This window comes from Necator americanus, chromosome II, assembly GCF_031761385.1.
Source record: "Necator americanus strain Aroian chromosome II, whole genome shotgun sequence".
Taxonomy (NCBI): domain Eukaryota; kingdom Metazoa; phylum Nematoda; class Chromadorea; order Rhabditida; family Ancylostomatidae; genus Necator; species Necator americanus.
Genome location: NC_087372.1, coordinates 25,570,743 through 25,642,313, shown reverse-complemented (window position 1 = coordinate 25,642,313; position 71,571 = coordinate 25,570,743). Strand labels below are relative to the sequence as shown.

General features: G+C 41.3%; 9 protein-coding genes across 10 annotated transcripts; 5 read left to right on the top strand and 4 right to left on the bottom strand.

The window, feature by feature from the left end:
- Window positions 1-2,721: 2,721 nt before the first annotated feature.
- On the bottom strand, window positions 2,722-4,333 carry RB195_019458 (uncharacterized protein; the record flags this gene model as incomplete). Its single annotated transcript, XM_064187305.1, has 5 exons — window positions 2,722-2,738; window positions 3,138-3,299; window positions 3,971-4,035; window positions 4,109-4,178; window positions 4,306-4,333. The coding sequence occupies 5 exons, from the start codon at window positions 4,331-4,333 to the stop codon at window positions 2,722-2,724; spliced, it is 342 nt and encodes a 113-aa protein (XP_064043186.1).
- A 1,576-nt stretch (window positions 4,334-5,909) lies between these two features.
- Window positions 5,910-8,339, top strand: RB195_019457 (uncharacterized protein; the record flags this gene model as incomplete). Its single annotated transcript, XM_064187304.1, has 4 exons — window positions 5,910-5,962; window positions 6,037-6,165; window positions 6,226-6,283; window positions 8,190-8,339. 4 exons carry the CDS (start codon window positions 5,910-5,912, stop codon window positions 8,337-8,339), a joined length of 390 nt encoding a protein of 129 aa, XP_064043185.1.
- A 7,640-nt stretch (window positions 8,340-15,979) lies between these two features.
- RB195_019456 (uncharacterized protein) lies at window positions 15,980-16,439 on the top strand (the record flags this gene model as incomplete). Its single annotated transcript, XM_064187303.1, has 2 exons — window positions 15,980-16,302; window positions 16,370-16,439. 2 exons carry the CDS (start codon window positions 15,980-15,982, stop codon window positions 16,437-16,439), a joined length of 393 nt encoding a protein of 130 aa, XP_064043184.1.
- A 45-nt stretch (window positions 16,440-16,484) lies between these two features.
- RB195_019455 (uncharacterized protein) lies at window positions 16,485-17,075 on the top strand (the record flags this gene model as incomplete). The annotated part of the gene is made up of 1 exon (XM_064187302.1): window positions 16,485-17,075. One exon carries the CDS (start codon window positions 16,485-16,487, stop codon window positions 17,073-17,075), a length of 591 nt encoding a protein of 196 aa, XP_064043183.1.
- A 244-nt stretch (window positions 17,076-17,319) lies between these two features.
- RB195_019454 (uncharacterized protein) lies at window positions 17,320-17,802 on the top strand (the record flags this gene model as incomplete). The annotated part of the gene is made up of 1 exon (XM_064187301.1): window positions 17,320-17,802. The coding sequence occupies one exon, from the start codon at window positions 17,320-17,322 to the stop codon at window positions 17,800-17,802; it is 483 nt and encodes a 160-aa protein (XP_064043182.1).
- A 4,326-nt stretch (window positions 17,803-22,128) lies between these two features.
- RB195_019453 (uncharacterized protein) lies at window positions 22,129-30,883 on the bottom strand (the record flags this gene model as incomplete). The annotated part of the gene is made up of 17 exons (XM_064187300.1): window positions 22,129-22,371; window positions 22,450-22,635; window positions 23,007-23,447; window positions 23,536-23,655; window positions 23,803-23,902; window positions 26,232-26,296; window positions 26,377-26,527; window positions 26,937-27,020; window positions 27,074-27,153; window positions 27,201-27,315; window positions 27,391-27,520; window positions 28,412-28,488; window positions 28,540-28,656; window positions 28,725-28,885; window positions 29,150-29,332; window positions 29,392-29,498; window positions 30,781-30,883. 17 exons carry the CDS (start codon window positions 30,881-30,883, stop codon window positions 22,129-22,131), a joined length of 2,463 nt encoding a protein of 820 aa, XP_064043181.1.
- Window positions 30,884-34,034: 3,151 nt separating this feature from the next.
- On the top strand, window positions 34,035-37,064 carry RB195_019452 (uncharacterized protein; the record flags this gene model as incomplete). The annotated part of the gene is made up of 4 exons (XM_064187299.1): window positions 34,035-34,101; window positions 34,930-35,044; window positions 35,126-35,213; window positions 36,939-37,064. 4 exons carry the CDS (start codon window positions 34,035-34,037, stop codon window positions 37,062-37,064), a joined length of 396 nt encoding a protein of 131 aa, XP_064043180.1.
- A 504-nt stretch (window positions 37,065-37,568) lies between these two features.
- Window positions 37,569-50,363, bottom strand: RB195_019451 (uncharacterized protein; the record flags this gene model as incomplete). 2 transcript variants are annotated; one of them, XM_064187297.1, is made up of 6 exons in its annotated part: window positions 37,569-37,654; window positions 41,431-41,503; window positions 41,903-42,003; window positions 49,453-49,543; window positions 49,622-49,835; window positions 50,323-50,363. In XM_064187297.1, 6 exons carry the CDS (start codon window positions 50,361-50,363, stop codon window positions 37,569-37,571), a joined length of 606 nt encoding a protein of 201 aa, XP_064043178.1. The 2 variants fall into 2 exon arrangements, with proteins under 2 accessions (XP_064043178.1, XP_064043179.1); XM_064187298.1 differs by lacking the exon at window positions 50,323-50,363 and having other exon boundaries at window positions 49,622-49,687.
- A 4,912-nt stretch (window positions 50,364-55,275) lies between these two features.
- Window positions 55,276-56,277, bottom strand: RB195_019450 (uncharacterized protein; the record flags this gene model as incomplete). The annotated part of the gene is made up of 1 exon (XM_064187296.1): window positions 55,276-56,277. The coding sequence occupies one exon, from the start codon at window positions 56,275-56,277 to the stop codon at window positions 55,276-55,278; it is 1,002 nt and encodes a 333-aa protein (XP_064043177.1).
- Window positions 56,278-71,571: the final 15,294 nt, after the last annotated feature.

The window sequence follows — 71,571 nt, the reverse complement described above, 5'->3', positions numbered from 1 at the left end:
GGAGAGATGAGCAAAACTACCTCTGATCCCACAATCTACGACGTTCTACAGAGTTGGTCAATCGGAAATCCATACCACGTCAGACTCGTCTGGCGCCTCCAACTACGAACTGTATTTTCATGACACTGGCGATTCTGAACCCGATTCTTTCACAACAGTAGTTAAAGGCATCACCCCACGAATCTGAGGTGGTACGTATTTCACGTGAAGTATTCGTATGGGGGATCGTAGATTAAGGAGAAGGGGGTGATTCCGTGTATTTCTTCCTAATTGCCGTAAAAAAACGGCCCTGAAAATACGACTTCGAGCGTTCCGGGGCGCTATTTTCTAAAAGGAGCTTGATAGGAGCGCGCCAGCCTTGTGCACGCGCCGCATCTTTCGGACCGTTTTTTCCGGTTTTTTTAAAGAAAGAAATGGACGGAATCACCCTCTCTCCATAATCTACTATCCCTACTATAAGAATACTCCACCTGAAATCCGTACCACCTCAGATTCGTGGGGTGATGCCTTTAAACGGATCTCATCGGTGTTCGCCTCAGAATACGTACTAAGAAATCTCCTATTGAATAATGTTTGGTTTATTTCTTAATACACAAATTGTTATGGAAAAACAACTTGTTTGCTCCCAGACTAGTATCTGAATGTATGTTATGTAGTGGATATAGTTCCAGAAATGATCGTTAGTGCGAAGACGGACAGACTTAGCGAAGTGAGGAACGAGATCCTATTAAGATTATTTAACTCCAACAACAATCCTCAATGTATGGCGCATGTATAGCTGCGAATCTACTCATGACTATTCACTTTTCATACGAACATATGGAAAAATAAACAACTGAAGAACAATACGGTAATAAATAGCAAGACATGAGTGGCTCACTGTTCTCCCTTTTATTTCCTATGGTTTCTGCTGTTGACTTTTTTCAGCGTTACCTCCTCTCTGAAATGACGTCATTAATGATATAATATTACTAATTTGTTGTTTCCAAACAGTCTTGATAGCGTCAGTGAGTGATGTGACTTCCCAGTGTTTGAGTGGTGTCAACTGCTTACTCTGCTGTTAGTTCCCTTTCTCTATTTCTGCCCCGCTTAATCGTTTCTTTTGACGCGACGAATTACGTACATGTAGTGGTCAGGACTACATCCGACCACTTAGACAACTCGACAACTCGACATCAACTCAAACTGCACCCATATTTGTACAAAGTTGCTAGAGTAGCGATGAGATGAGGGGCAATTGACCTTGTTTGTGTGTTCTGTTGGACGAGCTCGTACGAGCGGAGGACACGTGTTTGTTTAGCCGGTACTTACACTACTTCACCGAGAGCTTAGTTGCTCTAATTCTCGTTCTAAGGTGACCGCCCGTCGACCACAACAACAAAACGAACAAGAAGAGCGGTGGGCGGATAATGCCTGAGACCTAAGAGACTTCCCTGAGCTGGACTGAGCTGCTCAAGATTTCTTGTGCTTCGTTGTGGGAAGCTTCACAAGTTAAAACTTCATAAAGTGCTCTCTCCCAAGCTGTTCAGCGAATGATCTTTTAACGGGAAAATGAAACAAACAAATACTTGTGAGTATGTTCGAATACAAATTCCATAAGATGGTATACAAATTCCTCTTGAAATTTTCACCTCCATGGAAGCTCTTAGTTCAGCAGTTCCAGAAAGTTGTAACAATTGATTTTTTTAAAGTTCTCTTCATCGTTGTAGCATAATACAACTGCTCTCTGGATGAAAAGTTTCGGAGTCCGCAGAGATCAAAGATATTTGGAATAGTTTTCTGAGGGATCCCTAAACAACGAAAATTATTGCTCGTATGATGCATGTTTTTAAACGGATATGGAAGAGATGGAGATGTCTGTCGAATCTCCCTGGTATGCCTATTTTTTGATCACTATTGTTATCCATATTTAATTATAATGAGGCATGATTTGCTCGCAGCCAGGTCGTTTTTTTTCCTGGTGACTGGAAGTGAACGAATTTGCGTCATTTGCCTCTTCGTCATAAACCAAACTATAAGTACCTCTCGAGCTATTGCAACAAAACAAACACAATTCAGAGTCGAAGTAAAGCTTCTGTGGGAGAATAACATACCAGAAATCCGGAGAAAAGGAAACTTTGAGCGTTACAACGCTAGAGGCTGATTAAAGCGTATTTTCAAACGCGGCTTTTCAGTACCTGTTTTTATGTAAACTCTGTTTTTCCTTAAAAACATTCTGTAGCAAAGCAACTATTTACATCAGTTCCACACACAGCGCAGCTCTTCAGGAATGGGTGAAATCGAAGTTCACGATCGCAAACAATACTTTACCACTGGAAGATGCTTTGTGATCAATGAGCTAAAAAAATTTCTCAGTAGCGATGAGAAGGCGCTCCTGGTTCAACATCATGTTGCTAGTGACCAAACAAACTTCATTTTCCATAAGGATTGGACGACAAATCGCAACGCACCTCTTCGACGTAGGAAAAGAGGGGAAATTGCGAATTCTGGAATCAGAGCTGATATGAGTAAAACGAAAAAAAAAACGAAAAACGTGTGTCATATGAAAATAAAAGAGCAGATGAAAAATCCACGGAGGTCAACGGAAGAATACGCGTACTTTACGTGTGTACATAATCCTTTTCAAGTGAGGTCATTCCTTCATTCCTTATAAATGAATTTTTTTCAGGAGCAAACCATGTGTAATGGAACGGCAACTATGAGAACCTTTGAGCAGCAACGTCAACGCGTATAAATTCCTGAAAGGAGGCAGAACCTTTTTTTTATTTGCATCAATGCCAGCGCTAGTTTCGTCCACATATTTATTATTTACGAATACGGTCTGTGCTTAATTTCCATGCTCATCAATCTTACTTTTAATATTTCGGTTAAATTACAATAAGAAACCTTGTCGCCTATATTACGAATAAGATGAAGTTGGGTTGGGTTGGGGTGGGGGAGTCCATGTGGGTAATCCTAACGGACACTATCCCTCTGAAAATTCCCACTCTTCGATTCTTAATTTCGTGAAACACAGTCGTCACGCGATGCGCTCTGATCACTGCTAAATATGCAGTTTGTCTTCGGTGGGTCGTGGGTGTGTGCGGATAAGAGCGCTCGCGCTGTTGTCTCGACTGATTACACGAGTCCTCACGCACCCGTTGTGATACGTTTACGCTCTGCAATCATTACATCCGTGCGGAAGTCATTGGAATCCTTTTTGCAACTGAGCAATACGATTTTGTTGAGCTCTTCTTGCCGTTTTAATCCCTTGAAATTAATAATGAGATCACTTTTAGTTAGCAGACGTTGTGCGTTACCTGAAAGCCTGACCTGAACGCGTAACTTAATTGATTATCAAAAATACAACAATGGCCACAATTAAAGGTGTTGATTTGCTAATGAAGAACTGAATGTTTCAGTAATAAATTACACCCTCTTCGAATGTCTGCAACAAGATAAAAACGAGGTTTTAAGGAAGGAAAAAGACGACCTATAACAAGGAAATGATAGGTAAGTAATAAGAAGTGGAGAATAAAGAACAGTTTTCAAAAAGGTGTGCTGTTTTAAGTGCTATGTTCATATTCAACCATTAGTTAGTTTTCTTGGAGAAAAGCACCACAGAAACTACTGATTACCACTTGTGATGCACACAATAAAAAAAAGTTGACTAAAAAATTATCCTCTTAAACAACGGAAAATTCTTACAGCCATGTTTTTACAAAATAAAACGACGTTACGAAAGTTAGAATTACTTAACCGCTGCAGCAAATTAGAAAAAAATGATCATCTTTGTATTTTAGCTCCAAAAAACATGTCCAACTAATAATAAATAAAATAATAATGATATATCCGCTATATAATATCAATATACAGCAGAACATTCCAGGAATCGTCGAACGAGCTATCTCGCATCAACTTCTATTTTTTCGTACTAGCATCTAACAAAGATTCAATCGATTGCATCGTTAGTGATTTTTTCGGTCTCCACCCTCGTTCTGCCCAGCGCTTCGCGGAATACAGTCGCTACGATGAGCTTCGAGAACCTCTCTAATCCTGGAAGTATCGCTATCCCCGATTACGGATCACGTTCATGACAGTTCATTCAAATGTCGGGAAATGGCATTACTGAGCGTGTGTTGTTGAGGACGAGATGGAATTCACTTGATCACGGATCCAACAATGAAGGCAAACGCCATCTGAGAAACGAAACGATCGATTGCCGCATGTGAATCGAGCGATGTGCCGTCATCGCCATAAAACGTCTCCATCGAGCTGCTACCGAAACTGATAACACTGCTGATCCTAAGGGGCCACACTACGCACCCACTCGAACCAAGTTTATATTTCCCATACACCACTCCTTTTCTATCCCATTTCCTATCATCGTCGGGAAACGCTGATCAGACTCAAGGCGAAAAGTCGAATTACACAGATCAGTTCTTGCTAGCCGTATTCACTAAATTGCACTTGCGTTGTGCTTCATATTAAAGAAGAGGATCCGTGTCTGCAATAATCTTTGGCGTACTCTTTATTAAGCGAAAACGACACATCCAGAAAAACCCCTCCCTCCTATGATGGCAACATGAGAAGTTTGCAGTCTAGTTCGTTCAACGCTAAGTCCACTTTTTTGTTATAGTATGTTTGTCTGTAAGAGCACTGCAGAGACTGTGCAACTAGGACAAATTCTGATACATTCTCTTGGAGAATATTATTTCCTTCTTTTCATCTTATTAGATGAATTCCATTTCCTAACATTTAATTTTTTTTGTAATTATTATGGAGTAGAAGCGGACACGGTACGTTAGCTCATACATGCTTGAGCTTCTCTTGAATTTCGTATGTGTTTTTTCAAAGTTACCTTTTTTTCAAAAACCACCATGTGACCAACTCCCTGTAGCTAAATTGTTCGCAGAAATGCGGCGCTATTTTTCAATATAAACTATATAAAACTATAAAGTAAAGAAGTTAAGGATGTACAGGTGAAGAAAGAAAAGAGGAGAAGAAATAGATTCTGAATGTTTCTTCCTAGTTTTTTGTTCAGCAATCCTCAAAAGAGATCAGATCATCTCCAAATTAGTGTTTTACCGTATCGCCACATTGATTGTTTGCATATTTCTGTGGGGCGGGTGATGGGGGATGGTCACATCGTAACATCCTCCTTCTGTGTTTGTGCTTACACCCGTGAGTGGGGCTTACAGATTCGCAACGGCATCCCCTATCCGGTCAACCTTATTCTTCCACCCTCCTAATATTCCATGAGGATATCCTCTTAAGATACACTAAGCTTTTCCAGAAATTATTTCGTTGAATCACGAGACATGAGAACAGACTGGCGTCGACGACGGTGACCGTGATGTTGACATAAACTCGTATCCCTCATCACATCACTCAGAAAGACTCGCGTCTTACCTGAACAATATTAGAAGCTTTGATCTGTCTAATACTGTCAGGTAATGATGCTAGTCACTTGAGTTTCTAAATATCATAATTGTGATCGACCATTGATGGGCGACCCGTTTTCTTGTCAGAACTCTGGACGTAGGATGATTCGAATTTGCTTATCTATTTCTACCACAGTTCGCATTAAAGTGTATGCAATTCCATTATATTTTTTCTATCCATTTCCAGCAGGTACAATTTCGATCTTGCCATCACGGTGAAAACTTTGTGGAATTTTGGAGGCAGGAACCAACAAATCGTTCGATGCAATTTAATCGTTGCAGTTTTAGTGCCATTGAAACAACACCGAAAAAGCTAGGAAACTGTCGTCTTGCACATTTCATTTGTTGGCTGACGTTGCTGTCTGAATGTCATGCTCACGTGTCTCTCATGTGCGACAGTACATAGTCCAGAATTTGCTTAAACGTATATCAGCTAGGTATCCTATGCAGAGAGGCGTCTACAGTACACTGACTCCACTGCTTTCAATGCCAGATGAGGCATTGAAAGCAGTGGAGTCCTATCGCACCATAGCTGGAAAGTGATGACAACTAGCAGAGTTCGAGGCGTTTTCGGATCCACTAAGCTGCAATGCAAAACTTTTACTTTTTCCAGATATCTTACAGAACTTTGGAGGAAGTTGCGGTGCAGAACGCAACTGGCAGAAGATGTTCCACCATCAATCTTTAACTTTTTCCGAGGAAGAGGAGAACACTGTTCTCACATCTCAGAAGATAGACTATGGTATATTGCAGTTCTTTCCATTTTTCCATTTTGCAGGTATTCATATCGCTTTAATTGCAGGCACTCCGTAACGCCTAACAAAATAAACTTCATCCACCACACATTAACAATAACAACAGTAAGTAATAGTAATAATAGTAATTGTAACAATAGTGTTATTATTGGTATCGAATTGTTTGAGACTGTTTGGGCCACTATTAACTCATGTTCGACAAAAGACATTCAACGCTTTAAAGGAATAACAAATTTCAAGGCGTTCATCCGCAGGAACGCCCTAACCTTATATTTCTGGCTTGAGGACGCTCATACGAACTTGCAGATGTTTTTTTCTTTAATGTAAGTGTTGCAAGTGAGTGGTATGGTTCAGAAAAGAGCCTCAGAGTAAGCTTCGCCTGTGTCGTTCTTCAATTCATTCGAACAAACACCAGTATGAGTCCCGTTTGTCTGGGACACGTGCAAGAGTTGCCAAGTGCTTTCTTCATCTGCGACGGACACCAGCACCGTGAAATTTCTCGACAGTGAATTCGGCGAAGAAGTCTGTCTCCTGGGTTACGTTTAATATCGTGGTGAATCCAATCACTCACATTGACATCTTTGATCCAGCTGCTGTTGACGAAATGCCTCAATATCCGGCCCCTCACTGCACATTTTTTTCAAATGTCGCAGGGTCTTTGACGTTTGATCGTTGAATAGAAGAATGTAGAAAGGGAGGATATGGTGGATAGAATGAATAGAAAAGTGTAGAACGAACGTTGATGTAGAAGTGTGCGGTCTCACCTTCGAAGCGAGTACCCGCGAACTTCATGCGGTCGCTCGACCCTGCACCGGGAAATGCTCTCCCGTCCATCCTATACCCCAGACTTTATCGCATCAGACCAGCACTTGTTGCGGCTCTTCAGCATTTCTTGAAGCAAAACTGTTCAATTCTTTCACTGACTTCAAATCCGCTGTTGAGTTGTTCTTTAAAGGCAGCGTGTCACGAAATTGACGTAGTGCGGAAATCTGATGGAAAATTTAGGGTTCGAAGTGAACATTACGAGTATGAGCGCTGCCCTGTTCAATTCCCCCTAGTTGTGCTGAAAAACAGCACGGAAACTACCTTAGTTCATGCAAAGTGCGTTAGGTTCCCCCACTTCTGTACATGTTCAGTTCAATTCATTATCTTTACTTGAATGGGCTGCTTATGCGACCTCACCGATTCCGGACCACTTCCTCGTGGATGCGGCGCGTACACTACGTGGGGCTTTTTCACGTGCCTCAATAAATCAATGTGATTGAGGATCGTCAAAAAGACTAAAAATCTATAAAATGATAAAGGTTACGCGTCTGTAAAAAAATACCTAGCTAACAGTGTATATATAGGCTTACATAACCTAATCGGCAGGCTGGATTTATTGGTTATGTGGTTGCCTGGATCTTCAATGATCTTCGTTGAACATATCCCTGCCTAACCTTCCCGATATGCGGCGAAGGCTCGCATACAATCCATTAATTCGTCATTGTTCCATATCCTGCGAGATGTCTTCTTTTGAACTGCCTATCGATCCTCTAACAAAGATTACATGCGTCCTCTACGTCTTTGATCTACTTTGGTTGGTTGGGCTTTGGCGCTTTACTTGACCACGGCACCTTCTCGCAGTATCTAGATAACTTCTGCCACGTGCGGGGCGCATACTTATATGCTTTATGCTTATATACTTATATGTATTTAGTACAAGCAGGGTTCGAACCAGCGCTTCAGTCTACGGAGTCCATAATTGGTACAGTCTTCTCTGAGAGGTTGAAAACATTGACTTGATGCATCGGTTTTCTTCCGCAAGTTATTCTCTAGGCTGCGCATGCGTTCATAAACCTCAGACGATTCTGAGGGCACATTTGCATAGGGAAAGATCAACGCCGCGCTCTCTTCCATTTCATAGTCGTTCTGACTGGCGTGAATGGAGCAGAGAAACCCATCAGTTCTTTATAACATTGTCTCTTACAGGTTGAACCGGAGAACCAATCTTTCTAAACGCTTGTTTTAGTTCAGACGGTATTCGCTCCGTCTGGATAGTGCTTGCTGTTCTGGATACGATGCCCTCAGCAAAACGGAGAAGGACATCAACTTCCAACCACATCTTATCCTATTTCAATCCTCACGTTGCTCCCTTGGGAGTGGCACTAGCCATTTTTAATGAGATTTTATCTCCTCTCTATTCATGTCGACTGCGATTTTAGTGTAGCATAAGAGGATTTTGATCATGAACTTGGAATAAAACCCACGAAGAATCTTTATCCACCGAATAGTGAGGTCTTATTTGTCGAAGACTTCCATGATCGTCCATTCTCAACTGAGTCAAACTAATTGAAAATGACATGCAGCTGTATGTTGTACCCTCACGACATTTCTTTGAGTTTCAAAACACCAGGTATGTAGTTAAACTTGCAGGTCAGGAGTCGTCTTAGTTGAACTAGGCGCCATTTTCTCATTTAAATGCGGTATCAAATACGATAACGAGGGAAAACGGAAACGAATGAGAAAGAAAGAGGAATACATGATGTGATGCAGGGGAAAAGAATTTTGCTACGGGGGCACTGTAATATTTCGTAACGGAGGCACTGAACATGTTCGTTACACGTGCTCTGATAAAGCTGAGACGAGCGGTTCGCGTTTCATTTTGTAAGCAGAATTGGACGAGTATATCGCAGCGGGTAAAATGTCCCACTTTGTCGGACGATCGATCGGAGGTTCGAATCCGTCCTAGTGCTCACCAAGCCTTTGATCCCTCTGGGGTGGATAAATTGGTAGCAGACTTGTCTGGGAGGATAAAACTGACATAACATATTTGTGGTGGCGCATCCCAAGCGGATTGATTAACGCCAGCCACTTTATCCTTTGATCAGAATGCGATTATCAATATTAATGGGTGTCCACTCCCAGTTAGGATTTGGGAGGAAGTTTGTTGACATCACAGGAAGAACGTGACACACCTATAAACCCTACAAGTCAGATAAAACAGGTGCACCGGCTCTTCAACGAGGTAACTCTTTACGCCCATAGAATTAAAGAAGTAGAATGGTACAGCATATTTCATTACCTCTACGGATTTAAACAGTTAATTTAAACAGTTAATTTGTTTTCTGATGTAACCTTCTACTTTTCTTTAATTTTTGGTATTTTAATTTACGCCATGCAAATTTATTTTGTTAATTCTTTTGTTCTAGCTATTCTAGTCCACGTTCCTTTTTGCAAGTAGCACTGGCTGGTTGTCGTCCCTTGTACCACATCAACGCACCATTAAGTTGTTTTTAAACTTCCTTGATCCCAAGGTTTTTGCTTTCTATTCGCGGTAGTCGTTCATGTTGGTCAATGCTCTCGGTTGACGTCAACCACTACTCCACGTTGTTGTCAACGGCAACTACTCTGTCGTGGACATATAAGTACTGGTAGAAGTAGAAATTGCCCTATCATAACCTCGAAAATGGAAGAGTGATCTCGTGAGGGAATTTCTCGCTTATATGAGAATAATCTGACAATATGTCACAATAATATGCAATAATATAATGCATCATCCTTGTTCTAGAATTCACAAGCAGAAAAGCAGTCAATTCTGCATTTTCTTCCCTTCCGTATCCATGTCCCATATTTGAACATATAAGAATAAATAAAAATGTACATATCTGAGTGGGATAGTGAAATACGCCCAGCATCAGATAAGTTTAGGCACTGTACACGGCTAGAAAATTGATAAAGTTGTTTTTCCCGATCAAATATGTGATCCAACGTTATATTTCAATAAAAAGGGACATTTTAGTCCACCGAAGTGTGCTGTTTATCCAGAAACTTTAGACACACTGGACTGTGTAAGTAAGAACGCTTATCACGGTTACTTTGATATGAATGATTTTTCGATAAGAGTGCACTAGAGTATAAAGGGCAACAGACTTCGGCAAATACCTGCCGCTCTATGCTTGTCAGACAAGGTCGGGCTGCTTTAGTGATAATGTGTAGCCAGCACCAGGAGCCCTCACGCCAATTCTCCCCCTCTGCGCCTTCCGCTTGCCTGGGAGTGGTTGTGCTTCTCGTTTCTTACTTCTTGATATTCAAGAGCTTCCTGTTCTCGTATTACTGTGAGTTTTCCGGGGAGTAACTTCTCATTTCATTCATTCCATCTATTGGGTTAAGAAATAAGTCTCTGGTATTTTTCAAAGTGAAAAATGCACAGAAATTGTTTTTAAAATGCTATAATATCATTTGATAGAAAATTCCTCGATCTGCGATATGAGCGCACTCTAACTTTTTTTCTAACTTCTATTCTATTCTATTCTAACTTTTATTGATCCTCCCTCGTTTGGATCTCTAAAATGGGGCGTTATGCTGTCAAAATTGAACATTTTCGACACCTTCCACTTTTGCAGTCAATCGAGGACATAAATCCGCTGAAGGTGCTTGTGAGATTTGTGAGTACATCGAATTAGACACGAAAATTTGTAGAAGAAGACGCCCTGGAAAAACGTGTTAAAAACACAGAAGAGATCTAGGGAAATCAATAAACGGAATGGAAAAATTATCGAATTATTGAAGGCGTTTTTGGAAGCGATGGGAAGGAAACCAGTGGAAAATATACTTTTAAATATAATAATTTGCAGTGGGTATTCCTCTTAAAAAAGGTAATCTTCGTTCAACCCACGACAGTCAGGTCGGCCTATGTGTGATCCATTTTCGACGTCAGATCCCGCTATTTTCAAGCGCTATAAATGCTATTTTCAAGCAATTTTCCCTCACCACACCCATTAGCAATGTCAGCTCCAGCGGCCAAAGCGGGGGAATTAAAATATATATTATTTATATTGTATATAATGAATATAATAATCAATATAAATAAATAATATATATTGTATTAAATATTAAATAATATATTAAATAATATACATATATTGTATTGGTATTATACGTTCCTACAGGAGGAAAACTTGTCCTTTGGAAATTCTACTTATCTATTTATCTATTTGAAAACACAAAAAGATGTCCCGTAAGACAGAAACAAAGGAGAGCAGAGCCCACTGGAAGTTCGTCTACGTTTTGTGCAGCAAAGTTGGCCTTTTTATGCACATTGCGTGGACTGACAGCTCATACTCCTGCTACAAAAGGTGAGAGATTCTCACGCAAAATCCTTTTCGCAAACCCCGAAAACTACAGCGCTCATGCCTAGAGTAATAAGGACATCCAATTTGGATAGCAGATTAACGGTTACCAGGTGACCAACTAAACCTAGAAAGAATGGGTCTGTTAGGGGTGCTGGTCGAACTGGTGGGAGACTTCAAACGGAAAAGGACACTAACCTCGTTATAATTTAACAGCTAACCACCACTAGGAGGGATTAGCCTAACACTTGTACTAATCATTGCTAGAGAAGGAACTTGCTCGTACTCTCTGAAAGAGTGGAAATCTAGAAATCGCTCATTCCTAGAGTAATAAACACATCCAATTTGGATAGTCTGTTTTTCGAATAGCTTCAAGTTTGGACTAGACATAACATAAGCAAGTAAATTAATCCAACATTAAATAGAAGAGTTTTGAAGTATTTTTTACTTCTATCTGCTTTTTTTTACGTTCGAAACAAACAATCACATCTTGTTCTTTGAAGGCATCACCCCACGAATCTGATCTCAGATTTTTGGATAGAAGGAAGCATTCCACTCACAGAGAATGCCAACCACAGATGGACATGCGAAGCTGGACCCTCCTCAGGTGAAGGGGGTTTAGCCCATGGAGTTCCATTCTGAGTTTACAATCGAACCAGATTCTCAACAAACGTGTCGTATCGGCCAGACTCGTCACATCCACGTCCGAAACTGGCGTTGATAAGCCACCTCTGTGCACCCGCCAATGGATGGCACTATAATCGAAAGGGGCACAGACCTAAAAATTGTTGGAGCTCCGGTTCCTTTTTTTGTAGTTTCCCTTTTTACAGCGTACTTCTCCTAGCTCCTGAGCCCAAGTCATCCCTTTATTAATTGGCGACTCAAAGGACAAAGGACAAAGTGTCTGGAGTTAATCAATCCGCTTGGGATGCGCTCCACGTGCACTTCAATTCAGAAGCGTCTGAGGTCTACGAACGTGTAACTGGCTTACTTGCGGTGGGTAGCCGATTTGTCAAATCAGTGTTTTCATCCTCTCACATAAGTCTAGAACCAACTTATCGACCCCGGAGGGATGAAAGGCTTGGTGAGCACTAGGGCGGACTCGAACCTCCGACCGTGCAAGAAGCGGAACCTCTAACCGCTACACTACACCCGCCCATGCCAGCTGGTGCCACATTTATTAAATAACGTTTATTTATTATCTACTTATTCATTTTATCGTGTGACTTTATCATTATCTCTATATATATCTCTTATATTACATTATATCTCTGTATCATTTTATCGTGAGGTGAGTGTAGTGCACTCAGCAGAGATTCCGCTGTCTGCACGATCGATCGGAGATTCGAATCCGCCCTAGTGCTCACCAAGCGTTTAATCCCTCCGGTGTCGATAAATTGGTATCCGACTTGCCTGGAAGGATTAGAACACGACTTGACACATCGGCTAGCCCCCGCAAGTCATTGTATAGTCCAGTTACACGTTCGTGAACCTTAAACGATTCTGAAACGAAGTGAACGCGGTGGCGCATCCCAAGCGGATCGATTAACGCTAGAAACTTTATCCTTTTTATCCTTTATTATTTTATTATTTCGCTTTTTGCACTATTTTACGCATTGAAACATTTCCCTAAGAAGTTTTGGTGGGAAACAGAGACACTTCTTTCTAACAACGTTGGGAATTTTTTAAGACTTATAATAATTGTGGTTTCACTTGGTCACAGAGAAAATGCCGTGGATTGATTAGCGCCAGACACTTTGTCCTTTATCCTTTATTCATCCTATCATTTATATACTTGTTAAACATTTATTAAATAACTTCTTTTTACTCGTTGAAATAAGAAACCCAAAAATAAAGATGTCTGCTGCATTGACAAGTGAGTGACGAAATCTGCCAAAGCTCTTATAACGGAGAAGTATATCCTCGAAAAGAGATGGACAAAGTAAAGTGTATTCATGTTATCATCTTCAAATAGCAGCAGAGTTGATTCAGAGACGAAGAACGAAGGTGTGCATCACATGAATGCACAACACTCGTTTGTAGGACGAAGTCCTCTACGGGAAAGTATCATCTGAGAGTTGATAGGAATCTAAGAATCAGTGTCTGAAAAGGAAAAGTGGGCAGTCCCCAATGAATGCATTATCACTCCAGAAGTGCAGATTATGGATCAAATTTTCAAAATTTTATCACATCTAGATTCAGTCTCACTTTCCAGCATCTGAAAGGTAAATTTCTATCAACTCATGAGCACATTTGGATTATGCTTAGTAAGAGAAACGTTTTTGAGTACGTCTCCATTTTGTCACAGAAAGCTGTAGTAGAAGTAGTCCGAACAGTAGACAAAATACTCCAAGTTGACTTTCCGAGCAATAACGGGGCCAAATTTTTTTTTTGTTAAGTTTCAAAGTTGGCGAACCCTTCTACTTTTCGTTTTGAAACTCATAGAGGTATCGCGGTAGTACACGATTCCCCACTTTTACCGACTCAAAGTTGAACTTCGACTCAGACATAAGCGGTCATATGAACCATGGGCAACCAAAGCATCTGTTCAGTACACAAAGGGGCTTTGAGAGTTGTACTTCCACCTACCTTCTCTAGCTTCACCATCGAAATTCTTCGATTCAATCTGCAACATGTGAGGAGAGGTTTCAGAACCGTATCATCTGCATCACCTGCGCCTCTGTTGTTCGTCGATTTGCTCCAGCAAGCCCAAATAACACTTCGACTTGTCCCGATCATTGCGCACTATTCCGATTAGCTTCTCCTCTCTCCCCTTTTTTCTTCGAACACTCCAAGAGCATTGTATTTTTCTTCCAAAGGGACTTTGTGAGGAAGTTTGACCATAGGGTATTTCTGTGATGGGTTTGAAAACGCGTGTAATTCAGTTGTTCACAGCTCTTGCTTAACGATTATCTTTGTATACGTATCCGACCCACCTAATTTTATCTCCCTTGGCATATGCTGCAGCATGTCTGATCTACGGTCGATGACGTAGGACTGAATTTCGAATTTCCTCTTTCACCTGTATAAAGCGGAATACTCCTAGCATTACTGTTGAGCGTTTATGACGCTGGTCGCATTCAACTCCTGTTTGCAAAATGCCCAAGTTCCTGAAGCATACGGAACCGGAAGTTCCTGAAGCATACGGAACCGGAAGTTCCTGCTCTTCTTCACAATATTGCTATATGCCCTCAGAGGTTCAGCTGAAGGTAGAACTTCTTTGACGTTTCATCAAATCCAACCAGAGCATTCGTTTCGCCTGACTGATGCTCGATGTTTCCAAAACGACACCTTTTTTTCCAAAAATCAGCAGAACGAAGATGGGTAACTGCCGGCCATCATCTTTCTTCCCATGTAATCCTACTCTAGTCCTCGCACTGCACTTTCGAAAGTGCACTGAATATTTTAGGTGAGACATTGTCACACTCTACCTTATCGAACCTTTCTCTTCACTTTTTTCCTCACTCTTCTTATCTTTGAATATGCATCCGACCCACCTAATTTTACCTCCCTTGGCATATGCTGCAGAATGTGCAAGGGTGTTTCAGCATATGCATGTGTTTCAGTTGTGGTGAAATGTGTACCAATAGAACGAGGAAAATTTGGTTTTAAAGTTAGTATGTAACTCACAAAGTAGAGGGAATTGCTAGAGTGGTCAGTAAGGGTGAAACAATCCCCCTCAAAATATTCTGTATCAGTCTCGAGAATGCAATGCGTGGTGGTATGACAACAATGCAGGCCTTCTCAATCCGGCTATGATGTAGAAGAAGGGAATGGCTGCGAAGAATTGTCAACGAATTTCACATTACTGTCTAGTTGTTTGCGAAGTTTTTCCTCAGAGAATGGAAGTGTAAATATACAAGGATTTTTCGCTAGTACTCTCCACGGTATTTCTTTTAGCATAACTTTCACAGGCTATGGATCTCCCTCATTAGACGGGACACAGCCGGTTGGTCGCGAGACTACGTGGCGCGTCCCCAGGTGGCGGATAGGGGGCTCATCGCGGGCCAGAAGCGACCTTGTACCTGTCATGAGAAGCAGGTGGTTTCAAGAGATGAACTTCCTATTTCTGCTGTGCCAGGATCGGCTCATAATACTATCGTATCCCTCACGTCGGTCCAGCCTAAAGCCTGCAATCAAGTGACTATAAGGTGCAGGGGAGGTTTGGAGTTGCTTTTAACAAATAAGCTCCATCTGTCCACTCCAGGAGAGCGCAACGTTCTCCCAAAACTCATAAGACTAGAGGATCGCAACCTGCGCATGGGTTTTAAATTTTTGTGCAAAAGTTCAAATACGACGTCATCGGACTGACCGAGACGAGGCGACGCCACCCACTGAACCCCGTGTGTGACACTGGAGAAGAAGAGAGAAGAACTGCACACTAGAGTTCTTAAGAACATGCAAAAGTAGAGGAGTTGGTGTTCTCGTCAACACGAATATGGCAGTGAGCATCGTGTCTTTCGAACAGCTTACAACCCGAATCGAACGTTTACGGATGAGAAGATGTGGTTCAACTTTAGCTTTGACAATCTTCGTCGCTTACGCTCCAACATCAAGCTACGAAGAAGATGACGAGATTTCCATGAGGACCTGGAGAAGTTCTGCAGAGGAGATCATACTTTCTGCGGGTAATAATTGGTGAGAGAGACAAGAAATTGGTGAGAAAACGGAGAGGCTCTCCGAGATCATCATGACGTCTAAGACCATCCATGGGATCTCGCAATTCGAGAAGCCCTTCTCTCTACGCTGGACGTGGGAGTCACCCGGTGGAGGGTACCGTAATGAAACAGACCACATCATCGTCAATAAAAGGTTCTGCCTGACGGACGTCGCTGTTGTACCAGAGTTCTATATGGGATCGGATCATCGCCTCCTCCGAGGAAGATTTTCCTTCACAAGGAGAGCAGAGAAAGCCGCCGAATATGAACGGCTTGTAGAACATCTTCACGAAGAAAGCGAAGAGTTGCAAAACCACAAAGAGACGCCTGTCTCCAAAAACTCTAGAGCTGATACGTCAGCGTGGAGCTGCACGAGCTGAAGGCAACCAAGAACTCACGCCCGAGCTCGCAAGGCTTTGCAGAGAGGCGATAAAAGAAGACCTCAAAGAGAGAAGAGCAAAAGTGCTGGCTGAAGCTGTAGAGACGGGATAGAGCATTCGCTACGCCCGTCGGAAATTCGCCAATCATAAAAGTACAATGACTGCTCTCCGAATCCCAGATGGAACAACTACAGGATCAAGAAGTGGGTTGAAAAAGGTCATTCGCGGTCACTTCTACTCAGATCTCTTCGACAACCACGTCCACTTGCCTTCTCACCATCTGAGGGAAGATGGACATGTCATTCCAAAGGTCGTACACTCCGAAGTCCGACGTGCAATTATGTCGGTGAAGAATTGTACTTCACCCGGTCTTGACAGAATCAAGCCTGAACATCAGAAGTACCTACCGCCAGTCCTCATCAACACAGGGCTCTTCACTCGCTATCTGTCGGAATGCAAGGTTACTAAGCAACGGAAAACCAGCAAGACTGTGCTGTTGTATAAGAAAGGAAACCCACAAAACATCGGCAACTATCGTCCAATCTGCTTACTATCCGTCATCTACAAACTCTTTACAAGCGTGATCCTTATTAGGATTGAAAAAGTATTCGATGAAGGAAAGCCATGCGAGCAAGCAGGGTTTCGAAAAGGATTCAGTACGATTGACCACATACACACTGTTTCAAAACTCATAGAACTATTGCGAGAGTACAAGATGCCGCTGTGTCTCACTTTCCTTGATATTTGAAGAAAGCGTTTGATAGAGTTGGGGCCGGAGCGGTCATGGAGGACTTAGACAACCAAAGCGTCCCTACTCCATACATAAAGATACTTCGTGAGTTGTATAGCAACTTCACCACCAAAATTTCCCCATTCTACAATGATGTCATAATCGGCGTAAACAGAGGGGTTCGTCAGGGTACGACACAATTCCACCCAAAATATTCACTTCCACTCTCGAGAACGCGGTGCGAGGATTGGAATGGCATAACATGGGAGTGAAAGTTGACGGCTATCATTTACACCATCTTCATTTCGCTGATGACATCGTTCTTATAACATCAAGCATCGATCAGGCGGAACACATGCTGGGCAAATTCGATAAAACGTGTAAAAAGATCGGTCTTCAACTGAATCTGGACAAGGCGATTTTTATGAGGAACGAATGGGTCTCTGATGTCCCATTCACGCTCAACGGAACGAACATATTCGAATGCTCCAGCTATGTATATCTAGTTCGGGAAATCAAGATGATGAACGACCTGACCTCCGAGCTGGGCAGAAGGAAACGAGCGGGTTGGGGTGCATTCAAGAGCATCGAGGCTGTGGTGAAGAGGATCAAGAACATCCGGCTCCGTGTTCACCTATTCAACACCACCGTTCTTCCTGCTTCGACCTATGCTTCGGAAACTTGGGCAAGCATGAGGAAAATGCGATCGGCTTCAAAAAACGCCGAATTGAAAGTGTGGTTCTAGGATTAGCCCGCTTTACGCATGTGAAAGAAGGGATTCGAAGTTCACTCCTGCGTCACCGATTGAAAATCAGAGACGCTGCCGGATATGCCAAGGAAAGTAAAATTAGGTGTGCCGGGAAGACCGCCGACCCGATGGTCAGACCTCTTTACGAAGTCCTTCAAAGAAAAATACGACGTCTTTCGCCGCACTTTCGGGTAAGTTCGAGTCGTTCGCGGGAAGAGATGCCACTGGGCAACACTTGCGCGCGATCGGAACAAATGGAAGTATTACTGGTGCCCGCTCAAGCATATCGATGAACAATGGGAGCACAGGTGATACACGTGAACTTCCACAGGGATGGGGGGCAGGCTATTAAGTTTGTATTCGTTTACCTCCGAAAAACTTCAGAAAATAACTATTTTTAACTATTTTTAGCTGTTGTGCATTGTTAAGCAGTAATCGGATTTATTGTAGGACATATCTCTATACTTGTAGAACGTAGACATCTGCTATTGGTGACAACCTACACCAATTCCAGGTAAGCAGGTGACAATAATAATACGAACAAAAATGAATTTTTTCTACGGGAAGATATGACTTTGGTCATCTCAAGCTTGTAGGCGGATGTAGAAACATCCAGATTCAGCTCCACATTAATCTCAGATCAGGCTTTAAAGTTTTTCCTACGACCTCTCCAAAAAGACGATGCTCTCGATTCTGCACGAGAGTTCTGGAGTAAAGTGTAGTTAGAGGGGGTCACTTGTCGCGCTTCTATCTTTCTTTATTTCTTGAAATGAATAACCAACTCAGTTGGGGCCCTAATACTTAAGCATTAGTCTTAGAGGATGTATGACATGTAAACTAGAGTTACTGTGAGAAAAAAGGAAGATAGTGCTTGCAGAAAGCAGTTGAGTGGCTCCCCACATTCCTCCAGCTACATTTCCCTAAGTTCTTACTCGTGTCAGATCAGTCAATTAAACAAGTGTAAACAACAAGAAAAAAATTCTGTAGGAAAAAATCCCGACTGCTCCATTGAAAGAAGTCTGCGGAGAAAACAAAAGTTTAAGATAGATACGTTGCACTTCACAGCAGTGACAAGTTGAACAATTCCAAGTGAAAGAAACTCTTCTACGCGCTAGGTTGCTCCCCCGAACCAAAGTTAAACCTTCATACATACTAATTAAATTATTTCAAGTATAAGGCAAGAGGAAAGCTGAAAGTTACGTTTAAGGTCAGCAACGCGATATGAAAAAGAACTTATACAATAACGTGAATGAATGGCTCAAAGCGACAGAGCTAGGATTATCCTGAGTGATCTAAGTGATAGATATAGCTAGGCGAGAATAAGCGCTGCTTAAAATGTGATTAATATACGAATACAAAGGAAGCAAATCAAACATGAAAATACGTGTACTTCAAAAAAAAAAAAAGAGATGCAAAGAAGATCGTGGGCGTGAAGGTTAATATCTAACAGATTTCCCCTACTCGCATCGACTACGTATACGAGGAAATGCATCTGGTGATCTTGAAAAACGTTGCACCTCATTTCTTCAAAGCGATGACCCTTATCAGCACTGAACACGTATTACAGAACATTGATGATTCATGCAAATCTGCAGCACAGACACAATTTAAAGGCATCACCCCACGAATCTGAGGTGGCGCAGATTTCAGGTGGAGTATTCGTATACAGGATGGGAGACTACGGAGAGGGGGTGATTCCGTCCATTTCTTCCTAATTGCCGTAAAAAACGGCCCGGAAGATACGGCTTCATTCGTTTTGGCGCATCATTTTGTACAAGAGGTTCGATTGGAGCGCGCCAGTCTTGTGCGGCGCCGCATCTTCCGGGCCGTTTTTTACGGCAATTAGCAAGAAATGGACGGAATCATCTCCCTCTCCGTAGTCTCCCATCCCGTATACGAATACTCCACCTGACATCTGCACCACCTCAGATTCGTGCGGTGATGCCTTTAAAACATTAATACTCTTAAATAAGACACATTTCTCGTCACCAGACAACATTTCCTGCGCTTTTTTTCCCCTATTACAGCTTATTTCCAATAATCATTCCCTAATGAATGCAACCACCACTTGTGGAGCAATGAGGTACAACTCTTTTCTTGAATGGGAAGTTTAGGCAACTTCAGTCGGGTGAAAAGGGCCTGAATCTTTGCGCAAGCGGCCGCGCTCGCAGCGGTGCGGTGGACCATAGCGGTCACTAACCAGGAGGGTCCTTGGCAGCACCATTCAACACTGAACTTCGCAATGGTTCCTCTTCGATCTCAATCGCTGCCCTCAACGCGCCGCTACCAGCGCAGTCACTTACGCAACTGCACCGAGCTTCATGTCGATCTGATCAGACTACACAAAAACAATTACACGAGTAGGTATTAGTATTAGTAGTTCTTCAACTTTTTAAAGGTGACAACTAGATGATCTCGTAGGTTTTGTAAGATGCTTTATTGAACCAAAGTAATACGCAATTAAATCTAATCCTTTACTCAGACGGGTATAGGAAAAGCCAAGTAAATACAGATATAGTAGGGTCAAAACGATATGAAGACCAGTGCAGTTACGTAAGCGGCTGCGCTCGAAGCGGCGCGGTGGAGGTAGCAGTTGGTTCCAAGGGGGGACCATCGCGAACTACAGAAAGGGTCCTCCCTAAATTGTAACTGCTTACGCGGCTCCACCGTGATTTAAAGACATCACCCCACGAATCTGAGGTGGTGCAGATTTCAGGTGGAGTATTCGTATACAGGATGGGAGACTACGGAGAGGGGGGGGGGGGGGGTGATTCCGTTCATTTCTTCCTAATTGTCCTAAAAAACGGCCCGGAAGATACGGTTTCATTCGTTTTGGCGCACCATTTTGTACAAGAGGTTCGATTGGAGCGCGCCAGTCTTGTGCGGCGCCGCATCTTCCGGGCCGTTTTTTACGGCAATTAGCAAGAAATGGACGGAATCATCTCCCTCTCCGTAGTCTCCCATCCCGTATACGAATACTCCACCTGAAATCTGCACCACCTCAGATTCGAGGGGTGATGCCTTTAACACAAGTATGTGCGTGCATTTATGTGGTGAATGTCACTGTACTGGAAAAAAGTGAAGCCAAAGATCGTGGCACTATCCGAGTTCTAACAAATTCGGTTGAAATAGTTGTTCAAGAACTGCGTAAAAGTATTACAGTACTACGACAATAATTGTTAGCACGTTAGGAAACCAATACAAGCGAACACTTTTCGAAAGCGTGTAGAGATGATCATTCCATTTTGAGCAGCTCCATTCAGGATCTAGTATTCGCCATCGAGCAAGACCAACATCAACTTGATTACAGCAGAGAAATATGTTGGCATTTATCTCACTGAAGTTCAACAATCAATCAATTCAATTCAGACATCAGAGTTCGGACAATTCAGAAACCGGTGAACACGATTCTCAAACTTCTTGAAATCATGCCTTGTGACACAGTCAAGCGAACCAAAAAATAACCTATGTGGTTGCTCATTTTTTGAGGCGTCGGTGTCGATTAGACACGACCGCACTACACCACACTATTTGGGCAATAATCCCTTTGTCAGACATCATGGGTTTTTTTTTTTTTTGACGCCACTGTGACTGCTTGCCGATTCGCTCGGTTCATTAATGCGTTTATTGTGAAAAGTTACGAGAAAGAACAAACAATTCGTTTCGTAAAATAATCTAAAGGGATATGCACTTATATATCTTTATTAATGGAAGGCATTTTATCACAGAATACATTCGCTTTCTTATAAACAACAGTAAGTCGCAATCTAAGGGAATTTATATCATATAAAACTCTTGTACCAATAAACTAAACCAAGTAGTTGCAACGGACCAATATGGAAGAAAAGCATCTCGTAAGGGAATCATCAAGAAATCTGCAAATGCAGCTAAAAGATTATTCCACAGAGCGCATTACATGGCATGAATAGCAAAATTACCCCCACAAACCTTTATTTATATCGAAGGCTAGGATGGCGTACCAAACAAAATCACCCGAAACTTAGTGACACCGTTAACTCCCAGGCGAAGCGAAATGCTGCACTAATGGCTAAAGCATGGGAGGCAAAAAAATAGGGTACAGAATTCGATGATAGTAAGGCCAAGATGGGCACTGAGGGAAAGTTCGTATCCACCATGCAACACACCATTACTTGCACATATAGGTAGAAATTGAAAGAAACCTAACAGGAAGTAGAGGCATTTTAGCAAATAGTCTATTTTCTATTTCCCAGTAACAAGACCACTTCGCAGTAAGCACATGACTATAAGGAAATCTACTCTTAATACTCTAGATTATATCAGGTTTTAATAATTTCCTAGCTCTTATCTGGCGCCAACGGCTGACCATTCATTATCTGCTTTTGAAGCAGTTTCGGATCCCACATCGTTCTTATTCAGATCAGCATTAGAAAAAAAAGGAGCCATTGAGAACACAGGTCGAGACACTGAAGGAAATACAAGACCGGGAGGAGCAGATGAGTTAGGACAAATGCCTTCAAATCCTGGAGGAGGCCCGGACAAAATATCTGCTGGCACTGCTGTTGCCAGTCCTGGAGGGACATCAGCCTGGAACCAAAATAGGTCAAACAAAGGAATTCTGATGACTTTTTTTTTGAAATACTCAAATAAATAAGCAAATCGTACCAAAGCAGATGCTGTTTTCTTAGTTTCCGTGGCAACATCAGTAATTGGTGTCGATGGTGAATTTACAACCTCTGAGCCAGTGGAAGCAAATGGAGTTGGAGCCATGCAATTTTCTTGTGGTGTTTTTCCCAAAACATTGGAGAGGGAAAGATTGGAAAAAAGCGACGACTTGGACGGTAACGAAAACTGAAACTCATAATCACTGCTATGCTTAAAACCGTATAACACATTCCAGTGAACACTTTTTCTTCCTATTCTAGAACAGCTTTGTTTACTTTGTTAAACCTGCATCTTTCCTCCCTACAAAAATTTTCCACGTGGAGGATCTAATATCAAAACAAAATAAATAATGAACAAATGAGAACTTTCGTTTAATATCAAACGAAAGATGAATTTGGTATTTTTAATAAATTTTGTACAAGGTATAAATACTTAGAAATCCAGCACTTAATGGAAACCCTCCACAAAACCATAAAATGATAAATAATTTCCGAACAAATTACAAAATATCGCTCTCAAACATACTGAGTAATGAAAGGAAAAACAACTTTACTCACCCAATTTAGTATAGAAGACTGAGACGAGGCTTCAGGTGGGGTAGTAGTAGACTTTTCAGTGTATCTCTCAACTTCAGACAGAACATCATCACTAGTCTTGGTACCCGCTGCAAACCGTTGCTCGATTTTCCCAGCGCCAGAATGCGATTTATTCAACTTGTTGATGGCAGGGATAGGAATCGAAACACTTGGAACGTTATCCTCCCTTTTTATCGCATACGTCTGGCTTATACTGTTTTGTTTCGAAATTCCTTTCTGCTTGTCTTCCTCGAGTTTCTCTTCACTTCCAATTTTGGAACTGTTTTTAAGCACTAATTCACTTCTATGTGGATCTTCGTTAGAGACTTCTGGCACCTCCGACGCACCTTCGTTGCTAACATTAGCAGCTTTTTGTTGTACTCTACGGGTTTTCTTATCCACTTTCCGCGGTTTCGTTGGCACCTATATGAAGTTGAATTGAAATGAAATTCAATAACAAGCACAAGCGAAAGTCGAAAACAGGAAGTGTCAACTTTATAATTAAGCTAACCTCCTGCCAACGCTCTGGTTCAATTTCTCGCGCTGGAGTTGAGACAGGCCTATCAGGCCAGACATCAGGTTGTGGTAATTGTTTGATGTTATTGGGAACTTTACAGCCCACGACGACAGACTAAATATCTAATACCAAACATATGCAAGACCGCAACCGATCTATTAAATGCGTAACCGTCTGAGTTGTAGCATTCACGTTGTGGTTGTATCAATAGCAGCCACAGCGCTCATTAAAATATAACATTTTGAAAAGCTACTAGAACACCTTAGATGTTTTCTTCGTTCCCCAGGAAGGAGCTGTGGGCAGCTGTTTGCTTGCGGTTGGTAGTGCTGGGAAGTTTTCAACAACTGGCGATGGCCTGGATCTAAATGTGAAGCTTTCGCATTTTTAATAAATATAATTTTTTTTTCGGGCTAGTGGTCATCCACTTCATGTAATCTTAGCAGCGCACATGGCATCCTACCTTTAGAAAGACGGGATCCCAGACAAGTGGAGGATCGCTCTTATCCATAAGCACGGTGACCGAGAGGATCTTTGGAACTACCGTCCGATATGCTCGCTGAGCGTGTTATACAAAGTATTCACCAAGATCATCCTCACGCGCATATCTAGGACGCTGAAGCCCAGCCTCAAGAACAAGCTGGATTCTGTCAGGGATTCAGCCGCTTGGACCACATCCAGACTGCGTCGAGGGTCATGAAGGTTTGCAGGGAATACCGCCTGCCCCTTGTTCTAACCTTCGTCAACTATGAGATGGCTTTCGACAGCGTAGAAACGAATGCAATACTGCCACCACTAAGATACAGCTTTTCCACCGCCACCTTACCATACCCATTGAAAAGAGGGTACGACAAGGCGATACTATATCGCCGAAGCTGTTCACTGCTGGATTGCAATGGATAATGGAATCACTTTCCTGGGAAAAAAGGGACATACGTGTTGATGGAAGATTTCTCTCGAACCTTCGTTTTGCGGTTTCGTTCCCTTTTAGAGCAGTATCAATGAAGCAGAAACGATGCTCAACGAATTGAACGAAGCACGGAAGAAAACAGGACTGCGAATAAACAGAAAGAAGACATAGTTCATGAAGAACGCCTTCTGCGAGGGCGGAGGAGTACAACTTGAAGGCTCCCAAATGGTGAACACTTCATACGTATACCTTGGACGTTCTATGAACATGAAAAACGATTTGAAGAAAGAACTGAATAGAAGAATGAGAGCAGCATGGGCAGCATTCGCACCAGCCAGGGAAGCTACGGACCAACTGACGGACCAAAGATCTTTGTGCCCATCTGTTCGACTCAACAGTTCTTCCAGCGCTCTCATAGACAGCGGAGACGTGGATGGACACCGCTGCCACGTCTAGGAAGCTACTTACTACCCACAGAGCCCTTGAGAGATGTCTTCTGAAGTTTAACCGGCGCACATAACACCTAGCCGCTCTTCGCAGTTCCAACTTAAGAAGAATGTCCCGTCTTCGCGATCCAGCGGAATATATTTCGAAAGCAAAACATACATGGGTCACATTATGAGAAAAATCGACGATAGATAGACTAAAAGAACGCTAGAGTGGATCCCAAGGGATGCTAAACGTCCTCGAGGGAAATTGCCAACGAGATGGGGTAATGTGTTCGCTACACAGGTGGACCAAGTGAGAATTCAGCTGGATATGGCTCAAGGACCTCGCCAACGTCACTCACGAAACTTGAGAACATCTTGGATGACAACAGCGAAGGAACTAAACGAATGGAAGAGATGCTGGGGTCTGCACGTCCAGTGGGTAAGTAAGTAAGTAACCAAAAGTTTACGCGATCTGACGTAGAACGCTATTTTCATCTTTACGATGGTGATATTCACGTCATTTCATGTTGGAACACCATTATTTGCTAATAGTTGAGGAAACTCATACTTCGAATACTGTATCCACATTGTGGAGCATAGATGTAAAATGAAGTTTGATTGTACTCCAAATATAGAACTGACGCGTTCAGGGAAAAAAACCATGAAATCTTTCATCTATGCTTTAAATTTTCGAGTAAAAAAAATGAAGAAAGCGTTGATAGAAAAGAGAATTCTAATTTTACAAAAAAAAATGTCGCTACTGTTAATTGTTATTGATCGGTGAAAGCGAGCGAAGCGAACACCAAAAATAGACTGAAGTTCGGCTTCATGTGTCTTTCGTTAATCAATCCGCTTGGGATGCGTCCCCACGTTCACTTCAATTCAGAATCGTTTAAGGTTCACGAACGTGTAACTGGCCTATACAAAGACTTGCGGTGACTGGCCGATATGCCAAGTCAGTGTTTTTATCCTCCCAGACAAGTCTGATATCAATTTATCGACCCCGGAGGGATGAAACGCTCGGTGAGCACTAGGGCGGATTCGAACCTCCGATCGATCATGCAGGAAGCGGGACCTCTAACCGCTACACTACATCCGCCCCAAATATATATATATATATATATATATATATATATCGAACCGTCAAACAGTAAAACCTACAAATAAATACAACGGCTTCCCAAACTCGGCTACTTTTAAAGTTTGAGAAATTTTAGCCACAACTAGAAATGAGTTAAAAACTCTCGAATGAAATAAATTTCCCGAGTTACGGAAAGCGGTGGACGATGGCTTTTGAAGCTAGGAGCTACTGAGCTTGAACTAATATCGAAAACGTAGATATAAATCCTTACTGAGCTGGTTGCACTCCAGGATGGTTGACTCGGTTTAGGCGAGGAAAATCATCCGGCCGCAAGTTCTAGAACACGTGACATCATTTAAACAAGACAACACACGACAACATTTGTCAGGTGAAGATACGTAAGGAATTCCACCTACTGGCAAGGTAGGGACCGAACGAGAATTCGCTGAAGTTGGTGCTAAACTTGGGAAATCCTCGCTCTGTGGTGTGTATGCCGGTGCGACGTTGTAGCGAATAGTGCGACTACTACTTTGCGCCGAAGGCACGACCACAAATTCTTCTGGTGTCCTTTAAAACATATGTTTTAAATAAAAGGTCAATTTCAAGTTCAAAATCAAAATTTTCAACATGGCATTAGACATGAAAATGTTGAAGTGATTCCAATAGGTAAACAAGTATGTGCAACCTTTTCTCTCTTAATCGTATTCGAATGCCCCGTTCCCTATTGCGATAACCTTGGCAGTTTTTTTTTTCGAAAGTTTTACCTTTCAGCAAATAATTGCAACCAACATTCTGCCACCTTAAGGTGTTCCTCCGCTCTCATCGAGAACAGAAGAATACCTGGAAGTGGCAGGTTAAGGTTGGTTTCCTGTTTGCTTCGGTGAAATATAAGACAGAGGAGGAATGAGAAAGAGGGAGAGAGTACTACCCACTACGTAAACTGAAATCAAGGGAAAAATACTTTCATAAAGATTACCTTTTTGGAGCGAGTGTTGCCTCTTGTGGAACAACGGCAACTTTGTCACGACGAATAACAGCAGAATTGGCAGGTGGTCGTACACTGAAGTAAAAAAACGACTACTCCAAAGAAATCAAAACCCCATTAAATCTCACCGTGAAGGACCTGCGAGTTGACGATCACTGAATTGAAAGTCAAGTCCCACAGCCGTGCGGCGACCATTGTGTTCCTTCGACTGCAAAGAAGGCAGTTTTGGGGAGTTGACATCATTGGAAGCATTACCTTGTGGAGATTCAGATCTATCTGATTTGAAAATGCGATACCCATTGCCTTGCAGTCCTCGAAATCACAAAGAAAATGTTGTTCCTTGTAATGGCCAACAAGTTCTCCATGATCCCTAAATAGGCGTACAGCTGAATTAAATGTGTGAATGCATGTGTGCTACACATGGTTTACAATATGCTTGACTTACTTGAAAAACACATTCATGTGTTTACCCTCAGATTCGCAAAATTGGCAGAAAAAATGTTCCTTGCGAAGGTGCTTATATCTGAACTCTTCGTCGAAGAAGCGTTGCTCACAGAACAAGCAGGATGGATGACCTTCAAAATCATCGCTGATGAAAGCATGAAGAATGAATCGTCCCCACGATATATGGCAAAAACTACACAAAAAAAGAGAACACTAAGTAAGAATGAATCAATGAAGTAAAATGATTTTATTCGGAGCCTCACACGTGGATAAAACAGTGAGTGGCGCTTTTTCTGACTAAATCTACTTAGGTATTCTTGTTACTATTGAAAAGATTCAAATTCATTACCAAAAGTCTGGACAGAATCGACGGGTGCACATCAGGAGGTACCCTAGCAAACTGGAGCAGCCGACTAGACAAGAGAAGACTAGTTAAGAGGTGTTGAGACAAGCTTGATACAAAGCTTGACCAGTGATCTTTCCGAATGCCAAAATGCAATGAAATGAGTAATCAGAGAACAGCTTGAAGGTAAAATTTTACGCATACGACAAGAAAAGAAATATATATACCATAAGTGTGTCTCTTATATAATCTTCTCCGTAACAAAGCAGCCCATTTCACAGTAGTACACAGGTGATAATGATTGTGTGAGATAACTACTAGATTCTTATTTTTCTTTGAAATCTATCATTGCGCCATCGTTAACCCTTCGTCATCGGATTCGGTCCCTCCTTCCGTTAAGAAGTGTTTTGAAGCAATCATATATTTACATGAGCAAACTTTGAAATGTGTCGGTTCGTTTGTGTTAAAGTGACTTAGCTTGTCTTGTCTTGTCGGTTACACCCAATTAGCTCGGGTACCTCCTGAGCGCCCCCAGAATCGACTAAACATGCGTAATTTAACAATTAAACTAGAGCTGAGTTACTGACTGAATCCACCTGTACAAGGCAAACTATGTGTAAGCCAAGTGATCAACAACAGTAAGTAAATTATTACTATTATTATTATATACAAATACAACCTTTTAGGCTTTTGTCGTCTCTGTCACCTGCACGTATGTGCCTTTGTAGTCCGTCGCGAGTATAAGTCTTTCTCTCCCTGTATGGAAAAAGGTTTGAAGGAAAACTTATGGTGTGCAAAGTAACAAACCTTGAGAATAGAGTGATATTTTCGGTGCATATATGACAATACGTCAGTTGATGAACGCTTGACATATGATGTCGTAAAGCAACAAAAGTGGGGAATTCCATTCTACCGCCTTCAGGACTGAACAAACACTTTTCTTTTGTGTACAGAAACACCTCCTTTTTCAAACAGGATTCAAAACTATGCACCTTCTGCACAGTTTGCAAACATGAGCAAGATATTTTTCGTAGCGAGTAATGGCTTCAACGTCCTGGAACTGCAAGCCAAATCTCTTTTCGTCAGGATGGTTCAATGAAGGTAACGGCAGTGAAACAGTGTCAAATCCACTTGAAACAAATACAAACCATAACTGAAAATAGAAGCGGTAAGGCGAAACAACTTTATTTTATATGGTGCTGAAGAATGTTGAAAGGAAACATTCTAAGTCACAGCTGTGACAGAAGGCTAGGAGACATGAAAATAACACAAGAATTGCACCAAGAGAAGAGAAGAACTGCAGTAATCTGTGAAAGTCATAGCTAGCTCACCATGTGAATATCCGCTGAAGAATTAAAAGAACGCATTTTTACTCAAAAATGAGTGTATAAAAGTCGACAGAGGGGACTTCACTAACCGTTTCCATATCTGCCCTGCAGACAGGACATTGCCGGCTATTCGAGAGAACTCTCATACGAATTGCACACTCCATACAAACTGGATGACGGCACGAACCGATACCGAATAAGTCGTTTACTTTGCAGCAAATCGTGCATTCCTCAGTTGGCCCGCTACCGAGAGCGATATCAGCAAAGTTATCCTGCAGACAGCCTCATTGTAATTCAAACAAAAACATGAATTAAAGGATGACTGGGCAACCTTAGCTGTATCAATCATGTGTTCGTACTTTTGCATGTTCACATTGCGAAACTGCAAATTTTGGCCTCGTTCTTCTCGAGACAGCTGCGAACCCTTACCACTGCTTTCTGAAACTAATATGAAGAATATGTGATGAAGTTAGGCAGTAGAGTACCCACTTTTAACGAATTCAAGAGTTCAAAATACAGGTGGCAGTTTTAGCCAGAACCAAATGAAAAATCCAAAATCACAATAGCCCCATCAATCACAAGACTATCACAGTCATTAGCTGAGATTTAAAAAAAAAAACCGTTATACTATTACCACAAAGTTTATCCATAATTCCAAAGATTTCTTTCCAGGAGCTTAAGAATATGGCCGCAAAATTTCGAATCAATTAATGAACCGATTTTCATGAATCCAGCAAGAACTTCAGTATTATATAATTTGAGGATTTCCACCCAGTTAACTTCACGGCGTAGTGAAGGTGGTCTAGCTCACGGCGTGCAGCTTAAAGAGGAACCGTTTCGCCAACTGTCCGGAAATGGCGGATCCCTTTGCCAACTCTCCAAAAGTGAACTAGGTCGGAGCACCGGGTCCAACTATCGCACTTATGCTTCACGGAGAAAAAGGAAAATGTACTGGATTGAGGAATAAGTCATGAAAGGGTTTCTTTTCAGAGTGAAGTCATTTCTGCAATGCTATATATCATTCGATAGAGAATTTCTCACACTATAAGAAATATGTATTCTAGTTTTTAAATTTTGTAAAATTTATTCTCGTTTTCACGGATCATTGAAGTGGATTGTCAAGCTGATAAAACGATGCATTTTCTTCACTTTTTTCCAATAAATTGAGATGATAATGTAGCTGAAACTGCTTGTGAGGTTTGTGCTGGGCATAGAAGAAGCAGAATAAGGTATGAAACTTTTAAAAAGTACAAATTGACCTGTTATCACATTTTAAAAAACAGAAGAAATGAGTACAAAGAGGCGAAACGATGGAAGGAAGTAGTTGGGAACTATGGGAAGAACAACAACGACGCGAAGAATCGACCGATATCGGCATTTGAAGTCAAAATTCCCAAGCAAAAACAGAGGGTGAGCGCTGTTTTGAAGCATTAGTCCTTTTCAAAAACAAAACACTTATCTCATCTTAATCATCATCCACTGAATGCAAAAAAATAATGTTGGAAATGTCTAATTCTTTTGTTGGTGAGATAAAAAAAATCAGAATGGTGTAGTTTTGCAGGAATACAATGAGAACTCTTGATACTGTGGCGGGTTACTTCATTTTTAGCTTCTCACTACTTGAAAAGGACGCCATGGAAGGCAACACAACGCTACCTGCATAAAAATAGCAAGTTAGTGTTGCCCACAAGAAACATGCAAATCCTCTCCACAAAAATACCTTGCGTTGCCGAACCGTCAGTCTTGCTTGAGGGCTTTTTAGTCCGCGTATACTTGTGCTTGTAGTTGTTCCTGCGACCGTTATCGCCGTTGGAGGCAGACATACTCGGGAATTCTGGAATAATCGAACTACGTACGTAAGGTATATATATATATATATATATATATATGAAGCTTCTTTTAAAAAAACAATAGAACTAAGCGTCGAAGAGACCGGAAACACCATTAGGGAGGAAAAGAGTAGTGAGAAGACTGCCAAGGTTGTTGCACAACAGGTCGACATGAACCTAGCACCGTAGTCTGCAGTTTTCTGACTGGAGCGCAAAGACTGAAGCGCGATAGTCCTTTAAATGAGTGACTCGTCGTTTCCTGCGAGTACCATCGCATTTGCGTTTGGATGAGTCATTCTCTTCAACTCAAGATCGGGAGTAAATAGTTTCTTGTTGCGGCATTCATATTGATTCAGGTGGACATGCTTGAGAGATGCGGTACATATCTTACTACAAGTAGAAGCTCGTTCGGCATTCAGCTCTTGCTGTGCCAGTCCGCTGGGGTTGTGTTCTAGCTCTCTTTGTTGCAACGTTGCCATATATTGCTTCGTCGTCTCAGCAATCAATCTGCGTCGAACTCTAGATTTGTTCTCTAATCCTTCATTTCGCTTTCTCTTCATTTCTATTCACGGCGGTGGTTATGTTGGGACTTTTTGTGGCTGTTTGTTCCCCAATCGATCCGGCGCGCTCGATGCCAAATCGTACTCCGCTCTTTCCACACCCATTTGATTGCAAGAAAAGAAGACGGAGTATGGAATCCGCACGTTGACAAGACTGATGTGACCTGGTAGAGTTGCACATGAGGTTTTAGCGAGTTCAATAAAGAGTTACTTATCCGTGCGCTCAATTCCTTCTCGTATGCGTATTTGACTGTTGAGAAATTGTCTGTAAAAGTTCGGGCAGTTAAAGTCTGCAAACCTGAAATAAAATAGCTTTTATTTTTCGAATTCACTATGACGACTGCACCTCGCGTCCCATTAAAAGTATGAATCACCATGGTACTCAACCCTCCTCTAAACGTTTGTTTGTGCGATATTGCCCTCATATGAAGACATTCTCATTCCACTTTCCCTGTTTCTTATTGGGTTTCATCAGCGGCTGAAATATTCGCTGCAATTCCAACGGGAGAACTTTGTTTCTTTTTTTATTCGTGGGGTCATTTTGTCGCTTCTGGTATCAAATAAAGGTAAGTAGTGGTGAGTTCCATTATTTTCTTCTCCTTTCATCCTCGTCTCGTACTCATTCGAAATTATTAGCATGTCACCAGTTTTTAATGTTATCAACCATTATCATTTGCCCTCTATTTATCATGTGCAGTTCTTGTCGCAGTTCAAAAAACAGCCCTCCCGATGCAGCTAGTTACGGTTGGCTTGCAGAGATAAAATTACCTAATTTGACATCTCCACTGAATTTTGTGTAGTTTTGCTTTTATTGGCAATGTGAGAATATAGCTCACACTCCGCTGATACCGTGAAATCCATGGAAGTTTTGAGATAGTCGCAAGCCATCTCTTTGGAACTGTTACTGGAGTTCTGAGCTTGCGTTTTAAAGAAAATTACTGCTGTAATCAAGCGCTTCTCTCTCACTTTGGTAAATAAATGTGACGTTACTCTTTATACCCGGGTTAAGACGACCTGAAAATATTATGTATGCGGTTGTGCTTTAATCGGTGCAATGGGACCCAGCGCCGCCGCTTAGGCTGCTCGAATCTCTCAATAACCACCAAGGCCACAGGGCCGCTATACCGCGCGGCTCTAAACTCTGTGGGCAGCCTTGCGCAACTACACTTAGCTTTACGTCGTTTTGCTCCCACCGAACTCTGTCGTATTTTATGAGGCCACAGTTTCGGACTCTTTAGTTCGGTGATGTGACCAAGAATTTTCGGCGACTTTCTATCACCTTTATTGCGGAATAAAAATTCCTTTTTCGGTCGTGCTTTCCTGCATACTTCGCTCAATATGGCGAGAATTTTATACGTTTTGAAAGCTGCGAAAAGTTAGCCATTAGCAAGGAGAAGTGACAACTTTTGGAGTTTGATGGACAAATTCGATCTCATTTCATATTATCAAATTTTATCTATTCTCTGCATCATTTCTCACTTAACATTAACTCTAATAATTAGGAATAACCCTAGAGAAAGGAAAAAGCATATAAATAGATAGTTGCTGCACTCAATGTGTGTTGCACAGAATCACGACGGAAAAATGAGGAGAGATGAGGGAAACCAGTTACAACGACACAGAATGCTAGCGCCGTTTATATTGACGAGCTATTATCGTGCGCGGTAGCGGTGAAGAGGCACGGATCCTCACCACCTGAAGTTGACCAGCTCTTTCGTGCAACTTTTCGACTTCACTTGATTCCATTCAATCCCATAAAATTTTGTCTCTTTGTAGTTTTCGCCTTGACACTGAGTATGGACGCTGATTCCTGTGTAATTTCGCTTTTTTGAGTTCGAGCTCAGAAAGGTATCTGAAGGTCAGAGATTAGTGGACAAATCTATTGCTACGGTAGCTATAAAACTCTGAAGAAGCTTGTATTTCCGTAGTTTTCACGCGGAATGTTTACTCTCATTACTAAAACAAAATTACTGTTCCTCAAGGCAGCTGCGGTCAAAAAAATCTGAAGCTCAGTGCCATTAAGTGAGCGGCTGCTCTCGAAGCGCTGGAGCTAGCGGTTGGAATTGAGGTTGGACCACCGTTAGGTTCACTCGGGTTGCAGGTGGCTTTGATCCCAATCTACCTCCTGACTGCACCAATTTTTATGTGATGTTGTGACTAAAGTTGATACAAGATCGTGATCATCACATAAATACGAAGGAACGGACCGAAACTAACCTTGATATTGTCTATGCTTAATAATAATGCCACTTTTTCCGTATAGGACCTGATTTTTTGGTCAGGACTCCAAATGCCAGATTCATGATTCACGAGATATGAATTTCCCCGACGTTGGGATTTTTACGAACTTTTGAATTCAAATTTGTAACGTTTTGAAGACTTGTCCTACCTTTCCGCTCTCTTTTCTCAAACAATCCCTCCTTGGAAGTGTTGTTATGTCTACAATGGACTGGTTATTCTATGAAAGTGTCTTTCAGGAGATTTCAATCCAACAACAGCCTTCTTCGAATCTTCGGATATCTGATGCGGAAACCATAGCGGAGCTCTAGATCATCTCATATAATATTGCAATTAGGAACAATAGAATGGCCAGTTCATCCAGCAATCAAGTGGATGAGGAGGATCATGATTCCGCACCAGGCCCGTTAGGATGTAAGTTACTATTTTGTCCTTTCCTCGAGCTTTAACCTCGTGTTTACGTGTTGAACGAGAAGATGGGGCATGAGTTCTGCATTTTGAGAAATAATATGTGTTTCAGTGGCTAGGAAAATTATTGATAGACGAATAAACCACACATAGACTCTCTTATATTGAACAATATGGCGACAAACTTTTTTTTTGTCATATTTCGACTTTTGATGAAGAAATGATCTTTCGGTAATCTCACTCGAGTGCTGATGTATCGATCACTGCAGTGTATCGCTGCGACGGTGGTATAAAGTTTGTGAACTTGTAAAAAAAGATAGATTTTGAATGGGAATGAGATTCAGATGATGACCATTGATTTAAAGTGACAAAACATAATCGTAGTATAAGGAGTGAAATAATTTGTAATTCAAAATTACAAAATATCTTAGGATAGAGGTACTCAAATTGCTTCTAAGAAGTTTGTTTTCACTTCCTTGATAAGGATATAATATTGGTCCATTGAAGATTCCGTTGTTGTAACTTAGTTCACTTTCATTTGAAATCTTATAGATTCGTACAAATTTACTATTTTTCAGAAAAGTAATTCGAGCTTTTCTTTCCCGAGATGAAATGTGAGGTTGTGGTTGCTCAGTACAGCTCCACATAAATTAGTGCTGTTACAATTTTGAGTCTTGCAGAGTTTCCAAAGGAAATGAAATAAAAGTTTGGAAGTGAAACGAAATTTCACATTAAAAAAGACTTAATAACGGCGGGGTTTCCTACGCATTTTGCAGAATGTTTGCTGAGTATTTACGCCGTTTTGTATCCCACTTATTTCTACTGAATTTTCAGGTAAATACGACGATTCGCTTACGGAGTTGAGAATTCATCTCGTAATCCCTGGGATTCGGGAGAAGACTATTATGAAGGCGTCGAACACCCAGGTTTTCCTGAAAAGTGACTCGACGTCAGTCCATTTTTCGTTGTAACTAACCTCGTTCTTTCAATTGAGTTCTGTTTTTGCACATTATTAACGATAAAGTTTCAGGAGTCTCAGCTGCCACGTCGAAATAATCAAAGTCAACAAAAAGGTGAAGCCGCCTTCAAAAACTATCGTCGATAGGCGGTATTACGAGGTAAATCTTTCTTGACAGATCACAACAGGTCATAGTTTTAATGAGTATTACTACTAAAATATGTCGCATCTTTTCCAGTCTCCTTAAAGTGATCTAAGTATCTTTTATACATGTTCGCTCCAACGGACACAGTTTTTTTTACCCTAAAATAATTAACCTTGTAAACTGTGTTTGTGGAAAAAAGAAGCCGGCAGAACTATTGCTTCAGTTGTACAGTAGCTGCGTATGCCTATGTCTTTTTTGTCAAGTGCTCCGACAGAGGGCCGGTTTTTTTTTTGTGAAGTAGATGTTTTTTTTCGCATGTCATATGCGAAAAAAGTGAAAAGTTGAGTCAAACATTCGAAATCGAGTTGGGCCATTGGCTGGCTTTTTCATTTTCTTTTGAATGGTTTAGAGCAATTTTTCCTTCACCCTCAGAGGAAAAGGCAATTCACATTTGGTCGCTTATACGTGCGCGAAGTTTCAGATTTTATCCTTCCTTTATGTGCTCTTCTAAACTCCGCTCATGGAACTGCCACTAAGGCTCATGTGAATATTTATGTCGTTGAAAGTTGGGCAAAAGAATTCCTTTATGTCGCTTTGTTTGGTTTGAAACTGAATGTTCATGTAAGACTAATGACCAACGATCACTTATTTTATAATACAGCCGGCGTTAAATGTTCTTTATAGCTGTGACGCATTACGGAGTCTGTAGAGGCGGACACTAGTCTCTTTCCACAGAACACTACAAACTTCTCGTATTTATTTTCTTCTTGTTTTTCATCCTTTCTACATATAATAATGCACGAATGGGACCACTAATTTCTAGCAGTCCTTTTTTCACTAGTTCTATCGTTCATTTTGCAGTTAGGGCTCCTCCAAGACTTCAGTCTGATTCGATCTCTGTCACATTTTTAATGTGATTGTATACCATTAGCATCTTTCATGGTCGTAATACTAAGAAATCCTTTTCATCTCTAGTTTGATAGTTTCTTCTGATGCCATCGTGTGTGCTCAGAGACTTCAACTGGTAAGAATTGAAATAATCTCCACTTCATGTGATCTTTTTAAAACTGTGAATAGTTAGTGTTTTCCGCAAGCGAATCCGGGATTTCACTACGATCACAATTGCACAGTTACACGAAGAGATGGAGAAATATTTTAATCCATTCAAACTAAAATCTCAGAGGCACCCTAACAACAACAAAAAAAGCGAACAACTACTGGAAAAAGAGTTTGCTTTGTATACGGAAAATGGATGAAAATATGCGAAAAACAAAAAGAAAAGGATATCAAAGAACTTCTTATGTTCTAAGGAAAAGGGCCACAGCCCACCTTCAGCGGATCACAAATAGGTCTGTTAGGGGATCATTTAACGTCCGTCTATATTTTTGTGAGGGAAACAATGTATAAAATAGCACTGATAATTAAGAAGATAGTTTTAAAAAGTAGTCCTTTTACCACGAAATTGCAAAAACTCCTTAGTGGAGCATTGTGGTGCAGCTATTTCACTTATACCATGAAGGTCTGTTTGGCACAAATTTCCTCCTAAATATGTTACCTATCTTCACTAGGTGACTATATCAGAGAAATAATGAATTGCATTCACATGCAGTATTTCTTTCAAGAATAACGGAAGCATCATCGGAACATCCTTGCTAAATCCAATTCTGCGCTGTGCGTAACATTATAGAAATGAAGAAGATGATATTCTGCTGTTCTCTGTTTGAGCTGTTTTCATTGCAGGTTGAGAAATTTCCGGGTGAAATATCTGCCGTTTCGTTTCGATTGAAGAAAAATTGCTGTACACTGCTGGTACGCAAGAAAACGCCACAGTCTTGGTCAAATTCGATGAGCCAGTTTGGTTTCTGAGGTTATTTTCTTGTACACTCTTGTCCTCATAAATGAATAATCACTTAAGTTTATGTTTTGTCAAAACCTTTGTTGAAAAGCCGTCCACTGACGGGAGTATTCCTACGCATAAATTGTAAATGCTCATCGTTTAGATGTTTGACTGATTCCTCATCGATCTTCTATCTTCGTTTTTATTGTTACTAAGATATGCTGACGGTACACTTGCTTTTGTTCTCTTGTTTCGTAAGAGCTCCTGAATCTCCTCCTTTATTCTTTGCAGCAATATAAGGCTGCTCTTTGTTCGTTATGTGATCTGTTCTAATATTTAAAGAAATTTCCCGAAACCATCAAGTGATTCACAGAAAAGTCAACATTTATGTCAAGCATAGACATATATACATGCACTTCTTCACGCAAATCACGAACTCGAGCACCAATAAATTGAAAATTGAGGGAGTTTTTACGAGGTTTTGACTTGAAGAAAGGCAGTTAAACGTTATTCGTAGCGAATCAAGAACGATGTCAGCCAGTAGTTCTTTTATCTAGAAGCTCCCTCGCCTTCTGCCGTGCCCGGCGTTCTTCAATCCGTCGCTCTGTCTCTTGCTCTTCTGAACATAACTGATTGATCGAGTACAATTCCAAAATCCTGATTTAAAAACCCTCTAACAGTGGAACGGTTTTAGTTTTCATTTGTTGCTACTCGGACAAACACAACATAACACCATAAGACCAGAAAGCACATGCATCGTAACGGTTGTCGGAATTCGGTGGAAAGCATTCTTTCTATGTGTCTCTGTCTCTTCTAATGTGCATTTTACAGCATCGAGAATTTGAGAGGATGTGTTTTTTAACTAAGGGTTCAACCCTAAAAAGGGGTAAGAGGTTATCGCTAATATCGGGAATTCTAACGGTTTGGAAACAAAATCATCGGAAAGGGCAGAAGAAAAACTTTAAAAGCATGCGAGAGTGCGATTGGGCTCGAGGGGAAGGTATGTACATGTAAACGATGTCGAAGACCGCACTCTCCGCTGAAGATTGCACTTCGAAAGTTTTGACTTTCAATACATTGGCCGTTCCTCCTTGGCCGAGGGAACTACGTACTTACTCTTTTTGACATTCATACTTCTGTACTAGTCAAATGAAATTTGGTGCAGGTTATTTTTTATTTGGGCAACCTCTGCGCTGGATTTTCCAAAGTTAGAGCAAGTGTACCAATCCTTACAAGCAATCAAAAGTTCTGGATTTCGACAGAAGGCTGTCATCTGCTCGCGCGAACGAATGCTGCCGCTGTGTGCGTGCAGAGGGTGCTGTCTAATTTTCGAGCACCCCCGATCATGCCATCACAGAGCAATCAGCGATGTGTATCCTGAAGAGGTTCACCTTTGTTACTAGCTGGATAGCTGACTCTGCTTATGTAACACCCGCTAATCATACACGCATCACCGGCTGAGATATCATTGGGGGCCACTACATTGTTCTGGAGAATGAGGCACAGGCACTAGAACTTCCTGATGAAAATTTTACGGAGAATTATTACGATGTAAGGTGATCTCAAATTTGTAACCGTATTAGGAGCAGGAGAAACCCTCACGTGAAATATGAGGAAATGTGAAATATGAAGTTCCAAGATATCTAATGGTTTGGAGTTACATATATGAAAATTTTCGTTGAAAACGGAACATTTCAGCTCTCAAAAGTAAGGGGAATGCGGCTTATTGAATAACCTCTATGCTCCAGACTTTTTGTGGCCCAAGTTGTTTCCATATGAAAACCTTGGAACAATGTTGGTGCTTCTGAAACAGGTGAAGGAATAGGAACGAAGAAAGTGATAAAAAGTTAGTCCTGTGGATGGTAAATAGGTGCAGTAGAGGGACTTGCTATATCTCCGACCTCTTGGAAGAAAAAGTGTTCATTTGATAAGACTTCTATACTTCCGGAAGGTAATATCTAGACAAAATTCGCTGCTTCCCTCTCAGCAGATCGCAACAGAAAATATCATGGATTATTAAGTGCACTGTTTTTAATTTATTCGGTATTTTCGACAGCTGTCACCAAACCTCTTATCAGAACCACATATCTCTGTGTCTATATGGCCATAGTAAGCATCCAAGACAGTAGTTTGCGTTTCCATGAACAACTGGAGCGTGGCTTCATCGAGGTATTTTTGTGTCTTCCCCGCATATCCACGGAACACATAATGCTTCGGAGGCATTTGCGTAGGATCCGACGGCTACCACTTTACCGTGTCGCATTGTCACAATACTTCGAATACTGTGGCTTGTGTAGCCGTATAGTGGTTCAACCGGCGAGCGCGCGCGATGCGTCAACCACAACGCGCTCCTTCGCTGCTTTGCACATACACTCTCTTCTCTTCCACCTGTCATAGTAAAAGTGCAACCGCTTCCACATCCGGTTGGACACCTTCGGCTCTGGCTACATCACCCTTTCCTCGGAATCAGTTCTTGTAGGTAGGGGGTTATGGGAGTAAAGTGGAGAAAGTATGAATAGTGTAGCTCTCGTCGATTATGGGCCAACGCGGTCTGCAGCATTTTCGAAGACAATCTAAAGATGACGGCGAACATCACGGTAAAAGCTATGCTATTATTATTATTAGGTGCATTATTGCTATCGTCGTCGATAGCGGTTGTATTCAACTACCATGAGAACATGTTGGTTATCTTAAGCAAATATTCTCGACCAAAGTGCGTTACTGTAATCAGCCCCAGAAATGTGACGTGACCTCTTTTTCGAATAAAATGAGACGGGCCTAATTAGATACAATCATTGAGAGGACATCTTGGAAGAGAAGGTTTTTTCTGCATCTGTGAAGTTCCACTAACCTTTCCACCAACGTAATTAGAACTTATCACTGGTGAAAATAATTGTGCCAAAGACGGTATTTCTTTACGTACAATTTGGGAGCGTACCACTATTTGGGCATCACTAGTGCATGGTAGGAATAAGGAATGCGACAATGCATGCTGAAAAAATTCCGATATCATACTAAATTCCCATATTTTCTCCAGCGGCTTCGTCGAACACATTTTTTTCATAACTGCCCCCGTTGCAGCTTGACTAAATTTTGTGATGAATCGCTGAAGAAAAAAACTTGTTTTGAAGATCTCCCCTCAGATTCGAAATACCCCCATTACAGCTAAGAGTTGGGAAAGTGTTTGAAGAAGATATAGGATGAGAAATCGGAAGGAGATTAGCATACCTAGTATGGTCGACATTATGCGTATGCACAAAGAAAATGTGGAGGAACAACTTTGGAAATGGTAAATGAGAGGGTCAGAATGTAAAGAACATAAAGGACGAATGATCAAAGCGCATATAAACAGCACCACATTCAAAGGAAGCATAGCGCGATTTTGACGTGATTTTGACGCAGCGAAAGCCCAGAGTTCCGGTTGTAGATTGTGGAGACCTGCATAGCTCCGCTCATCTTCCCCAATCACCGAAAAAAGAACAGCTTGGAAGAACCCCTTTCTTTCCTACGAAACCAGTTGCAATGCGCCACCTTTGCGCGCGCCGCATCTGAACTCTTTTCCTCAACACCTACAGGTCCTGGCTTTCTAAATCTACTCCTTTTCCAACCGCTTTTCCTTTCTCACATTATCGATTATTTTTTTCGATCCAATGATTTCCTCCAAAACCCGAAAAACGGATGTAAGCACAGTCTACTCAAAAAGTTTTGGTTTATACTACGTAAGCGATTACGTAGAAGGCAGCGCGGATACCAACCGTCAGGATCTAACTATAGCGCAATTGGTAGCTAGTTCTTAAGGTGCAGTTGAAGGCTCCCGTTCTTCAGACATCCTCTGCTGATCCCTGGAAAAACGGGCGAAGCACAGACATTGCTGACTTCTGCCCGTACACTGTACTGCAGCATTTTCTTTACCATCACAATGTAGACTGCAAACAATTCGCATGGATCTTGGTGCTCGTAGAAGTTTCGTTAATGTTCATCTGTATTTTCTATGAGCAGCCCAATTTTTCATATGTTTTAGAAAAATATGTGGTTTCGAATGTTATTGAGCATGTACTACAGAGACACTACTCTATAAAACAAATGGCTGCTACATCACATTGCATGCACTGCTTGAGAGAGTAAAAAAGAACCGAAGGTGGAGGAAATGACAAGACCACTGGCGATTCTTGTCGTTGTGTCTCATACTTGGAAACCATGCTAGTGCTACTAAGTGTGGTAAAGGGAGCTACTTGCTAACAATTACAAAACACAAATACAAAATCCACACAAACAACACAAACATAGGACAACACCCTGAGAACACAAACACTGATCACTACATCTACCATCGAGAACACGGACATAGATCTAAAATCGAATATCGGTTGTCGATCGATGAGATGAACCACTTACGAGCGATTTGAATGAAAAGCACTCCCCATATTATTGACCATATGAATCCAACAATGATTGGGCATGTGATAAGCTGGAAAGGAACATAAGTTGTAACGTATGTTGCGTAACGGAAGCTACATCTGCGTGGTGAGCGACGTCTTTTTTCTTACGAAAATTAGTTTCGACAAAAGTCCTCCTGAGTAGCCGCTTACTATCCCTTCAAATACGACAAAATATTTGTTTTATAGGATAAAATGACGTTGGTTGCGAATCCACGAGAGGGCCACAATCACATCTGTGCAATATATGGATCGATACAACCCCTGATCTCAAGACATCATACTTCGTACAAAATTGTGCAAACTTCCCGGGAGATCAGAGAAATTTATACGATGAGTTATGCAATCACCAGAGGAAGGCGCTGTGCACAGGTCGAGTTTAATGCCCAGCAAGCTATCTAAAAATCTAGCTAGTAACTGCAAATGTTCACCTGTAAGAATGCAGCGAGAAGATTTGTGCAAAATGAGTTCAATTTTGTTTCACATCGAGGATCGGAGCAACACCACACGGAGAAGGCGGAGATCGAGGTTCCTGGAACATATCACAACTTGAGGCTGACTGCTCGAAATGTCAGTCACTGATTTGTCGGAGTGCAAGGATACTTCTATTTGTTGCCATTTCGGCTTCAGAAACATTTCGTTGTGAACGACATCCAAAAATAAACTAATAGGATTTTTGAAAGAAATTTTCAGAGCTGGTTTTTTCGAAGACAAAATATGTGGCATGACCGATGTGGACCTAACATGCTTATCGTTCTGAGTTGCGCCCGGCGTGAGAGCATTAGCAGCCCATTGACAGCACGCAGCAATGACGCGTCTCCCTGTGATAGTATACGTGTGACGTTGCTAGGTGTCTCGTAGTAGGATTCGACCGCCAACGCGTTTCCCACGCCGTTTTAAGGCAATTATTGGGAATTGAACGTTATCGCGCTATATCGCATTATCTCGATATTTACACCACTAACCCTTTATTTTCGTGGAGAGATCCCAACTTCGTCAATTTTGCGGCCTTGACAAGGTTTTGGCGGGGGTAGTGTAGCCGCTAGAGGTTCCGCTTCCTGCACGATCGATCAGAGGTTCGAATCCGCCTTAGTGCTCACCAAGCGTTTCATCCCTCCGGGGTCGATAAATTAGTACCAGACTTGTCTGGAAGGATAAGAACACTGACTTGGCACATCGGCTAGCCCCGCAAGTCATAACATAGGCCAACACGCGTTGCAAAATCTCAACGATTACGGATTCCAGTAGAACGCGTTGGCGCATCCCAAGTGGATTGATACGCCAGTGACTTTATTCTTTTTAAGGTTTTGCAAAAGAACGAAAGAACCTTAAAGGCATCACCCCACAAATCTGAGGTGGTACGGATTTCAGGTGGAGTATTCGTACACAGGGTCGTAGATTATGGAGAGAAGGGTGATTCCGTCCATTTCTTTCTAATTGCCGTAAAAAAGTCCCGGAAGATGCGGCGCGTGCACGAGGATGGCGCGCTCCAATCGAACTCCTTGTAGAAAATAGTGCGCCAGAACGCTCGAAGCCGTATCTTCCGTGCCGTTTTCAACGACAGTTAGGAAGAAATGAACGGAATCACCCTTTTCTCAACAATCCACGATCCCGCATACGAATTCTCCACGGGAAATCCGTACCACTCCGTAGGGTGATGCCTTTAAGAACGTTCACTATGAAATGCTCCCCTGACTTTCGCCCCTTAATGCAGCTTCCAACGGATTTCCTCCTCGTTTTTATTATCAGCCATTGTTTGCAACGTCGGCCAGCAAGGTTGTTTTGAAAGGATCTGCCTTGCACCCTCGTGGGAATTTGCAAATCTTCTTTTGGCTTACGAAACGAACGAGAAAGCTAACAGCCCCAAGATAAAACATTGGGCGTACATGTATGATGCAGTGACAATCACGAATAAATTCTCTTGATTACTTATTCATAGATAATAGTATTATTAATAGATGAATCATAATTCATAACGTGCTTCGCAACTGCAGAACAGTCACCAGTTCAAAAGCTTAGAAGCAAAATTTTAAAAAATCCACCAGTGTTTATAGCCAACGTCGAATGTGTTTCGGACGGTCGTAATGTTTTCGATTGAAGGTAGCAGGACCAAGGAGGAGTGTGTGCCAAGCAAAGAAAGAGCGCGCGACCGAAGACACTCGGTGCCAACCACTAGGTTTTTTAGAGACCCTTCGCAAAATCATAGTCTAATAACCACGTATTGACGATCATCGTCTATATATTCACTATGAGTTATTGTAATAAAGTTGCATCTTTCTGGGAGGGTCACAACTCCATAGGACCAGAAGCAGTGGGAAGGCCGAGACTCAAAGAACAATTCAGCAGTAGATTTGAGTCCAGTGAAAAAAATTGAAGGTTTTTTTGCTTCAGGAAATGCTTATGGGCCCGGAACATATGGAAGTCTGATAGGGCGAGGTCTGGAGAAAGGCGGCTGTGGGATTTATTCCCAACCCAGGACCTCAAGTTGGTGGCGAGTGGGCGAAGCGAGATGCGGCCGCGCTATCTCGTGGAGGAGGTGAAAGGTGGTATGTTTTGGTTACTTTTCCCGGATAAGGTAGCGGTGCTGCCACAGGTAGACTTTGAGTCAACGGTCTAGTTGTCGAACAGCAGCTCCCATCGCAACATTCCCCGCGAGTCTCAGAAGGAATAGAGGAGAAGCTTTGATTCGGTTGTGGTTGCCGCGGTGCCTGAACGTTTCGGGTAGCCAGAATTGTCATAGATTACCCAGATGTCGCCTCTCGTGTCGACGTCCTGCATAAATGCCTATCGATGTTGACATAACTTTGGCTAAAAAGCTCTTGGTACCTCCTAGTTTTTAACTAAGCCCCTAGGAAGAGACGAGTTTTCTTGCCAGGGGTTAAAGTAAAAGCTTGCTTTTATACGTCATTTTTTTCAAAGCATAAAAAGAAAGTAGCCAATATAGTACTAATCTACACTCAGAAAATACCGCATAAGAATGCTGAGAACTATGTTTTACTACCTCAACCATGTCCCATGGAAAGGAAATTTCTACTGCACGTATATTGCACGGAAATGCATGACTTTTCTTCCCTAAGATTTATGAAGAAGTCACAATTAGTGTCAGAAAACGCTTGTATCAAAATACGTGGCTGAGGAGACGAATTCTGTTTGATACGGCAATAATGTTGCTAGATATGATTATTGGACAGCGGTTTAAAATTCTGTATAATATAATAAAAATACTAAAAAAGGAGTAAAACTAGACTGTCGTTTTTATTTTTTATGTTTGTCAGAACAAGGTTTAGAAAAGTGTTACAATTAGACACTTTGTTGAGGCAACTCACAATTAGCAGGACTTGACTTTCAAAAACAGCAGGGTTTAATTTCCATGGTTGGTAATGGAGAAAAAAACAACCTCACAAATTCAAGATTCAGATACTTTGTTTTACATGACAAAGCAATTCTTTTTACATTTCGGTGTAGGTATGAAGGATTTCCCCGTCGGTGAAAATTAAGGATGTAAAGAATTGCCTTGCCTTTCTAAAGTGAAGGAAAGCTTTGATTTATTGTGGTTTTCTAAGATCTTCCCAATCCTGCTTACTGGTGGAGAGAACCCAATGTTGAAAAATCTCTCGAACTCTGGCTTCTATCACGAGGTGGAGATGAAGCAGTACTTCTTGTTTCTTCATACTATTGGTTCTGTAGGTGAGAAAGTTGATATTTATTTCAGATCAGTATTGGCACAGTTGTTACTTTTTCCAGAAAAGATTGGATCGTTCGGCCAGTGCATATCCGATGCGTTACAGTATAAAGTGTGATGAAGTGTCTGGCGTCAATCAACCCGCTTATGATGCGGCACCGCGTTCACTTCAATTCGAAGTCGTCTGAAGTTTACAAACGTGTAACTGGCCTACAAAGTGACAAGCAGGGGGCAGCCAATGCAGCAAGTCAATGCCTTTATCCTCCCACGCTAGTCTGGTACCAGTTTATCGCCCCGAAGGGATGAAAGCATTGGTTGGCACTAGTGAGGAATCGAACCTCAGATGTTGTGCCATGCTGCAGCTGCAGCGGAACCTCTTTCCGACTGCGTTACACCGTGTTGCTATATAATTTCCCTAAAATTTTGATGCTTGTTTTGGCAACAGAACTTCGGAAAATTGTGCCAAATAACCGTGCCTAAGGTCCCGGAAATCTGAGTAAAGCAGCTGAGACGAAATTCACTAATCTATCACTAGATCGGGGCGGGTGTGGTGTAGCGGTTAGAGGTTCCTCTTCCTGCACGATCGATCGGAGGTTCGAATCCGCCCTAGTGCTCACCAAGCCTTTCATCCCTAAGGGTTCGATAAATTGGTAGCAGACTCGTCTAGGAGGATAAAAACACTGACTTGACGCATCGGTTGGCCACCGCGAGTCATTGTATAGGCCAGTTACACGTTCGTAAACTTCAAACGATTCTGAATTGAAGTGAACGCATCCCAAGCAGATTGATTAACGCCAGAAACTTTAACTTTATCCTTTATCACTAGATCAATCACTAGAATGTACGTGTCTTCTACATTAACAATTTGTAAAGCAGAGCATCCTCAATGTGACACAAAAGATGATCTAGTTTAAAAACTAGAAAAAATAGATTTTTATTCATCAGAAAATGATTATGCGGCGATTCCGATAAACATTTCTCGAGTGGCAGAAAAACGTGCTGTGATATCACACTATTGTGAACAGTTAACTTTTTCTGAAACTCCTGTGAAATCGTGGAGGCATGAATTAAGCAAATGCGTGCCAAGAATAAAACAAGCATTCGTCAAGAATGTAATTCATTTTTCGATCCTGCATTTCATCTGGTGACAGCCACTTAAAAACGTGATTGCAATCCATCTCTGAGGAAATGCAAATGAATAAGCACGAGTTGGAATACTGGCACCGCATCCCAGCTATATATTCTATTCGCTCCATCTATTCCCACTTGTCCGTCAAGGATCTCGGTATAGCCTTTGGTCTTTGAACGGGAAGTCTCCGTCTATTCTACTGGACATCCGGCTCATGACAAAGTAACACAACCTAATTGTGTTGCGACAAAAGAACGTCATCAATTTAATAAGCCTCGCCGTCTGGAGTGGAACAAGACGGACGTGAACTTTTAGATCCATGATTAGTACATGTGGCTAGCATAGTATTTCTGGAGCACTTTATTGCACCTCAGTGACATGTTCTCCGCTAGGAAAAAAGCGCCGAGTTCCACTAACAATAATTTCGGTGTCGACTTTAAAAATTTAGATTTTCTGATCCAGACAAAGTGTGTTTGTTATTTTTTTTCTTTCTTTTCTGGAGCAACACTGGTGTATGCGAATAAATAAATAGTATATGTCCTCGTCCTACATTACGGCTCGCAGTTTGACTCTCGAAGTATGGAGGTCGAGCAAGAGGCGCAGTTCACGAGACGGTGTCCGAAGAGCGGGATCTATTCCACAAATATCTACGATTTCTTTTTCTTATCGTTTAGTTATCTTCGAATTCCTTCTCTCAACACCATGGGAGAAGAGTATTTGTTATCCATTTAACTCTTGCAGTCGGTTGATGAATCCAAAACATGGAAGTGACAACAAATGCAAAGTAGTATTGTTAAAAGCGTAAAATTAAGGTGAGTACTTGAAGGAATGTTTTTCCTCGGGGTTCACTGACGCGCAGTGCTAATTAATGAATGAGGAAGACGATGGATTATGTTATCAGGATAAAGGACGGCATATCAATGCTAAATAATTCAGTGGAGATAAGTAATGTTGGTAGAGACAGATGAACGACATCAACGGATAATTTCATGTATGCGTTTGCAAAAGGAAAAACAAAGATAAATATGAAGAATATTCGCTTTTAAGTGATGGTGAATGATGTTGTTTATAAAGAAGAAAAATGGGAACACGCCTTCCTAGGCCTTTTTTGTGGAAGTCAGAAAGAATGAAAGCTTACGCTTACGTGCAGATTTTTTTCGAATTTTCTAATCCTACACAAGCTACCGAGTTATTTTCACGAATGGATCTGTAGAATTTGTCAACTACTGATCGGCTGCAGTTTTGAAATAAACGTGACACTCAGACGAGAAATTCAGCAATGAGAGGGCAGTCACTGCAGGCACCTTTGCTTTTCTTTGATGGACAAAAAAACTTGTTTGTATGACGCAATTCCGGTTCTATTTTGAATTTAGTTCGATTACAACAACTCGGCGACATTCCATGTTTTAATATTCGTGCGACATAAGAACATATTCGTTATTCTAGAGAAAATATTTTTCACGGCTTTTTTCTCCGGTTTTTTAGTAGTTGTTTTTTTATCCTTTCCCGTGAAATAGTGCAGTGCAGGAATAAGATCACACAGATAATTATGTAGGAATCTGAGGAGGTGCAGATTTCAGGTGGAGTATTCGTATACGGGATGGGAGACTACGGAGAGGGAGGTGATTCCGTCCATTTCTTGCTAATTGCCGCAAAAAACGGCCCGGAAGATACGGCTTCATTCGTTTTGGCGCACTATTTTCTACAGGGAGTTTGACTGGAGCGCGCCAGTCTTGTGCGGCGCCGCATCTTCCGTGCCGTTTTTTACGGCAATTAGGAAGAAATGGACGGAATCATCTCCCTCTCCATAGTCTCCCATCCCGTATACGAATACTCCACCCGAAATCTGCACCACCTCAGATTCGTGGGGTGATGCCTTTAAAGCAAACAGTAAAGTCTCTGGCTCAGCAATCCGCTTGGGATGCGCCAACGTGTTTGACAGCAATTCGAAATCGTTGTGATTTTACGACTGGCCTATGCAATGACTTGCGGGAGCTAGCAGATGTATCGAATCAGTGTTTTGTCCTCCGGAACGAGTCTGATACCTATTTATTGACCACGGAGAGAAGAAAAGAAATCAAATAGGTACTACCATCTGGTTAATAGTTCATAGCGCAAAACACAGAAGTGCAGGACATTTGGCATCAAAATTATAGATTTAAAATCAAGTAGATTTTACATCAAGATTTTCTAATCAATTCAATTTTACACCAAAATTAAAGATTTCAAATCAAGTAGATTTTACAGGTGCAGCAAGTGCACTTCTTACTGCTTATCCGATGACATACACTTGGAAGTAGTAGCTGTTAATTTCGGGACAACTCGAATGAAAGCAGCTGTGTTTCTGTTTGTCGGGAACTGCTGAAAGAACCTGATGAACGGGAAGTTCCAAATTCTCGCCCCTTTCTCCCTCGTCACTCCTGTTTGTTCACTGACAGCGGAAGACGTTGGATGTCAGAAACAACTTTGCGGCGTGGTGTTGAATCATAATGTAGGTAAAGTATAAAGCACGCAGGTCTTCCTGTGACACCTAAGGGAGATTCATGCTCTATTCGTTAAGTTTGAAAGTCAGCTGCTAACTGAGTTGGATCCTTCAGTGCAAATCCAAAGAGATCAACGCTTTTTTGTGGCTTGGAGAAAAATAATAAATGAAAAAATGTTATTGCCTCGGCAACTAACAAATGAATAATAATATTAACAAAAGTAATAAAAACACAATAATGGAATGTTTTCCAACAAATTAAGAGGATTATAAATTAGTTGTGTTAATTCAAAAAAATGATCTACGCTTGCATCTTCAATTCTTCACATTATTCTCTAATTAGTTTTTGTTTTAAAGCAGCATCGAGACTATTTATTCATATTCACCCTCATTCACCTAATATGTCCTCATTTCCACTTTTTTATTCGTTATGATTACACGCACTTTGGATAACATGAAAGAAAGTCTATTACGCTTAGCCTACTCAGAAATGTCCGAACTTTCGTCAAAGTTCTGGAAAGATCTAGAGATTGACAGTGTGAGAAACCGTAATAAAATATTTCCTAAAAAGAATTTTTTATGCAGAGATGTCAGATAAACATGATTGATATGGTTAGGTGAAATAAATGGAGATTAGACAAGAAAAAAAAAACAGGAAAAATGGTTCGGGAAGAAGGTACCGTCTCACCTAGACCAGGAACGAAAACGTTGAAAAAGCAGCATATTCCGGCTAGAGCTAGTGGCATACAAGGAATAGCTCTGCGAAAACGACCTTGTTGCTGAAATTAAAGATAAAACTATCGCAAATGACCTCAATTGTTTTAAGATCTTAGGTGCGTAAGATTTGAAGGGAAAACCTGTACAACTGAAATAGATATCCGCTCCGTATCAGTCTTTGCTTGCGGTTCCTCTTCAAAATCCATATCTAGAAGAGTTTCAGTAGTTCTTGGGGAATACTTCAGACGAATGAAGCATGAGTAAAACGCGAGTGTTCGTGAGGTGTTTATTCGTGGGCGTGGTCGAGCCGGATTGATATCTGTGAGTGTTGACTCGGTGTCAATTTCCACTGTCCTGATGAATTGAGAAACTGTTAAAAAGTCGGAAAAGCAGATACATAGGCACAATGAAGCAGTGGTTATTCGGACGTAACTCACTTAAGAAGAGGTAAAAATGGGAGGGAATTGAATTAACCGAAATTCACAGAATTAAATGAAAAGTGCTCCTAATCTACTGAAATATTTCTCAGGTCAGCAATTCTACTTCTGCAGACAGTAGATCAAATCTACCAGTACTGATGGTGTAGGCTTCACGCGTTTTTTTTTTTACCAAGGATCTACATACCTCGTTATCCTCGATCAGTCGAAAATGCTGTTTGCTGCCTAGTAGGCTTTCTGATATTAAAAGATAAACAGAATATTAAAAGCAAATTTTCGATGTTGAATTTTCTTGCACTAGTGTGTGAGATTCAAGTGTAGTTTTCAAGAACAGCGGTTAAAAATGCGAAACTGATCCTATCAGTCAAGGAATTGGTGACCTGCAGAACACCGAGAGGCCTCACCTCAGGAGCGGTTCCATCTCCGGAGGCAACTCTACAACCATCGGGGCGATGAAATAAAAGTACAGAACTTGTTTGGTCGAATAAACTAAGGATTCCGGCTGCTATTGACTCCTGGGTTTGTTGTAGATTTTTGCGTGCATACTAGCATTCATAAAAACCGAGCCTGTTCATTAGAAACTTTGATACTGTAACATCGGAAATTTCTGTGAGTGCTACCTTTGTTCAACTGTCCTATTCGCATATCTACAACTCCTATATCCCAGGACTCCCACAGCTGCTCCTTTTTAATGTGTGCAGCACTGGAGCGCGACTTGCGGAAGTGTTGGCTACATCTCCCATAGGGATGGTAAGCAACGTATCTCGTTTCATTCGGAGAAGCTCCCAACCACAATATTTCCAGCTCGGAAGCACAGGAGATCTTGTCTATTCACCGGCGCCAATTAGACTCACGTTAATTTCCACTAACGTCAGTTTACATACGTGTAGTCTATACTAATGTTTACAGAGCTGAGAAATAATCATCAATCTGAATCAGAAGTTGGTTGCACTTTTCAGGATGAAAAGACACGAAACTTGGTGATCTACACCTGAGGAGCGATGATAATTAGTCTTAACTGACTGGCGACATTGTTATTCCTACACATGTGAGGAAGGAAAGCAGCAGAGGATATCAGAGTGTTTTTATTGCTTCTTTAAATTATCACGAATTTTCTGAAAAAAAAATTCCGAAAAAAATTGAGAACGCTCAAAAGAAGAAATCACTGTGCTTTAAATTCCCCCAAGGACATTTGGAGAATTAGTTCATGCAAAATTCTGCAGTAGGAAAACAAACTCATTCTTCTCCTTGACGATTCATCCCGCAAGGAGAAAGATTGAATGCGATTAATTATACTGCTCACTGAAATGGAAGAATGAACCTAGAAAACTAATGAATGCACGGAAGGCGAACGAAGGAATAAATACGAAATATCGAGGATTACTAGACAAAACAAGATGCCACAATGGACCTCGCTTCTAATAGTGGATGCATTTGGAAATAGCTCTTAAATAGGAGCACAAATTCCCGGATGTTCTCTTCGAAGACGACCACCAGATCGAGGGAAAACTCTTGGTGATATGCACAATGCGAGACCCACAGGCTCAGCTGGTGTTGAATTATGATCAGGATGTATGGCATCGGGGCACAGTTGTTCAGGTCCACCATAACATCACGTTGATTCGAAACACATGTGTGTGTGTGTCTGGATTCCGGCCGCACGCTCATGAGTCGATGTTCGACCAGCTCATTGAGAGCGCAAAGTCGGAAGTAAATACGGTTCGTTGCTTCTGCTCATGTTCTACGTGTGACAAATAGTTTTGGTGACGAGAAACAAGGCGTCAGATCCGAGAACAAGTGGCACGACTTCAGCAGACGAAAATTAATCCTGGTTAATAGATCGAAACGACAAATCGTGTGGCCAGTTCTTTCTATTCTTTCTTTCGTTTCCTACATTTTCGACCGTTGCTTACCTGTAGTTTCTGTTCTGAGGAAGGTGAGAGTAGAAGTGGACAGATGCCAGCGAAGGTGAAAAAGTAAAGGACAAAGTGTTTGTCTTTGATATTGTAGTTTTAGATATAACCAAGCTACATAACAACCACAAGCGCCTTCAAATTTTTTTTTATGTAGTTTGAAGCAGAAAAAAAGATCGATCTAATTTTTGAGATAGAAAACCATTTGTTCTACTTTCAAGTATATTTGAAAAAATAACTGCGTAGTATGTATTTGCACGGGAAACATTTACAGTGCAAATAAATTCTCCACTTACCACAAATTTACGCCTTTTCAAATAATCACTTGAAATAATCTTTTGAAGAATGCTAAAATATGAAGACCAACGTGATCCTTTTTTTCTGAGGACGTCTCAAGGGTTAAAAGTACACTCCAAGAACACTATCTTTTTGATATTCTTTTCGTAATATTAGAAAACGTTCCACGTAAAAGAAACTGGAACATCAATTGAAAACGAGCCAGAAACAACAAAAGGAAGTCGAGGCCACAATTTTAGATCCCAATCACAAATCAGGATGGGATCATCCTTGTTCATCTGACGTTCAAAACCTAGAAACCTATTGACCTGACTGGATATGGCGGTTTTCTCCACAATTTCTGCATTGTGCTGACCGAAATCTCTTTTGTAACCCAGAAAAGAGATCAGTCTCATGCACTTTATTTTTCCTCAACTGCACCGAACACAAAATATTCATCAGTTAGGCTAGAAGTAGCTTCGAGAGTCTCCGTTTTCTGTTACTCATGTCATGAGTTGCGGGAGTGTAGTCATTAGTATTTTATCGATGTAAATCTAACGACGAAACAATAGCAAGTGAATAATAATAGTGTAACTAATCCACTACATTAACCTTGAACGAAGAGGGAACTAATCCAGGAGAACAAAAGTAGACTGGAAGACGGATTCAGACAACTACACGCAGTGACAGCAGCTGTTTTTCCGCAGTGTCAGTGGTGTTCATCGCCGCCCGCAGGAAGATGGCCTGCGCGTAATTTCTACTGCAGGAGAAGCAGCCGACCCAAAACACTTGAGGAATGGCGGTTGTTTTACGAACGCCACACTTTTCGACTACCGTCTGCGTATACGAGCGATAACATCTACTTGTTGCATTGAGAGGAAAGTTCGGATTACTTTTGCTCTCTTTGTTGATTGCTCATGAAATACTTGTTTTTACTCATTAGTTCACATACTCAAAATAGTCCTGAAATTAGGAGCAGAAAATGAAATGAAAAGAAGAATTGTGAAGAAAATTGCTTGAAAATACTACAGAAAAAACAATCTGATCAGCAGCGAAATCGATCAGAGTTCTGAAATATACCACAACCGCTTCCAATTTGATACTTTCAAATAGTCCAAATGCGGCTACCAAGACATCCAGCGTGAAAAATACTCTTTTTAAAAGAGAAATAGAACGTGTATCTGTAAGAAGCTCAAAAAATCTAGTTCGTAGAGGGGTTGTCAAGATCTTCTTGACGAGGTGATTGTTGATTTGTGTAGTCACATTGTGTTCCCATCCCGACACTTTCTTGGATGGTCGGTGTCCACTGTTGGACTGTTTAAAGACATCACCTCACGAATCTGGAGTAGTACGGGTTTCAGGTGGGTTATGCCTATAGGGGATCGTAGATTGGTGATTCCGTCCATTTCTTCCTAATTGTCCGGAAGAAAAAACGGCCCGAAGGGTGCGGCGCGTGTATAAAGCTGGCGCGCTCCAATACAACTCTTCGTGGACAACAGCGCCTCGGAACGCTGGAACCCGCATCTTCCTGGCCGTTTTTTACGGCAATTAAGAAGAAATTGACGGAATCACCCTCCTCTCCATAATCTACGACCCCATACAGGCATAACGCACCTGAAACCAGTACCACACCAGATTCGTGGGGTGATGCCTTTAAAATAGATTTTAGAGACGTTTTCCCCGGGATTTTTTTTTTTAGCTTTTTTGTTAGATTCAATATATGCAAGTAAGCCAATAAATTCTACTGACAAGACGATCTCTGAGATGTTTTGCTGTCTTGCCTTCTTTGTGAACCCTAAAGACGAATTTAGGGTCATTACGGATTAACAGGTTATTCCAATTTATTTCCATGTCAAATAATTCTTTGATTGTTTTTTTTTTCAGAATCTGCGTTATGTTGCCAACCTTGGTCGCCGTCCTCTGAGTGATAGTGATTACTCTAATTTCCTCTCATAAGTACGATTCAGATTCGTAACGTTTTGCAACGATTCATAAAGCAACGAAGCGGAAAAGTATCAGGAGACGGACGTGAGTGTGTTATCAGCTGAAAAACATGTCTGGCAAACTTTTCGCACATCTCCTCTCGAACCTCAACATGCTGTTGCTAAGAGAGTGCACGCAGGGTGCAGTATACATCCTAACATCTTTTGAGGTCATATCACAATCGCTACCTTCAATAGAAGGTGTAGACTCGGTACTGTGGCATCTAGTTTCTTTCTCATTTGTTTTCGTTGTGTTATTCGTTTCGTTACGTATTTAGTTAATGGAAAGCTGTCTTTTGGAGGTTGTTCCGACATTGTTGGCAGAAGTGTTCGTCTCTGTATAAGTCTCTTTCCTTCGTAAAACGAAACTGGATTCTCACTTATCGTTAGGAAGGCACCTCTCAGCACCTCTTTAGAGTGCATAAATGGAAAATAAAAAAGAATAAATGATATGTAACACAATGAATAATAAATGAAATAAAAATAAAAAACAGTAATAAGTTTTAATAAATAGTAGTAGTGAGTAAGAATGAATTAGAATTGGCGGTATAGTACGTAGTTCCAATCGCTGAGCCCCCTCATCAGTCTTACCGTGTCGTCAGCAAAGACAAATTAACTTTGTTGTCTCTCTACTGTTCTGACTGGTTCCAAAGATATTCTGAATGCTCCAAATACTCTAATGAATATCTAAGCTCCTACCCTCTCTCCCCGATGTTTCCTGTTCGCTGTTCCAGTGACTGACTATCGACTGGGTGAACCTTCCCTCTTGAAGCCAGAGGTAGTACTTCCTGCGGCGTTTTCATCGTCACAGCCAGATGAACAGCCTCATGAATAATTTTTCCATCATTCAGTACTATCTCAACGACAATTCACTTTTGCGTAAATGTCGTTGGATTCTACATTCGCCGCTGAGATGAGTCGTTCCGTTCATCACAAGCGGCTGTACGATGTACAGCCGCTTGTGATGAACGGATATTAGCTGGGGATCCTAGTTCAGATAGGTAGGTCACAGACAGAAATCTTGAAATCGTTTTGAACCAGGAAGTTATCTCAAATGTTAAAGTTAACGAAAGCAAAAAAAAAGAAAAGCAAAGCACTCGTAATTAAGCCTTTGCTGAAAGGAAGGCAGAAAGATTTTAAGAATTTAATACTTACTTACTTACTTAGATACTTAGATGGGCCGTCTTCACTGGAGGTGCGGGCCCCAGCATCTCTTCCACTCGTTTCGTTCCCTCGCCATTGTCATCCAAGATGTTCTCAAGCTTCGTGAGTGACGTTGACGAGGTCCTTGAGCCGTATCCAGCTGAGCTCTCAGCTGGTCCATCCGTGCAGCGAACACGTCACCCCATCTCGTTGGCGGTCTCCCTCGGGGGCGTTTAGCGTCCCTTGGGATCCACTCCAGCGTTCTCCTAGTCCATCTATCGTCGATTCTTCTCATGATGTGACCGGCCCATCTATGTTTTGCTTTCGATACATATTCCGCTGGGTCGCGAAGACGGGACATTCCTCTTAAGTCGGAGCTACGAAGACCGGCAAGGTGTTGTGTGCGCCGGTTAAACTTCAGGAGACATCTCTCAAGGGCTCTGTGTTTAGTAAGTAGCTTCCTAGACGTGGCCGCGGTGTCTGCCCACGTCTCCGCTGCGTAACAGAGCGCTGGAAGGACTGTCGAGTCGAACAGATGGGCACGAAGATCATGGTCCGTCAGTTGGTCCGTAGCTTCCCTGACGGCTGCGAATGCTGCCCATGCTGCTCTCATTCTTCTATTCAGTTCTTCCTTCAAGTCGTTTTCCATGTTAATAGAACGTCCGAGGTATACGTATGACGAAGTTTCCACGATTTGGGAGCCTTCAAGTTGTACTCCTCCGTCCTCGCAGTGCGCGTTCTTCATGAACTGTGTCTTCTTTCTGTTTATTCGTAGTCCTATTCTCTTCCCTGCTTCGTTCAATTCGTTGAGCATCGTTTCTGCTTCATTGGTACTGCTCGAAAAGAGAACGATGTCGTCCGCGAAACGAAGGTTCGAAAGAAATCTTCCATCAACACGTATGCCCCTTTCTTCCCGGATAGTGATTTCACTATCCATTGCAATGCAGCCGTGAACAGCTTCGGCGATATAGTATCGCCTTGTCGTACCCCCTTTCCAATGGGTATGGTGAGAGGGCGGTGGAAAAGCTGTATCCCAGTCGTGCATCGTTCGTAGCAATTGGCTAATGTCCTCACATACGACGCGTCCACACCTTGATCGACCAGCGCTGACAGTATTGCATTCGTTTCTACGCTGTCAAAGGCTTTCTCATAGTCGAGCTTTCTCATAGAATTTAATACTATGGAAAAAAATTGCAGAGAAATTCTAAATGTCTTGTCGGATTCACGGATTGTATTTTTGGTTAAAAAAATGTTCAGTTAGGAATGTAAATGTTAAAAACAAAGCACATAAAATGGTTTGTAAAAAAAAAGTTGAAGTAATCCCACAAGGAGCAACCCAATGGGTTCAAGAATGATTTGTGTGGCTGAGGACAAAAATTCGCAACGAAAACGGCGGCAAATGACTCGGGCGCACCTTCAGTAGCGTTGCTTTTCCTGCAGTTTTGTCATTAAATTATGCATGCCAGGGAAATTGCGTATTCATGAATACGGTGTGCGGCTCTCCTAGCTGAATTGGCGGATCCTGGACGCATTTGAATGCTTAGAAAAGGCTTTATGCATTTTAAATGAACAACGCCATTCGTAATGTTTTTTTTGCGATTACGAAAGCAAACATATTTTAATGTGGTGTTCACGGTTGAGCGTTAAAGTTCCATAAAATCTGTATCACATAATCGTTCGGCTGCTGCACTTCCTGCATCCGTTGTCTTCTAGACCAAGATCATTGCTTACACAAATAGAGGATTCTAATTTTGGCAGAGCGCCTTCTTTCCGGATTAGCTGATGAGATAAAAGACCACTCCTCTCCTTTCAACAGGGAGACGTATTGAGTTGAGATTCGCTGCCGCTCTGGCCTGCTCTACTAATGAGATTAATCTTAACAGAATAAAATAAATAAAATAATAATAAAATAAAACCTAAACGAATTTCTAAAGGTACTTAAAATATGTAATATGCTATCTAATGTAGAAATAAATATTCATAATATATAATATAAGAAAATATAAAATAAAAATAATAATTAAATAAAAAATGAGAGTCACGGGAAGCCTTGTCACCCTTCCAAGGAAGCTATGCTCCAAGTGACCAAAGCCTTCATGGTCACCAATTCTACTCCAGAGTACTTCCAGTGCACGGCAAAGAAAAGCTACGCCCCGCCACCGGCTTTATGAAGCCACTAGCCACAATCCATTCGGAAGATGTCTTCGGAAGCATCACCGGCACGCAGAATACCAAGCCAGACCCCGAATTGCCTATTAAATAATGGATTAATCAGAATTGACTGGTTTTTTTGACAAAGCAGGTCACATATAGGTTGGTCAAGCACAGATAAACCGATGTGAGAAGTACTGATGACAAATGTGCTAAAAGAACGTCACAATGCATCCGGAGATATGTAAAACTATCTCGAGGATGATCAGCAGCGGATTGTCGGATTGCTGGGTTCGCAGGAGCAATAAAGTTAATAATCTGCTACGAAATCCTGCTCTTATAAGATAACAAGACATAAGAATGTCAGAGAGTGAAGTTCGAATTTTTGAGAACTATCTTGGTACGTTTCTGATAATTACTTACTCACTTAAGTAAGTAACACATATATGAAGTGCAGAAGTGGAGCTTACAAATTTCCCGTTGTGGAGTGGAAAATTTATGAGTAGTTCAGCTGTTGAAATTTTCAACAGCTTGCTTTCATTTTTGCTTTTCTCGACACTGTAGCAAAAATTCCGGAGTGCTTTATCAGCTCAAACAAAAGTAGAAACATATAAACTTGTTACAAAGAAAACCATAGTTGCTGTTACAGTTCTCAAAGGCGAGTGTATTGACAGTCGTACGGTTAAAAAAGCCCAAACCCTAAGCGGTGATTCCGAAAACTAATCGAATACGCTAAACTCTGGTTCTACAGTAATGGAGGAGGATTATGTACAGGTTCGCGCATAGCCGGAAAAACACTGCGAAGAGTAAAGTGCAAGTCGATGTTGAACACTACTAATTCTTGGTCTTCGGCTTAAAAGAACACAAGAGAAACAGGTTTTGAGCCAAGGAGGTTGAAGCTATGTACCCACTTTAGCGGTTCCGCAGACAACACTCACGTAATTTAAATGCGAACATCTGTGCTGCCTTCCTCGCTTTTAATTTACGTGAGTAAGATTAGTGGTCGTAGGAAGAAAAACTTCCAAAAACTTCAATCGCATGATTGGGTTTTTAGGCAGTAGAAAAGATTTAGAGATATAGATGTTTGTACTGAGAGATTACAATATAAACATCTGCAGCTTTTGAATTGAAGACAACCTCCAAAACAAAAAAAAAAACATTAAAATGTTTTTGTTTCGGAGGTTGTCTTCAAGGGTGAGAATTTGTATCTTAAATAATTATAGTTTCGTTGACACCACCATGACAGCCACAAGATTTCCCTTAAAAGTGCAACTTCAATCGCACTGTCATATCCTTCGTATATAATATTAGATAATATAAATATTGTATCAGAAACTTGTAAATTGAAAGGAATTCTTATCTCTTATTTAAAAAAGTTAAAACCACACTGCTGATAGTGTGCTGTTTCTCCATTATTATCTAAGAGATCTAAAAGTTCCTTCTAAAGAAATACCGGAAAGTTGTAAATTGCTGCAAACTGCAAATCATTCAGTTGGGGATGCGCCAGTGGTCGGCCACACAACTGAACCACTTGAGGACTGTGAAAACGTGTGAGGACTGTAATGCAGGTGTAGCATTTTCTGGGCCATAAGGAATGTTCTGCTCTACGAATTGTTACGGTAGTAGATATGCACATTCTCCTAGACGTGGGTTGTCAGATTTCGATTTACTGTAAAGGTAACAGAAATGAGTTAAACCTTATCAATTCCGTGAGTAAAGTAGTGTTAGCTTAGTTAATTTCGCCTCAGCTGCTTGATTCAGGTATCCGGAACCTTAAGAACACAGTCAGTAAGAGGTTTCTCTGTGGCAGCATGATCGATCAGAGGTTCGATTCCGCCCCGTGCTAACAAATCCCTTCATCCTCCCAGGATCGATCAACTGGCACAAGACTTGTTGGGAAGATAAAAACATTGACTTGCTGCATTGGCTGTCCTCTGCTAGACGCTCTGTAGGCCAGCTACACGTTTGTAAACTTCAAACGACTTGGAATTGAAGTGAACGCGGTGGCGCATCCCAAGCGGATTAATTAACGCCAGACACCTTACCGTTTTTACTTCATGCGAACCGTTCAATGACTCTCGGGAGCATGTATCAAGTCAATGCCCGTTCAGGGAAAAAAAAGTCAATTCATCCATTCTTTGGGATGGGAGAGTTGGTTGGAGTCAGTGGATACGGGAGGAGTCGGGAGGAAAGAAACCAGTCAAACGTGAAGACGTTGCGGGGGATTTATCACTGCGCTATTCTCATCCGAAATTCAACCATACATATACTTGTAGTTTGTAAATGAACTCCATTAACTATATATCAACTATACTATCAGAAGGAAAATGCTAAGGTTGTGACATAGTAAAATCCCTTGCTTCTTTTGAGAGAGAGAAAAGGATCTTTAAAACAATTTATTGATCCAAAATAATGCTCTTATATTATAACGAATTGTGACCTTCGAAACATTTGGTTACAGGATCCTTATTTTATTAACTCGCCATGGTCTACCTACTCAAAGATCCAAAAAAGAATTCAGCAATATTTATAGCAGCATTGTGGAATGAAAGAAGTATCGCAAGGTGGTGGACAAGATTTCCAGTGTTTGCGGACAGGAAATAGTTGAAAGTTACAGTGAAAAAACAAAAGAGGGAACGTTGTATTTCGTGGAGCACTCTTTTCCGGAAAATGTGTTCAACACGAGCAACATTTGTGCACTCACTATGTCATGAGGAACAGTGGCACTCTCGGAATGTTGAGGAGAAATACAGACAAATGGATACGGTAGCGGTCTTATCTTTGTACATTTACAAGTGCACAGTTGACAAAAGCGCTGAACACATGACGAGTATGGGAATGAGAGTTGGGGAGAGAAATGAATGGGTGATGTCGCGACGATGAATATAACGCAGCGAGACGTTCCTCCATCGCCCGAATGTTTGACGAGCAGTGAGTGCCCTCGACGCGCTCCTCCTCTTGATTCATTGACGGCAGTGATTAAGCTCTGCTCGTATTGCAGACATCTTAGCTGACCCTCCGCTTTGTTCGAGGTGTCATATGGCGAGGCGAGTTCGTTTTGTACGCGTCGCATTCAGCGAGTTACTCAAATTTTTTGAAGCAGCTATTAATAAATCTCGCTTTCCAGAAATGTGCTAAATGCACATTCCACTAATTCGTAGTTCGTTTGCATGAACTACGAGGGCTGGAAGTCTGAAAAATTCAGTCAATCTCCCAATTTCCTCTAAATTAGGAATAATAGTGACATAATGTATATTAGAGCTACCGAAAACTACAGTCGTCAATCTAAAATCAAAGTTATCCGACCTGAACGTGGCAAATCACCTTCTCGGGGGTCTAATGCCAGTTCACAATTGTAACGAATGTTTTTTCTTTCGCCTTTTTTTCGTTACATCGCTATTTTTTCGAAACTCGAATAATATTCTGGTTCAAATACGCAATCCACTCGGTCTAATGCCCCAATATTTCTATAGCAAATAATATAGAAATAAATTGGTCTGTAGAAAAGATGCAGAAAAATTATTCACATTTCCAAAAATATATTGCACAACTCCAGAGGACGAAATCTCTTGCACCAAATGTGCACACATAACGGTCCATAACGTTAGAAAACAGCGTTACTTTCTGGAGGCGCCAATAAAACCCACGTCTCATAATAGTCGCAGATATGCAGCAGTGACAGGAATTGCCCAGTTTCGTCGTTTCAAGAAATGATCGAAAGAAACAGAAATAAAAGAGATTCTAATTTAAAAAAAGCGGTGAAAATGAACCTATAAGCAAAAGCAAGTTACAAAACATAACACTGATGACTGAATGAAATATGTGATTTGCTGGTAGTTTTTCGACAAGTGCTCTAACTTCAGCCCTAAGATAACGGTGCGAAGCTGAAGCTCAGCGGTAAGTATTTTCTGCCCCCTCAATTTTGTTTTTGTAGAATCCTGAATAATCTCCTTCTTTTGCTGGCCGACGCGGTGCGATTTTCGGTTTCTATTATCAGTAGTCATTCACAATCTCTCTAGTTTCATGGTTTTTCTGCTGTGCTCAAAGTCGCAGATGTAGTGTCTCTTTTAGCAACTTGGATTTGCATTTATTTCGCCTTTCTTTCCTGAGAGTACGATGAGAGACTCATTGGGTTATTTTCTCCTGGCTCAATTCTTATCAAGAAATCAAGTGCAGTCAATCAGTGCAGAAATCGTTTTGCATTGGATCTGTCTCATACTGAAGACTGATGTTCGTAATTGTTCACATTTTGTTAATATATTCGTCAAATTTTGTGAGGCCTTAAAAAGCCCTCGTCTTTAGTTTAGTCAGGTGGACGAGTCGCATGTAAAGCACGTTCACAGCGACCTGGAGATCAGTGCAACTGCACAAGCTGACGCGCCCGAGCGACGCAGTTTCCAACGGCGGTGATTCGTAGGTGATTTGCGACTTAGCTCGCTTCGCAGTTTCTCAAGTGCCGACGGCGGATCGGGGTGTTTTTTCTGGCTTTTTTCGCATCTTTTTGCTAATTCTTTTTTCTTTTCTATATTTTACGTCTCTTCCCTGGTGTTGGGTTCGCCGTATTTCCTTATCGTGTAAAGACCTCTTTGCACTTTTCTCTTCCTATGTTACTGTAACGGTCTTGCTTATGTTTTGCTGCTGAAATCAGGTTCAAGTTCAACACAAGTACTATGGAGATCTCCGGAAAAGTGAAAAGAGGGAATAAAGGGAATAGAGAACACCAAACAGAAATGCAAGATTAAAAGATGAAAAGAAAGAAGTAGAAAGCGGAAAGATGCAACAAACGCCCAGAAGAAGTACTTGTATCGGTCCACGAGCGGACTTTGTAAATTGCCAGAGAAACCGCGCGCAAGTCACTTGCGAGTGGTTAAAAACTGCGCCCTTTAGGCGCGACTGCTTGTGCAATTGGTGCGAGCTCCAGGTCGTTTTGACCCTGTGTAGCTGTGGGTTTTGCTGCACGTTTGTACGTGATGTTCTCATTTGTTTCTTGTAATTTTTTAATTGGGTATCTGTTCTCTTGGGTTATTTGCCTGGTAGTGCTGAGACAAAACCGTGTAAAAGTGGTGGAAGCGTTGGGTTTGCTACGCCAAATTACTGCTCTACATTAGGTATCTATATCTCTATTGTATTAACTCTGAATACTTCTTTTTTTCAAATGAACTTATCTCCGCTGTTATGTTAATTGCAACTGGTCCTGCTGCTACTATTGTTACTTCGGTTACTACTGCTACTATTAATAACTACTAATATTAGTAATACTATTAATACTAATAATATTGGTTCTGCGCCGACGACAAAACGAATATCTTATTGAAGATGTTTTTGCCAGTTCGTTTTGTTCGTGTTATGTGAACGCTTAAATAAACACTCTTAGTCTGTGTTTCTATGTTTTATATAACTGATATTTTATGCTTAAGTCTCCTTGTACTGATAACCTCAGTTCCATTCTGAGGAATCAGTCACTTGGTTTCGAGTGCATGATTATTTCTAAAGCAGAAAGACGTCACGAAGAGACCACTGCCACTGGTACACGTCATGACAAAATCCACAATAAGACAATCACCCGGGAAGCAGGGCGCAGCGATAAACCTTCAATGAGACAATCAACGGCGAAACAGGATAAAACGAAACTGTTGTACTTATTGGAAGACAAAAGTGCAGTTCTTCTAGGAGTTTAACGAAGGTTTGGAGTAAGGGAGTATGCGGTAGGCAGTTGTTAACTGAGGATAGCAGCAATAACCAGAACAAAATATTAGTCAGTGTTAAATAATTGCATACATAACAAAACATTATATTAATTTCCAGGCTTAGGACTAAAACATGGAAGCATCAACATTTCGTTTTGACAACACACATTATATTGACAATATGACTATAAGACCGCGCAGGTTCAAAATCCTGCCGATCTAAAATTTCACAAATGAGTTGGAGAAATAAAACCACTTCTAGAAGATGAGGAGTTTGATTGCATGTAGTTTTCAGCAGGTTTAGTCGTTATATTCTATTAAAAGTGGATTTTCATAGAGTATAATGACCAAGAAAGCCCAGATTCCCTCTAGTCTACGTGACCCTCTAGTCTTCTTGGAACTTGAATGAGACGAATTTCAACGTTTTTCGACTTCTTTTGGATTTCTCCATCTAAATTTCGAGAGAATCGAGCGACCCGAAAAGAAGAAATTTTGCATATTGGGATTCTCCTAGTCTCTTAGTATGGAAATATGGCTGATTTATGAAGACGCCGCCCCACTTTTCTGGAATGGTAAAACTTCTCAAAATCTCGATTTTTGCTCGCGCACCTAAAAATGTATGACCTTGAACAAAGTCTCGTAACTCTGAGCAGTTTATAGCTTCGCAGATTCCCATCTAGTATTTTGTAGCAGAGGATTTTCTCTATCAGATGCCGCATCACCAGATTTCCAGGTCGTCGAAGTTTTTCAAAAAATGGAAAAATGTGGAAAATGGAATTTTTCCCATCTTTGTCCCACCTACATAAATTCCAGAAAGACAAGGACGCTGCAAAAAACTGAAAAATATGGAATATAAAAAGTAAAAAGTCACTGGCGTATCAATCCACTCGGGATGCGCCAACGCGTTTTACTGGAATTCGTAATCGTTGGGGTTTTGGAACGCGTGTTGGCCTATACAATGACTTGTGGGGGCCAGCCGATGATCAAGTCAGTGTTTTTATCCTCCCAGACAAGTCTGGTACCAATTTGTCGATCCCGCAGGGATGAAAGGCTTGGTAAGCACTAGGGCGGATTCTAACCCTCGACCGTGTGGCTACAACGGACCTCTAACCGAGTGCGCCACACCCGCCCCATTATGTGAAGCTATGACAATATTTTATAACGAAAATAGAACGGATTCGAAATAAAAATACACCAGTATTTCAACAACATTTCAGAAAATTTCCTCCATCTAGTATTTTGTGTTTCTTCGCTTCTGTCAGTTACCGAATTTTACACTTGCTATTTTTTCCTCGCCTAATTTTGGTTTTTGCTTTGGAGAAACAACAAAATTTCTTTTCCATTTTTTCCAATATATTTTTTCCAATTTCCAATACACTGAATTAGCAGCAACAGAGAACCGTCGCAGCAACACTTGAGGAGAAGAAAAAGAGGGAAAAAAGAAAAAGAAGGGGGCGGTGGTGCAGAGCATAATTGCAGTGATCTTGTGCAACGGAAACAGTGGGAAACAGAAGGTACGAGTTCGCTTCGTTCGTCGTTCATCTCTGCATCTTCGCATGACTGTCTGAATTCTAGAATGCCATTGTTTGTTCCTTTGTTATCACGTAATCTCTCTCGAAGTGAAATCCTTTGTACATTAAGGATGTGCCTAACTCTTTGATACAAATTGTACCACTTTATTCAGATTGAGATTTGTCTTGATATCAACCCTCAACTGCAGCTGCCTATCATCAGTAGTCTTTTCAATTATGAATGAGAACCTCGTAATGTTCTCAATGATCAGAGGGTTGTAATCTTTTTTTAATGTTCTTTGTTCCATTTCTGTTTGCGCTTCTGCCTGTAGATCTTTACGTCTTTATGGGGATGGAAGAGTAAAGAGTAGTTTTCAAGGAAGGATTTTCAATAATTCGCTTGAGCCTTCGCTAAACGTGCTAAGTGCTATTCAAGTTTCAACTGCCATTTAGCAAAAATGGAGTGCCAGCGTTTTCCACACTTGGTAGAAAGTGCTGCGAAAGTGGACGGTCATCTGCGGGCGCATAAACCCAGAATTTCTACTAACAGTGATCGAGGCCGTTCGTAAAACGGCTACGCTGTGCAGATGTCTCGAACACAATGGAATGAAGCATGGAAATCGGCCAAATTTACGACTCGGCTGCAGCATTTCACGACTTCGAGGAGACTGACTAAGGCATCTCCATTTCATCTACACGGCAAGTGGTGATGCTCTGCAATCCATTAAAACGGTCGTTATATAACCACGACTCTATAAAAATGAGTACTCCAACGCCATTTTCAAAACCACTGGAAAATTCTGCAACGCTATAACAACAGTCCTCACAGATAAATGTTTCGTAAGCTGTTGATGTTAGTTCCCTAATCCTTGTTTGATGTCAAAGTATTATAACATGGTGAAATCGCAATGAATACGAGGATTCTAAGTCGTGCTAAACAACGACTTATAAGTAACTTATAAGCAACGACTTATTTTATTAGTGATGGTAGTACTAATGGCATCGTTACGTCGTCGCCAGCGTTCTTAAAATCGTGGAACTTCATGGTCTTCTCCCACACGATAAAGAGGCAAACCACAAAATGCGGTTAGAAACGGAGACAAGAAACATGAGTAGAAAAAGAGCAACATTCAACAATGTGATCATTGCTAAAAAAAATCTGTATTCTCTTATGGATATATAGTCGGGTCGACAAACGACATGGAGCACAGTGCAGTTGCGTAAGCGGTTGCGCTCGAAGCGCTGCGGTGGAGCGTAGCGGTTAGGATCGAGGACCCCTACTAACACCGTTCCCTGCTGCAGTTAGCGATGACACCTCGATTCCAACCGCTATTTTGTTTTGCCTCTACTGTGAACTACAGAAACAAGACCTTGCACATCAAGAATTCCTGCGAATCATTCAGCCCACAATCAGCCTTTTCTCCATAATATCGTATTTATTCTACAACTGCGCTTCTTGACAGAAAATCCCTTGCGGTCGAGTCATGTTGGTCTGGAAGTATGTAATAAGAAGTAAGTAATCTGGCAGATAATTTCGTTATTGAGAGCGGAATATAAATATAATATATCCAATAAGTACTTTTGAAATAAAACTTCTAGAACAGAAATCAGACTGAAGGCCAAATCAGAATATGGTTAGCTCGCAATCCTAACGCATAGCTGAAGAAATGTCCCTTCGCAGAGACTCCACTGCACTGGGAGCAAACTGGTCAAAGATCTGAATTTTTGACAAAAATGAAAGAACGCCAGGAAATTTCTTATGTGACTAACAACATCAGAATTAAGAGGAAAGTTGTTGCTAAAGACGCCTCTTTTGTGACTTCCTATTTCCGTAACACCTTTCCACTTCCTCGGCAATCTTGGAAGCAACATGCAACACGATTTCTGAGGTAGTAGATTTGAGAGCTTTACGAAATTACATAAGGGACAAACAACATATTTTTGCGTGTGGTTCAGGGCCAAATATGAGTCGAAAGACGTTGACCACTTCTGTCGTACTGAAGGATAGACGTCTTCTATCCTTCGTTTTTCATAATCTCTGGTCTAGTCTGTTGATGTAATCCAAAACTGAATCTATTGTGCTCTTCACCTTGTGAATATATGCAAAACTCCAAGCGTACTGGTAATTTATTTGGGAAACTCCAAACGTCGTGCAGTAGGTATTTACTGATGGTTTTAGTACTTTTAAGGTACCTAAAATTTCAAATACGGAAATACCCAGAACTCTGTTTATGGCATTTGAGAATTTGAGAACCCGTTTTCTTTTCTGCCCCAAAAAGACTCCTCCAGACACCATCCCAGCTTCCGACAAAATGCGGCAGAATGCGAAATATGATCCGTGCTTTGTTGACAGTTCCTCGTCCGTCTCGCACTCCACAATTTGCCTATCTGTTGTTCATATCCTCTTCAGTTCGACATGCTTGCGACACATCTCACTCGCCTGGTCTATTCTCTATTACATTTCCAGAGTTGTTTCCCGTGTCATAATTTCACATGCCAAACGTCATAAATAAGCGATTATATTCACGAGAACTTCTGCAAGGCTATCTCGTAACAACAAATATTATTTTTGGGACTACTACTACTGAAAAAATCACCTGAACTTGTTTGTGATGTTAGTGGTTGAAAAAGAGCGGGTTTCTGTTATACTCCCACGTTTAACAGATTCGCACTTTCCTCTTAATTTGACACAGTTCCACTAATTGAATGTTATTGCAAGTTCGACTTTACTTGGATTTTGGTATGTTGAGGATTGTCTGTTTATGAATTAAAAAAACAGATTGTGATAAATACAGTGTCTGTTCCTTCTAATGTTTCGGCATTCAAAGTCGAGACAGTCATAGTGTTTAATCTGAAACGTTCCATTTGTGGGAGGTATTCATGCAATACCTCAAACCGAGGTTGATTGAGCACAATCGTTCTACATCTCTCCCCTCTGTGGTGTCTTCGTGGTACTAACGGACCAACATGGTAGCGGACCTATAAAGGTCTTCATACAGAATCTTCTCGTTGGCTCCCCTTTTACTCGTTTTTGGACTTCCAGCACTTATCTATAACGTGGAAAAGCAGTAGTGTAGTGGGCTCCACTGACCGTTTGAAAGCGTCTAACGCCAACTGGTCCCTGAAGGAATCCGATGTCATAACTTGATTACCGGCTTCGTCTGGAAAGAAAAAGAAAAAACACTGATTTGATACATCGGTTGGTGTCTGCAAGTCACTGGCTAGACCACATACGCGTTCACAAACCTCGAACGATTCCGAATGTGTTTGGGATCGACTAAAGTCGAGCGCATCATAATCTTGGCAAGCGTCTTCAAAGTGCTGTGGGCTGAAATTCCATGTTCCTATAACAGGAGAAGTATTTGTTGTGCCATGTTTCATGAACTCGTTATGCCACACAGATTCTTTTAGCTGGATACGAATGATTGCCGGTGTACCGTGCAATAGAGTATTGAATAAGTTGCACCAGGAACTATACAGTAGCCTGCTCTGCAGTGTGGGCCTCTCCACTGTTTGAAATGAAACAGAAGAAGTTATTTATTCAAATTTTTGAAGTTCGTTTTCTTAAGATCTGCGTCACTTCCATAGCTGGTTCCATGCTTGCGTGAAAGTCACTTGTATCGGCTGATGGGAGAGGCAGGCACTAATTGTTCTTCTTAACCTATCCAGTGCGGGGCGCTAACGCTGGCATATAAAATTGGTTACCAAAATGTTCTAAATGACATGCTGATTACGGATAAATAAAATATTTTGTTCAATTTTGAGCAAAAAGCGCGAGTCCTGCAAACACCTTATCCTGACGTCGGAGATGTAACCACGGGAGGTGCCAGTGGCAGAATTTCGGGCGTGTAAAGTAACTTATTAATGCTTTTTCAAAACTAAATTGTGGAAGTATAGCTGAAATCATTTGCTTTCGAATTATATGTCCAAAATTTCATTTTGGTTACTCTTTAGAATCCGTACGGTTTGCGACAAATTAATCCATCAGAGGCGGTTTTTTTTTGCAAAAGTATGTAGCGGTGTTGTTAGTCTTGCGACGCAAAGAGATAATTGCGATGCTGTACATGGTTGAGGACCAAGCATCACTGAAGGAAACATATTGGAATGTATTTACTTTTGTTTCTAATACTCAGTTCAACTGGTACCATAGCTGTGTACCATAGCTGCAATACAAGACTTGTTTCCGCCCTCCATCTCCATGTGGTAGCGGAAGGGCTCCTCGTTTTCTTTTTTAAATCTTTTCTTTGTTTAAATATGTTGGATAAAAGGAAAGCTTTCTCAGCACTTTTTTGTTCGAGAGAACAGAAGTACTTGGAGTTTTGATTTTTCTGCATATTTTCTTCTGTTATCTTCTTGTTACATGTGACTACATAATTCCTCGGGTAGATTAAGTGTTGGGGGTACTGTGGTATGTTTTGAGGGATTTGCAGAAGAAGGTGTTACTAGCACTAAATCGCATCGGACCATCTTGTAACTATATTCATGTTAAGGCGTCATCATTTCTTTTTAACATTCAGTATATGTCACTTCGCTGAAGTGTAAACAATCTACTTTCTTTGTACACTATCTGTGTCAACCTTTGTGCTAATAAAACACAATCTGCGAAAAACGCTGCTTTTTTCATTAGTTCAGAGAAAAGGGCAGCTGATGGAGATGGATGGCTTGAGAAGAACACAGGGAATATGTTCTGTCAGTAAAAGCATGTGAGTAGTGATGCCGGGTTTTAAAAGCGTCGATTTTGACACCATCGACAAAGAACGCTCAAGGAGGCCAGAAGAGCTTAGAGACGCTGACATGGAAGCTTTATGAGATCAAGACTCATCCCAAACTGAAAAGAGGCCGGCTGAAACCTTGGGAATGACTCAACAAGCGATTTCAAGCCGTCTCCAGGGTATGGTGCAAAAATATGGAAGTTGGGTTCCGTATGAATTCAACTTAAGAAACGTCGAACTCCGGTTTTCACGTGTGAACAACTGCTCCAAAAGTAAACGGTTTTTGCTTTAATTCATGACGGGAGACCAAAAATAGATTCACAGCAAAGACACGAAGTGCAGAAAATTATGAATTCAACCCAGCCATGCATCAACTTCAACGCAAAAACCGAATGTTAGTGGCAAGAAACTGATGCTGTGCATCTAGTGGGATCAGCTTGGAGTGATCTATTATGAGCTATTCCAACTTAACGGAATCATCACTAAGGAGCGCTACCAACAACCGTTGATGCAACTGAGCCGAGCATTCAACCTCAAACGCCCACAATATGCCAAAAGACATGGCAACGTGATCCTTCGACGCAACAGCCCTCGGTCACATGTTGAAAAAATTTTCAAAGAAACTTTGGAGGCGCTTCAATGGGATGTTCTACTCCACCCGCTGTACTCACCAGACATTGGTCCTTCTGACTATCAGTTGTTCTTGTCAATGACCAATAGCACTTCTCTTCTTACGAAGAAGCCAAAAATTGGTTCGATTTTTGGGTCCCTCGCCTCAAAAGGCGAGGGATTTTTTTCACATTGCATCAGTTTCCCTGAATAAATCTTCAAAGCTACAAAAAAAACCCCAAAACTTATTTGTACCCCCAATAATATACCTGTTGATGAGTACTTTTCTGTTGTTAAGATGAAGCATCCCACAAAATCCGATATTATATTTACAATTTTATTTTTCCGCACTAGATTTTACATGTCGAAGGGTCAAAGTTTCAAAGTGAGGTGGAAGATAACAGCTGCCATATGTAAAACGTGACATATTTGATTGGCAGGAAAGTTAGTGTTATTTTGGTTCCAAACAATGCACTTTCCTAGCGGTTTGGTTCCATTTAGAAAGCTTCGAATTTAAGTTGCGTCCTCAAAAATTACATCTTAGCTTTCATAGAGGATTATATTCACGAAAAAGGGAGGCTTTATCCGTACCCTATCACATTGTGATGGTTGGAAGTAATTAGGCAAATAAGGTCGGTATTGAAAGCAGCCGATAACAAATAGTTGGCACCTACAGATGGCCTGAGAACGCAGAGCAAATTAATTCGCTTTTTTTCGGACTTTCTCTTTGAGTGAAAGACAGTGTTTGAGGAGATTCTCAATAACGACTCCACATCTATTAAGCGCACAGCTTTCTATTTCTACTGCTTAAAGGCATCACCCCACGAATCTGAGGTGGTACGGATTTCAGGTGGAGTATTCTTATAAGGGATAGTAGATTATGGAAAAGGAGTGATTCCGTCCATTTCTTCCTAATTGCCATAAAAAACAGCCCGGAAGATACGGCTTCGGGCGTTCCGGTGCGCTATTTTCTACGAGAAGTTCGATTGGAGCGCGCATCTTCCGGGCCGTTTTTTACGGCAATTAGCAAGAAATGGACGGAATCACCCACCTCCCCATAATCTACTATCCCGTATACGAATACTCCACCTGAAATCCGTACCACCTCAGATTCGTGGGGTGATGCCTTTAAAATAACTGTGGAATTGTCACCAGTTTCTTTTCTTATCGTTCTGAAACACCCCAATCAACAGCGGAATGCTGTCCAGTTCTTTTTCTTTGATTTACAGAGAGCTTGGAGCAAACAGTTTCTACACGTAGATAGCATCGCTTTGTTCGAATCGATCGTAGAGCAAAATGTCGCTAACGATGGTTAACCGGTTAAGGAAACATTTTAGAGCATCAATTAACAACAAACTAGAAGTATTTTGCAGCCCAGTTTTAAGGGATTTGAAATGACAAACACTTCACTCTAACAAACGAAGAGATCAGTAATGATCGCTCCACGTTCGATGGCGCCACCCACCTCACGGGCGGTAGGAAGGCCCTTCGATGCTAAGGTACGATCTACCCTTCCATTTGTAATTAGGAAATCCGAAAGTAAGCTCAGGATTTTCCTTGCTGGACAGATAAGACGTTTGTCCGGATAAATCACTTTCGATTTCACCCTTTCAGGCTTTGAAGAAGGCGAACTCGCCAAAACATCAGTCAAGAATAAATGATTGTAACA